Source organism: Symphalangus syndactylus, chromosome 8 (assembly GCF_028878055.3).
Source record: "Symphalangus syndactylus isolate Jambi chromosome 8, NHGRI_mSymSyn1-v2.1_pri, whole genome shotgun sequence".
NCBI classification, from domain to species: domain Eukaryota; kingdom Metazoa; phylum Chordata; class Mammalia; order Primates; family Hylobatidae; genus Symphalangus; species Symphalangus syndactylus.
This window is the reverse complement of record NC_072430.2, coordinates 98,346,979-98,419,067: the sequence shown is the minus strand read 5'-3', so window position 1 is coordinate 98,419,067 and position 72,089 is coordinate 98,346,979.

Genomic DNA, 72,089 nt, shown 5'->3' with positions numbered 1-72,089 from the left:
CAGAGGGTGGAGGTTGAGAGGGAGAAAATCAGAAAAAAAAAACTAATGGATACCAGGCTTAATACCTGGGTGACAAAATAATCTGTACGACAAACTCTTATGGCACACATTTACCTATGTAACAAACCTGCACATTTTGCACATGTACCCCTGAACTTAAAAGTTAAAAATAAATAAATATGAATTTTCATATTAACAAAATGATGTTAGAATGATGTTCATATACTCTCAACATGATTTAAGCTTAAGGATAAGCCATGCATATTTATCAAAATACTGTGTAGTCCGAACTAAAATGTGAATGCATAAGCAATATAATTTGTGGTACATGACTGGTTAAAGCTGCAGCTACAATTCACTTACACCCTTTACCTGGAGCAGCAAAAATAGTTATCCCAGGAAGGAAGGAAAGAATTCTAGAGATCCATAGTAAAGACAGGTTGAGTTCCAATCCGGATTTATCACATACAGGAAACTCATTTGTTTTTGCTTTAGCTTTCATTTTTGAGAAATGAATATATCACTAGAACCTCATATATTTGTTTAGAGATTTGTAATATATATACAAAGTACATAAAATAATGTTATAAATGTCAGATATTACTCTTTAAATTTAATTTCCATCTAAAAACATAACCTGAAAATCTTGCTTTAGAAATATATTAAGAGGCATATTTTATGAACATCTGACAAGAAAATCTTTTGGACAAAACACAGTTGTATATATTTATTCATATGTAAGATATTATTCAAATCCTTCATGAAAATACTAATTTCTCATCAGTTTTTTATGTCATAGACTGGAGAACTAAAATATATTTGAATTTTTTCTTTATATGCACATTTTTATTTGTACGTTTTATGTAATGCTAAGCACACATTTATTAGGGACTGTGGACAGAGAGTTAAAAATATGCAAGGAGTGATGCTTCCTTCTGTATGCAGATTTGGTGCTAGGAAGCAGATGTCCGTCCAAGGACTATATATTCCAGAACATTTAGCATTTAGGAGGAGACATATGATTAGTTAATATCAATGGAATAAAAAATTCCTTATTACTAATGTTCCTTCAGGGCCATAGTAGTAAGATATGCCTTTTCCAGCTCATCTTTTACTATGACCTAAATAGAAGCAGAGAACTCCAAGGCCCTCTCACATCACAGAGATGTAAAATGGGAGAAACAAGGAACCCTAAATCACAGCATGAAATGCTACCCACCAAACCCTTGGACTGAACCATCACATCTTTTAAGAAATAAATTTTTTCTATTTCCTATTTTGTTATTCCATTGTGTTATATTTATTCTTATTGTAATAAGCCTATGAGATTTGCTAGATTATCTACTACTGCAGTTAGCATTACTGGTTATAGTACAAATGGAAACTCTTAATTGGAATTATGTAATACCCCTTGTCTCTTATCATTGGATTTTTATTGATTAAAGTGTCCATGAAAATGCATATTATAATTAGGATTGGATTTTGAGGATGCGTGATAAATAAATTCAGAATGTAAGGCCACGTAAGTCAAATACTGTGTGAATAACTGACCCCATCGAAAAGACTAATCTCTCACTTCTTTTGTAAGAGTGTCAAGTGGACACAGTCCTTTCGAAATAGATCTAGCGTTACCAACAATCTACAAGTTTGATATATTCGTCTATATTTTTGGCAGCATTTTAATATCTAAGTTTTATTCCAATCACATGTCTAGATTTAGCCCTTTCAAATTATAGATGCTTAGAAGACCAATGAGTCATCATAACATTATGTCTTCTGCACTTTGCTAGAAAGGTTTAGCCATAAAGGGAACAGGCTATTTTTCTCAGTTCCATCTCTGTAATAAATGAGTATATCCTCTGTGTGAAAAAATGTTAGCAGTAGTTAAAAACTGACTGAAAGGCAAACTATATACACAGTTTGAATAAATCAATCTTTACTTATCTAAGATACAGAAGAAAGTCATAGCTTTCAGTCAGAATATTAATCTGCATAATGTCATACAAAACAGGTAAAATTCTCTATCCCCAGTGGCACACTAACAATCATAGAGTCGCCAATGGTAATTTGTTTAATAATGAGGGTAATATTTAAATTTATGCAAGCATAACTGTTTTCTTCCATATAAGGCTCCTTGAAACAGAATCACAGGAAATTATTTAAGATGCCTAGAGAAGTCCACAAAAGAATGCACAAGAGTAACTTATGAGATGAGAACAGGCACTCAAAAGCTAATATGAAACACTAAATAACATAAGATAAGAAAAGGGGCCTTAGGACATTTCCTTCCATCCAATTTGAGTAAGGGAGGAGATGAGAAGAATAGGAGGAAGGAACACTGGAGCTCATAGTACATAAGAGAGGAAATTGGAGCAATGGAAATGAAAAAACAGACCTCAATTCACTATACCTCTGCTTGTCTTCCTAATTCTTCAGGGGGCTTTAAACTACTGGTGGTGGTGGTGAAGTCACTGAAACAAATTACAGATTAATATTTTAAATTTAGAGCTTCAATTTCAGTTTCAGTGATTAAAATGGGACTGTTAATACCTAAGATGTTTAAAAACTTTATGGGTTATGTTTCTTTGTTTCTTTTGTTTCTTTTTTTTTTTTTTTTTTTGAGGCGTAGTCTACTGTGTCTCCCAGGTTGGACTGCCGTGGCGCGATCTCGGCTCACTGCAAGCTCCGCCTCCCGGGTTCACGCCACTCTCCTGCCTCAGCCTCCCGGAGTAGCTGGGACTACAGGCGCCCGACACCACGCCCGGCTAATTTTGTTTTTGCATTTTTGGTAGAGACGGGGTTTCACCGTGTTAGCCAGGACGGTCTTGATCTCCTGACCTCGTGATCCACCCACCTCGGCCTCCCAAAGTGCTGGGATTACAGGCTTGAGCCACCGCGCCAGGCCTATGGGTTATGTTTCAAATGTTTACTACACTCATGGTAGGAAAATGTGACAAAAGGAAAAAGTCACACTATTAATAAAAATTATAATCATTCACTGGTTGTTATCCATCAAGTACAGCCCATTAAATAAACATAAAAGTTATATTTTATGTACATTCTCTGATAATGTCCTTTTACATTTATCTATTGGGATCTGCAAGCTTAAAATACAGAACGAAACAAAAAAAAATCATTAACTCTGTAAACATCACATTATGCATTAGCTAAAATAGTTTAGACAGTGTAGAAATATGGAAATATTAAGTTCAATATACAAAAGAAAAGCGAAAAATAAAATTTTTCATCTAAGTGTAACATGTAACAACTAACATACCAGTTTTACTGGGTTTGAGTAAGAATTTAGGGATTTTTTTCCACTATTTTTAAAGTTATAAGGTTTCCTATTCACTTTTTAATAAAATTGCTTGAATAAACTAAAAAATTAAAAGTCCTTGACTTTTAGAAGGAAAATTGTGGAAAAATAGCATTATAAAATATCTAACAATATAAAACTGCTTCACTTCATACTCACTGAAGAACGGTGTAAGTATTAAAAGTCACATTGATAAAACTTGAATTTGATACCTTTTAATATTCTTTAAGTTTCTTAATTTCTCAGAATATATATTTGACAGGTTCTCTACAAGAATAAGAAAAAGTAAGTGATTTAAAATACTACTTGGAGAGAACTGTTCATATGATCTCAACATGTTTTGACATTCTTCAGTTTAGCTCACTATTTCTGAGTGACATTAAGCACTTAGGAATCAGTACAAATGGGTTGAAAAATCATTTACACTGTAAGAATGTCCTGTTCTTGCAAACAAAAAGTATCTATCATAAGAGAACATTTGACTGGTGTAGTTAAAATCAGTGAAGTATGGTTCATTGATACATGGTAGATGTTTTGGGAAGTCAATGTTCATAACCTATGTATACATTATTATTTTAAAAATATTAATGGCGTGGAGATATATATGTGTGTATATAATTATATATCTTATTAAATGTAAATATTGGCAAAATCATTTTCTTACAAATTTGCACTTTATACTTAATGGTATATTCTTGCTTTTAAAAACTGGTTTATTTCAATATTGTAGCTAAATAGTGCTTGAGAGCATTAAGAGTAAAATTAATTATATAGGTAAATTTTATGACTGGAAGTGGACCAAAAAATTCTAAATAAAGTTAATATGCTACAAAGTCTCATGGATTGTTAAAGTATTTACCTAAATGCTAAAATTCTCCATCTAGTTTCACATACTTGTTACACTGGGACCATGCTTCTCTAGAACAACAAAAAACAAGGGTGCTTCATCAGCAAATTCAATTCAATTAGATTATCATTTCTTGTATATTTTAAAATATTGACACCCAATTTATTTGTCTCTCAAAAAATCAACAGCATTATGCCTTTTTCTATGCTTTCATAATAAAATTAGCTTTATTATCTATATGGGTTTAACCAAGTCAACTTAGGTCACATATTAAATATATATCTCAGACTGATATATAACTATTAGTCTGTTATGTTTAACAAATCTATTTCATCAACATACATTAAACACTATTTTATCTTTTATTTTAATTTTATCTTTTACCAGGAAATCTTACAAAAAACAGTAAGACTTGCCATGATATGCAAATTCTATGATAGCCTTTTTATTCGTCATTTAATCAAATGGATGTATCCTATTCTTCATTAAATTTTAAATAAGAAACCAAATTATTTACTTATTACAGTATAGAGGATATCTTTGTGTACCATGAAATATTACTTTGGGCAACATGATCAAATTGGAATTCTCCTTCACTATACTTTTTTTATATGAAGTCATCTTCAGATTTCAAGGTCTAGTGAGTGCCATGAAACAGAAGAGAAAATAGACTTACCTTTTAACAAATGGAGTAAATAAAATGCACATTATAGTGTGCTAAATCGCATTTTAAATATTCTCTTTATCAAAAGATATTCTGAGTACCCCAAGAAAAATGATAAAATAAAATAATGTTACTTGTGGTCTGTGTCTTAGTATATCCATCTTGGAGGAGGTAGCATTTTTGAGGACTCCAGGTAGAGGGGAGAAAATGATTTCACTCTCAAAAAACAATGCCACTGGATATGAATGGACACTTGAAAGGGTAGTCTTCATTTCAGGAATTGCAATTGGATACTTGTTACTGGAGTTTAGTACGGCAATAGAAGGGTGGATGTGACAGACAAAGACAAAGCATCCATGAGAGTGTTGTAATGGTAATCTTCACTTTTAAAACCATCGGCAAATAGGGTGAATCTTAGTTTGAGTTGCAAACTGTAGTGTGCCTAATTTACAATTTATTTACAATTTTGCTTTACCTCCTATTGATCCAAACGGTCAAACTAAACTTTCAACACCAGTTGGATGGGTCAACTTACCAGAAATAGCCTAAATCTGAAAGCTGACATAAAGCTATTTTTGTTGAAACTAATTTTGTAGAGTCCTTATGTAGTACTAAATAAAACCAGCACTAAATTCTCCAACTGCCGCTGCTAATGTAATCACTTAGGTTAGAATCTTCTGATTATTGCCCATTTTAGCTTACTAAGTGTACATTGATATACTGTGTTTCATTTTGAAGATAGATGTTTCTGTGCCAGTCTTGTATCCTGCATTTCTACTTGTTTTTTATCTTTTATAGGTCTCACCTGAATTTTAGCTGCAGATAGTACTTTGATGGGTTTTTACACTTCAGTGCAAAGTGCCTGTTACATCTGCGAGTTCTTTACTACTCACTATTGTAATATTAAACCTCTATTGATATAAGCATATTGATATTTTCTGAACATTTTATAGCTTATTTTATAAAATTAGATATAACTTGAACTGGACAAATTGACTTCAATTTTCTAAATCAGTGGTTCTAAGATTTTATTGTATATTAATGTAGAATCTCTTGAACTAAAAACATGCATTCTAAGGCCCACTTTCAGATACTTTGATATATTTGTAATAAGATCAGCACTGGAAAACTGCAATTTTATCAGACACTTTAAGCGATTGTTTTTTATATGGTCATTCTCAGGCCAAACTTCAAGAAATACTAATCTGTATATTATAGGTAATGATATTTGTGGAAGAAATGTAGTTTTTTAAAATTATCATTTTGATTTTTTAAAAGAAACTGTTGTATAAGACTGGGTGATTATTAAACAATACAAATAAAAATAATTTCTTATAAAATATTTATGTTTGATAATTTGTAAGGCTGAAATAATTGTAGTGTGTGTTCTTTAGTGATAAATAGCTCTTCTACACTGCTTTTGGTCACTATTACATATTTATGAATGAATACTGATTGTATAAATATGCTTTTACTGAGGGGAAAGCTGAAAATAATTAGTTTCAATTAATTAGAAGCTGAATTAGAAACTGATGTAATTGGGAGAATGATAGTTTAGGCTACGTTCAGCTTTATTGATGTCATTGTTGCTACTGTTTTTGAATTTCTAAAATCCCATATGGGGATCTAAAAACTGCATATTGTTATGGCTATTTTTAGCATATTATAGGCTATTTTAGATGACACAATATCTATGATAGGTTAAACCGTGATCCTAGAAACATAGACTCACTCTATATTATTCTCTCCTAAAATTTTTTTTTGAGACGGGGTCTCACTCTGTGGCCCAGGCTGGAGTGCAGTGGCGCAATCTCGGCTCACTGCAAGCTCTGCCTCCCGAGTTCATGCCATTCTCCTGCCTCAACCTCCCAAGTAGCTGGGACTACAGGTGCCTGCCACCACGCCTGGCTAATTTTTTTGTATTTTTTTAGTAGAGACGAGGTTTCACCATGTTAGCCAGGATAGTCTCGATCTCCTGACCTCGTGATCCACCCGCCTCAGCCTCCCAAATTCTCTCCTAAAATTATCTGTGCTTGTTTTATTCAAATGACATATAAAGGGCAACCTATCATCATTGTAGGGAAAGTGTAAGACACAAGTCTCTATTTTACAAGAATTGACTTGTTTTACAGTTTAAGTTACTTCTGACTATCTCCTACTGCTTGATCACATCATTAACTTCATTTTTCCTTCAGGGGGTTTGTATCCGTTAGGGTTTAACCAGGAAAACAGATACATCATTACATTTTTATAAAGGAGAAATTGTAAGACATAGAATTGCTTACACCAGTCATGGAAAAGCTGACAAGCCATGCTGGATATGGTGTGACCATACTGAAATTAGCAAGTGCAGAAAACCCCCACTTTCCCTACAGTGAAGAGCAAAGGGGGACCCAGTACTCCTGGAGGCCAGCACCTAAGTCCTCTGGGGAAAATGGAACCAGGAGGGCTCTTCAGGAAGCCAGATCACAGCAGAGGGGAGCAATGAGAAAAATCCTGGCTTTTTCCTAAATTACTTCTCTAATGCACCAAATGTCTTTGTTGAAAGTAACTAGAGCATCTGAATGAGAGGGAAGCTACCCAGAGAAGAGTAAGGAGGAAAAAGGCTGAATCTAAGGACATGAAGACCCAGGACATGCACAAGGTTTCAGCTCACCCACACTTTCCTCCTGCATACATGCCTCTGATACTGCCCAGGTTCCTTTGTAAAGCATCAAGTTTGTAGTGACAAAAAGTACAGCTGTTTCCACTTTGGTGACAATACTTTTCTAAGGAATATATATACACACACACACACACACTAATCAGTGTCAGCACAACAGTGAGCAGAAAAAGTGTCTTAAACACAAAAGCTCACATGATCTAATTATACTAAGGAGATTGTTCTGTTCTGTTGTTTAAGGTTAATAAATAGAAGAGAAGGCTATTTTCTCTTAAGCTAAATCAAAAAACTTAGGGAATATGCCTGAAGTATTCTTAAATTCTGTTTAATACTTCAGTGTCAAATAAGGCTGGGCACTATTTAAAGCAATAGGATAGATTTTATTCAATAACTATTGCAGTGGGAAAGAGGGCCCAGTCCGAATGAAATTTGCCTTCATGAAACAAAAGGCTGGAGACTTTTTCAAGTCTGGGGTATCTTAAGGGAAAAGCACTAACTTGTGTGAAGGGGAATTGGTCCATGTGGCTAGGCCATCTGAGCTTGTTAATCGGTTGTTATCGCAGGAGAAACAAATTTCTATCTTTATGACAGGAGGCAGTGGTACAAGTTAGAGTAAGGTGCCCATGAACTCAGGCCCTTATATTCCCACAGGGACTGAAAACAAGAGGGAGAGGTACCTTCCAGAACACTTACACTTCAAAGAGAAAGCCTCCAACTCTTGGAGGAAACAGTTTCCTTGTGGTATATTTGCATCTCAAAAGGCAGAGAAAGTGTTTATAATTCCAAGTTTTCTAAAATAACTGCTTTAAGAGCTGGTTCAGGGGCCTATCTGCATATTACGAGGTTTGGGCTGGAACAGTCAATTCTCCTGTAGGGCATATTAAGAGCGGGGACTAGGATGATCCTAGAGATGATTCCTTAAGCTACTAAAAGCCATAGTAGAGTTTGATCAGGTCTCAGTGAAGGTTTGGACAGAGTCCTTAAGTGCTGGGAGTTCTGTAGTTTTCACCAACTCTCTGGTAACTACACTTTACTGGTTTAAATGGCTTGAAATCATTCTGCAAGTTGTCTCTAACCACATCCCTAATGAGACTTTTTGGCCAATCTCTATCAATCATAGTATTAAGTTGGTTTGTAACATGTATTTAGAATAGCAGGATCTCTAATGACAGAGTAAGCATTCAGAGGGCAGCATCTGTATTTAATTTAGTTTTGTAATCTCAGTATTTGGCACACGGGTGAATGTAAATAATGAAATTTAAAGTGCATTAAGCTCTTAGCATGCACAAAGCATTCTTCTGACTGCTGCTGATGTGGATCCCCTTTCAATCCTCACAGTCACCTTATTGAGGAAGGGCCAGGTTGTCCTATGTCAAGGGTATTTGGTATTGGAAAATGAAAAATTAAAGTAGATTATATAAAATTGAAACCAGCATTTCATATTTAATGTTAAAAATATATTGGGAATTCAGCTATAAAATAAAAATGAATGTAATAAACTTATAACTTTATTTTTTCATTCATTTAATAAAATGTTGGTTCTAGTTATCAATATATGCTAATTCTTAGACTGAATTATGTTTGATATAACTCTTGAGAGAAGTATATGACAATAAAACATGAAATCCATCACTTCTCATTTTATTCTCAGAGTGTGATCACCAAAAATAATATTGCTGTAACAATTATTTAAGGGCTTTCTTTCAATTTTGACAAAAGCCACTCTTTTTGAAGCATACATCCTTGTATATTTCCTGACTTTTTGTAGGTTTCCTTTTTTCATTGTAATATATCCAACTCTGCCAGACCTTCATTTTCAATTACTTAATGTTACTTTTAATTTTAGGACTTCCCTATGACTAATTTTATCAAAATTAATCACAAATTCCTATGTTTCACCATTTTTTCCTTGATAGCTCTGTGATTGGTTAATATTTTATTTCTATTTTTATGAGGCATTTTAGACACAATAATGTAGACTCTGCTCATTTATAATAGCTAAGTGGATCATACTTTCCAGTTTTCTTGGGAAAGTGTTGGTTTATATATATTAATGGAGCATGCTTTCATCTCAGAAGCTTTGTGATTTGGATATTCTAATGCATACTTGACCTAATAATAGTGATGCTTGTAGAACACTTATTAAGCCACCAGCATCTTTCTTACTGGTCGTATAAGTAGCATCCTTAACACTTACAACTCTGTGAGGTGAGTAGAATAGTTATTCCCATCCTACCAGTTAGGGTACTGAGAGACAGTTGACTTAGTATCTTGACTAGATGATAACCAGTATTTTATCTATTATCTAAACACAGTGGTCTGGCTAAAGAGATTATACTCTTAACCAAATCCACACTATATGGCTCTCTTTGCCCCAAAAGACATTTTACTGATGAGCAAGGCTAGATGTTAGTGTTAACACCAAAGAAGTTTATCACAATTCAAAAATATTGGTAATTTATTTGAAATTTGGTAACAATGCTTTTCTATAAAGTAAGAACCAATAAGGAAAATCTATATTATGATGATTATTGCAGATTAAAAAAATAGAGACTCCGCAGAAGCTAAATGTCTCTCTCCATTCAGAGGGTGAGTGTGTAGATGAGTTGGAACATGAACTCAGGACATGTGGCATTAAAGCTGACTCCCTTTTATACTGGCACAGCCATAATGATCCCAAAATTGATAAGCGAGAAGGCTTTAAGTGTTTGATCCTGAAATAAATAAATAAGGATTCCATCTATTTAAAGAAATTTAATAATTTATCTCCAAAAGATATTACAGAAAGTCTAGTTAGAAATTTTAGATCAAGATAAATGTATGGTCTTAAATTGGAAACGATTTTTATAAAATAAATTTCAAACTGTGTTTATGCCTTGTATGTTCTGATTTTGTATAGGATTTTATTCAAAACAAAACTTTACTGCAAAAATGGAAAGCTAAAAACCACTAAAGTGCTATTTAAAAAATGATGTGAAAAACAAAAAGGGGTTATAATATATAAATTAGAATGTCACAAAAGAAAAAATAAATGAAGTATATTAAGATAAATGACTTTTTATCTTTAATAGTTAGATTAATTTTATACCAAATAAAATCTGATAGGCACTTTATCTTCTATACAATAATAAAAGGTCAAGCATATTTAGAATTAGAGGAATTTTATTTGTATGGATTATTAAACTGTTGGCATAAAAATATCTTTAGTTTTTGATTTTTAAAATTTTAATTATATTTTTATCAATTTAATATAGCGTGAAGATTGTTACCTCACCATTGAAAGACACTATAAACAGAGTAAGCAGACAACTTACATAACGGGAGAAAATTTTTGCAGCTCTGCATCTGGCAAAGGTCTATTATCCAACATCTATAAGGAACTTAAACAAATTTAGAAGAAAAAAACAGTCTCATTAAAAGTGGGCAAAGGATATGAACAGACACTTTTCCAAAGAAGACCTACATGTGGCCAACAATGATAGAAAAAAAAGATCAACATCACTATCATTAGAGAAATGCAAATCAAAACCACATTGAGATACCATCTCACATAAGACAGAATTGTATTATTAAAAAGTAAACAAACAAACAAAAACAGCAAATGCTGGTGAAGTTGCAGTGAACATCTTTGTTTTTAAATAACAAATTATTAATCTTTGTAAAGACTTTTAGGCTTTTAAAAGTATTTTTTATATCTTTCTTTAAACAGGCATTCAACCAAATGGCATATAACTTGGTGCAAAATCCAAAATGTTAATGATATAGTTTAACAAATGTACTTGTAGTCTTTATTTAAGAATTTATAGGCCACAGATAATGAAGAGAGAACACAGGTCCCCCAGTGCTTTCATCAGCTTGCAGGACATGTGCTGTGGCCAAACATTCAATTGGCTCATACTCCACAGAAGAGACTGTACTGCTGTTCCTTCCATTTTTTAATTTATTTCTTTGTTAACTGACAAATTAAATTTTTATATACAGGTAGTATGCAACATGGTGTTTTGATATATGGAATCAAAACATTATGGAATGGCTACATCAAGCTAATTAACACATTCATTACCTCAAATACTTATCATATTTTCTGTAGTGAAATATTTAGAATCTATTCTCTTAGCAATTTTCAAACATATAGCAAACTGTTATTTATTATAGTCACTATGCTTGCAACAGACCTCCTGAACTTATTTCTCCTGTCAAGTTTTGTATCTTTTGATCAATATTAGGATGGTTTCATATCTTTTTTTTTTTTTTTTTTGAGACTCAATCTCACTCTCCTGACCAGGCTGGAGGGCAGTGGCATAATCTCGGCTCACTGCAATCTTCATCTCCCGGGTTCAAATGATTCTCATGCCTCAGCCTCGCAAGCAGCTGGGATTATAGGCATGCACCACCATGCCTGGCTAATTTTTGTATTTTTAGTAGAGATGGGGTTTCACCATGTTGGTCAGGCTGGTCTTGAACTCCCTACCTCAGGTGATCCGCCTGCCTTGGCCGCACAAAGTGCTGGGATTATAGGCGTGAGCCACTGAGCCCGGCCTGATTTCATATCTTGGCTATTGTCAATAATGTTGTAACAAACATGGAAGTGGAACTATCTCTTCAACACACTGATTTTATTTCTTTTGGATATATACCCAGAAGTGGAATGAACTAGACAAGGGCAAGACCCTAAAATGTAAAACTATGAGAGGAAAACATTTGGGAAAAACTCTTGGAAGCTGGTCGGGGTAATGATTTCTTAGCTATAAGCCCAAAGCACAGGCACCAAAATCAAGATAAACAAATGGGATTGCATCACACTAAAAAGGTTCTGTGCAGCAAAAGAACCAATCAACAGAATGAAGGGACAACCCACAAAATGAGATAATATATTTGCCAACTATACATCTGATAAGGGGTTAATAGCCAAAATATATAAGAAGCTCATTCTCAGTAAACTATCGCAAGGACAAAAAACCAAACACCGCATGTTCTCACTCATAGGTGGGAATTGAACAATGAGAACTCATGGACACAGGAAGGGGAACATCACGCTCCGGGGACTGTTGTGGGGTGGGAGGAGGGGGGAGGGACAGCATTAGGAGATACACCTAATGCTAAATGACGAGTTAATGGGTGCAGGAAATCAACATAGCACATGGATACATATGTAACAAACCTGCACATTGTGCACATGTACCCTAAAACCCTAAAGTATAATAAAAAAAAAAAAAAAGAAAAAAAAAAAAAGAAGCTCAAATAGCTCAACAGTGAGAAAACAAATAACCTGATGAAAAAAATAGACAAAGGATCTGAAAAGAAATTTCTTAAAACATACAATTGCCCAAAAGGTATATAAAAAATGTTCAAAATTACTAATTATCAAAAAATGCAAATTAAAACCACAATGAGACACTACCTCACCCCTGTTAGGATAGCTATTATCAAAATGACAAATGATAACAAGTTTGATAAGGATGTGGAAAAAAGGGAACTCTTGTACACTGTTGATGGGAATATAGATTAGCACAGCCATTGTGAAAACAGTATAGAGCTTCCTCAAAAAATGAAAAATACAATTACCGTATGTTTCTTCCATTTATGTTGAAGTATAAATATATCTTGTTATTAAGAAGACTATTTGAAGGCCATGTAGTTTGGTTTTTTAACTTCTTTCAAATTTTATTTCAGAATCAGGGGTACATGTGCCACACCACCTCAAGCAACTTACAGATTCAACACTACTCCTATCAAATTACAAATGTCATTTTTCAAAGAAGTAAAGAACACTATTCTGAAACCCACCCAGAATCAAAAAGGAGCCTGAATAGCCAGAACAATCCTAACCAAAAAGAACAAAGCTGAAGGTGTCATATTACCCAACTTGGGACTGTGCTACAAGGCTACAATAACCAAAATATCATGCTACTGGTAGAAAAACAGACACATAGACCAACGGAACAGAATAAAAACACCCAGAAATAAAGCCACACACCTACAATCATCTGATTTTCAACAAAGCTAAGAAAAATAAGCAATGAGAAGATTCCTTATTCAATATATGGTACTGGGATAACTGGCTATCCATATGCAGAAGAATGAATTTGGACCCCTACCAATCACGACATACAAAAGTTAACTCAAGATGGATTAAAGACGTTAAGATCTCACAATATAAAAATCATAAAAGAAAATCCAGGAAATACCTTTTTTGATGTTAGCCTTGCAGTCTGGTTTAGATATGTATTATTGAAATAACTTAGTGTTTGTAGTACCTCGAGAGCTGGAACCTTTGATAAGTAGCAGCCACCTCTTACTGGAGCGAGAAAACCACTCTGGACTCTGGGAAGATGAGTTCAATTGCAACTTCCTCCTGCTGGAAGAAAGAGAAAGTTCCATTTTCACCTAACATATTGTCCAGGAAATCCAGATTGCACAACTGGCGTCACTTTTGGACAAATATATTCATTAAGCAACAAAAACATTGGTTAGCCTAGTGAAAGATAAGATCTGAAACATTACCTAAGTGTCCATAAATGCTTCCGGTTAATAAGACTTTCAGGCTTTTTCAGCTTATGTGGGGAGGGAGCCTTTTTTTCCTATTAGATTTACCATAATTGTTATAAAAGTGGAACAAAAGAAGTTGGGAAAAAAAACTTGCATTTTTGCTGTACCAGGGAACCAAATTAAAAAGAGGTACATTTTGTTGGTTATTTTCCTTGTGCTATGTAAGAGCTTCACTGTTTCCCTTTGGTCAAAATTTTTTCTCTACATTGAGGCACAAATTAAGCCTGAGCTTACAAATTCATTGTTCTAGTTTCTAGTTTCAAAATTGCTTTATGAAATATGTAAGGAATAAATGTGACTTCAATAAATCAATGCTTCTGAGTGTTTATAGTCCTAGAAATATTTAGGTAGACAGTTTTCATTAATTTAATAAAAATGCAAGGATATTTACAAAATTATACTGATACAAGAATTTGTAATTGTGTTTAAGAAAAAGTACAGATGCTACAAGCATCTCAAAAAGATCAAAATTAGATTCAGAGAATATATGTGAGAATTGTCCTTGGCTCAGGAATTGTGCATCTGATTATTTTACTTGAGCTGTAATATTTCTGATTTAAAATGAGTTTTAAGAAAATGTATAAAATTTGACAGGAAAAAGAAATTTAAAAATATATAGAAATATTTATATTTTACATATTATTATGGGATATTTTTAATATTTTAGCTTGAATATAAGCAGGTAACAATATAACTGTATACTGCAAAACATACAAAATTTCCTTAACAAATTTAATCTGTTAATTGAAGTAGTTTTCAATCTCTACAAACTAAAAAAAAAGATAATAGTGTAGTATTTTTAATTCATTCTTTCTTGCTTAAAATGCCTATGGTTGTGGGTAGAGTTACACATATACATCTCAGCATGCTGGATAATAATTACCTAGTCTATTATCTTATTATTTTGGGAAATACTTGTAATGTTCTGAGAAAATATAATGTGTCAATTTACAGTATCAATAAAGAAGCAGAATGCTGCCTTTTAAAAGCTCACAAAATGCACAAATATCTTTTAGCAGTAAAATGCAATTAAGAAAACTTATTATTATATCACAACACTATAAAATTTCATGAATGAGAATTGTCAGCACACTCTTTAGGAAACCTTGGAAGAATTAATGCCAGAATTTTCAATTTTACTGACTGTGCAATTATTAACAGGAAATCAAAACAGTAAAATGTAATTATTAACAGGAAATCAAGAGTAAAATAAAATTGAGATGGTGTTGCTCCTTTAAGCTACCAAGTAAACCAATTAAAAGTATTTGTAATTTATTTATTATAAAATTAAAATCCTGTTTAAATTTTGATTTGACTAAAAAATAAGAAAAATTTCTGCGAGGGTAGAGGTCTATGTAACTATGAAATCTAATTAGATTAGAATTTTTAATATTTTACATATTTTATTTTTAATATTTAAATAATAATGATCTTCTAGATATGCTAACCAAGTATGTTTACTCTGCAGGTTGCAAAAGGAAAGCCAGACTGTAGTTTATCTAAAATAGCTTAAAGAGTTACTAAGGCTTCACTTAATCATTTTTGTTTTCATGATTTAACACCTGATTGTTTGATACTGGTAATTTTAAACAAATTTTTCACTCCCTCTAAAATATAAAACTGTCACAGTGCTCAAAATAAATGCTAAATCTAGTTCACATGAAATCTTTCATTTAGCAAGATAAAAAATGCACAGAAAATCATATTGTCTAACCTTGGCAATGTTTTATAATTTTATCATGGCTCTTCTGTATAAATTTCTAATATTGACTTATTAGACAGCTAATATGATAATATCTCCACTAGTAATAATCTTGAGTAAAAATGACTCTTCCTGATTGCCCCATAAGATAACAGGAGCAACAGCAACAGCAACAACAAAAATATCCATGGAAAACAGAATTTCTTCAAATTTCTAGGCTTTTCCTCACTATTTCTTCACCTGCTTTTCTTGTTTGTCTCTTTGGTGCCCACCTCTACACCCCGACATTTGTTGTGTCTTTTTGCTACTCAGGCTTTGTGTCCCCTTACCCAATGCCCATGTCATGCCCAACTCTGATGCCAATTGAAGTCTTCTGCATGTTCTCTGATTTTAATGGCAGCCACAACTTTAGGTAAGAAGGTCCCTGAGACAACAAAAACTTTCCCTGGAAGGCTAACCTCCATCTTCCCCAAAGAAGGAGAATTTCTTCAAATATGTAGAAGTTACTAATGTGTGCCAACATCTACTATGTATGCAATTCTATTTTTGATTCAGTATAAGACGACAGAAAGTCCTCAAAGAGCTTAGGTTCTATCAGACTCTTCATGTAATAAATAAGTACACACATAACTATGTAACGTAAGTCAATGTTGTGGAACATATTGTGAAGAAACTTAAAGGAGAAAAAAGTGTCATCAGTAAGCAGTATTTTCAATAGCATGGTAGAATGGTCAAGGAAGATCTCCCCCAAGAGAGAGTATTTGAACACAACCTGAAAATGTGAGTGAGCAGACAATGGGAATGTTGGGAGAAGCATATTTGTCAGGAGGTACTACTCTAGAAGAGGCTGTAGTGATTAAAAAAAAAATCAATATCTCAGGATTTTACCCCAAATATTTTTACTTAAATTCTTAAGACATGTGGACATGATACAAGTTACTCTTCCATGTTATGACAGAAGTTCAGGTTGTTTTCATCTTGTGGACTCAAAAAGACATTTGAGGTAGAAAAGAGCAATGGAGTAGGCATAGTTCACCTTTAATATTTCAGACCATAAGTAGCACACATACTCTCTGCCCTTTGGCCAGAAGAGTCACATGGTCCCAACCTAACTTCAAGGAAGGGCTTGGAAATACTGGTAATTGTCAGGAGGCATGAAAGTTTTCCATGTATTTCAGGCATATGGAGCCACAAGTATGGTAACTTCTTATGCTTCCCATTCATTAACTTTGGAAAATTATTTCTTGTATTAGAGAAAAGTGAGAATGGAGTCTTCATGACCATTTATCCTTATTTGCTTACTCACTCCTGCTGTCCCACTGTTTAGTCAAGTTGAGATCAATATTTATCCTGATTTAGATTTTGTCTTGGATATTTTTTCTTTCATTTTTTTAACAGACTATTATGTGCAACTATGGAGTAGGTAGACCTCAACTTTGAACTTTCAGTTTATATTAATTCAAAATATGATTAAATATTTTAAAAAGTCATTTATAACTCTTCTCTGACATCTTTATACCTTCAGGAGAGTATGTATAGGGCTGGATGATAAAATGCGATTTGCCTCAGATAAGAACAATTACGAAAAGCTAATTCCTTTCAGGTTTGGATGGTGATGACAGAAGTATTTGATGCTGCTGTCAGCTGAGCCACTAGGCATACTAGACAGTTTATTATAGACAGTCATAGGCCACCAAATTGGTGGAGCCAGTTGGAAACATGGGAAGTTAGGCATATGTGAAAAAACGCAGGAAATGGAGGCTGATTATTCAAGCTATATGGCATATAGAAAGTTGTCTGAATCTGTCACGTTGGTTTTGCAGTCATTTTTTGGTATAAATCTGCAACTACTCATGCTATTATTAGATAATGTCTTTCAGTTTTGCAATAAATCATCTAATAGGAATGAGCTCAAAAAATAAAGCATGTTTACCGGACATGGTGTCTCATGCCTGTAATCTCAGAACTTTGGGAGTCTGAGATGGGTGGATTGCTTGAGCCTAGGAGTTTGACACCAGACTGAGCAACATAGGGAGGCACCTGTAATCCCAGCTACTTAGGAGATTGAGGTAGGAGAATCATTTGAGCTCAGGATATCAATGCTGCAGTGAGATGTCATTGGGCCATTGCACTCCAGCCTGGGCAACAGAATGAGACCTTCACTCAACAACACAAGAGCATGTTTAATGATCTTCTATTTTTAAGACAATGGTGATTACTGTGTAAGTTAGACAAAATGTTTGTAGACATTTTACACCCAGAATAGGAACTATACTTATATTACTACCATAAGAAATCAGAAGACATATATTTTACCACATTAAAAAAAGCACAAATCAGAAAACACAACTCAACTGAAGAAACAACTGCATCTTCCATCATTATTTTAAAAACATTGGACCTAAAGATAACTATTTAATATGTGCATTAGCAAAGGGGCTGCTATATTAATGAATGAAGCATGGCTTTTCACTTAAATAATAGTTCTAATTAAGCTCATTTTTAATTCAAGTTTTGTGTTGCATTCAGACTGTTTGCCACGAGGTATAAACTATTGATATTCTTGCTTCATTAACAAAGAGTTAAAAGATGGCAGTTTTAAAGGGATGTTGTTGGATGGCTCAAATAGGAAATTAGAGAATTCCAATAATCTTTCATTTTCTCATATAATTCACAGAATGAGAATAAAGTTTACAGGAATTCATTCTGTAATAATTGAACATCTGAAATTAGTGAGACTGTTATAAATGTTCAATATTGAAGATAAAGTTATATTTTTGTTATTATAGCTAAAACATTTCATAGAGTAGAATGTCATGTTAAAAACAGTCTTCTTTCTAAACTATGAAACCTTTGGAACAGAAATATGCCAGAAACTATTTACGGTACAGACATAATTTAAAATTGCAACCAAAAGAAAGCAAAATTTACCCATCTAAATTCAAGCTATAATTGCCAAAATGTGCAAACATTGTTACACATACACAGGGTAATTAGATTTTTACAATTTTTTTCTGTAAAACAGTTCATGTTGAAGATGCACACATGTCCTTCAGCAGGGGTATAATGGCTTTCTCCTTGATAAAAATCTATCCATGATCAATTGGGGTTTTGAAATACTTAATTTTTTCAAGAACTATATTATACATCAGGTTTTGTCTTTAAAATATACTAGATGTCCTAAATGATATCTCTCAATCTACTTCCATTATATTCAATATCTGTTGGAAATTCTTAATAAAACAATGCAAGAATGACAGTACTCAAAACTTTAGTTTTGACACTTTTATGAATTTTCAATAGTTTAAAACAAACCTCACTCTAACACATAGGATCATGTTGTCAAATCAGACTCATATGAATCAGAGATCTTATCCAGTGTCAAGGTTTAGTAAATAATCTTAAAGTTATGAAGGTCAAATACTCAGAAAAAGTAGAGTGAGATCTGGAGAATTAAGCGTAACTGATTTAAACATTTAAAGAATTATACTGGCTACTGAGCTGAGAATAAAACACCAAGCAAAAAGATACGGGCAGGGAGATTTAGGCTACTGCAGCAAGAGATTGGTGACTCTGCACAGGAAAGAAGAGATACATTTTCTTATGACTTGAACATGAATCCTGTACCCTTCGTTCTAAGTTCTACCTCCTGGAAGCAAGAGGCATGTTGCATTTTATTGTTGGAAATATTTTAGAATCTTTTGCTTACATTGCCCAAACAAAAGTCAATAACTTTGAAAAATAGACATACATTTTCACAAACAAAATATATAATTAACATAGCAAGAAATATATATATATGCCACATGCATATGTATTCACATACACACACATACAAATACACACAAAATGAAAAGTTTCCTTAAAGTTCTTTTAAAAGAAAATAAAAAACATGCGCATTAACTATAATGTAAAAAAAAAATAAAGTTTTCCTTAGTTATTTGTTTGGAAGGCATTGTCATAGAGAAACATCATTATATTATAAAGTTTTAATAGACAGATAAAATGCTTATGTAAATTTCCACTGAATGAATTCAAGATATTTATAATATTTTACATACATATTTTAAAATGTAACAAGATTTTAAATATAATTATATGTTTAAAAGTTTTCTTTCAATTCAAGGTTTCTAATCACTGATACAGGCTTATTGTATTTGGTTTTCTGTGTACTTTTAACATTTTAATATACTTAAAATAACTTTAAGTGTATAATTGCTCTTAGAGAAAGGATAATCTATCAAAATTAACCAGACATGAGAACTTGTATTTGATGGTGATATTGTTTTTATCAAGGACTTCCTCAGCAATCAGATGAGACTCCTGGATCAAAATTACGTTAACATTTGCTCATTATTTAATAAAAATAAATAATTCAAAACAAAAGTTGAGTTTGATATATTACCATAATACATTTCATCATATTATTAATATTTAGGTTAAACATTCTCAGAGCAGTGACTTGATCTTTTAGAAAACTCCAATCCCACAGTTCCTGATCATGAAGGGCCCACAAAATGTGACTTCTCCATGGGATAGGCCTAAAATATACTGAAATGGAAATCTAAATTAGACATAGTTTCAGTCTTATTATGAAACTGTACTGCACAATTACATTAATGAAATAAAACTATCCTTGGGTCTTAACAACCAAACATACTTACTTGGTTGTTTTATCATCAAGGATGAATTGATTACAATAAACAAATGAGGGAATTTGCCTGAAATTTAGCTGACTTTTCTCTAAATGTGTGGAAGATCAAATCCCTTATCAGGTTTCAGCGCTTAGTGGGGACAAAACAAAAAAATAAGGTTTTCTTCTACTTTTACCCTAGTTAGTAGAGGTTAGTTAAAAAAGAGTCCATTTATTATTTGACTGTCAAGGGTGTAGGATGCAACAATAGTATTTTATTCATCCTTATGTTTCAGTACCATTTATATATTGCCTTATGTCATGTGCATAATAAAAATTTATCAAAGTTTATCGGCTGGGTGCGGTAGCTCACGCCTGTAATCTCAGCACTTTGGGAGGCCGAGGCGAGTGGATCACCTGAGGTCAGAAGTTTGAGACCAGCCTGGCCAACATGGCGAAACCTCATTTCTACTAAAAATACAAAAAATTAGCTGGGCGTGGTGGCAGGCGCCTGTAATTCCAGCTACTTGAGCGACTGAGGCAGGAGAATCGCTTGAACCTGGGAGGCAGAAGTTGCAGTGAGCAGAGATTGCACCATTACACTCCAACCTGGGCAACAAGAGCAAAACTTCATCTCAAAAAAAAATAAATGAATAAAGAAAAATTAAAGTTTATCAGCACTAATGGGGTATTATAAGGTTCAATTAAATATAATATCAATAGCCCAAATGTGTGATGTAATGCATTAGCTGTCAACATTATTACTCTTGGAAACAACATGCTTTGTTTGTTTATCTCTTAAAAATGCTGTTTCCATTAACACATGGTGTTTACAACTATAAAATCCCCTATATAATTATGAACACATCTAAAAGGGGTTTTTAGTTCTGCTTATAACTTCATATATGTGCACAGCACAAAGGGAAATCAGAGGATTTAGAATTCATTTATTTGGCCTTGAATATTCTCAAGAGGTAATACTGACTTAGAGATTTTTTTTCTAAATTAGACCACCTTTATTTTTTCAAAGATTTGAGATATGATGGCTTTATTAACCAATATTAATAAACTGTTGTTAGCTTCTATAAAGGAAATATAAAATGCCTGTGTATGTGTGTGCGTGTGTGTTTACAAAACCTACAGCTGCATAAAAATAAGATAAGCCACACTAGATGCATAACTTCTGTTGCTACCATCATCATATGCATATTTTGCTATTTTTCCCCTTTAAGGGATATTCTCCTAGAATGGTATGCATTCAGTCACATAAAAATGAACACATTCATACTTTCTTTATCAATTAAGATTTTCATGCTATATTTTTTCCTTCTATCCTTAATGAATCATTGATTTAGAACTTTTTTCCTTGAAAAGTTATAATATAATTAAAGTCTGATTATATTTTTAGTAAAATTTTGAATTATTTTTATAAGTATTTTATACCTGTAAAGGCCACATACAGTTTAGTTACTATGGTGTGGAGAGATAGCTAAACTTTTTGGTACTCTTTGCTCAAAATTGAAATATCTAAAGTCACAACACCTACATGTTAATTATACAACTCATCTTCTTAGTATTTAAAATGTATCCAAATTAATTGATAGATAATTATAAAAGATAATTGAAAGCCTTTCCTATGTGAAGTTTGCATCTAGAAATATTTTTATTGTTTACATCATGGTGTGGTTCTATCGTAAATTAAGTACTCTGTTTTTATGTTAATAATATTTTATTCTGTAGGGCTTCATTTTACCTAATTTTTTTCCTTTGGTCTGCCTATAATGTAAAGAAATATACTATCTGTTCCTGTGAAAATTCATGTTTAAATATTGGCAACTTTCACTGGATTTTCTGCCAGCAACACTCAGGACTAACAAATCAATTTAGACTTAAATACTTAAAGTGCTCAGGCCTAAAAAAAAAAATGCAAGCAGTACAAAGATTTTCAATCTATATTAATTTAAAATGACTCTTTCCTATGGAAATCCTCAGAGCTGTCATACCTTAACATGTCAGATTTGCTATACCAGTAACTTCCACTCACTTCGAGCTGCATAGATTTTTTTTTGTAAATATATAAATAACAATGATTTTCAGGGATTCCATTCTGTTTGCTTTAAAGGCAATTACAGACAGCAAGACAGTAATAAAAGGCCCACCAGAGTGCATTAGGCTTGTTTAATGTGATTTGGAAAATGATATCCAAAGAACAAACCCCTACCAGCCTACTGCAAAGTGATACGCCCTGATGTCCTATCTACCCACAAGTAGAATCCTAAGAAAGTATAGAGCTTGCTTTTCACTCATGCCAAGTCTATCAAAAAATTCTACCTTCTGGGGTTGATTTATGGTAGCTTTGACTTAGTGGTAACTCTATTAGGTTGGTGTTTCTGAATGAATAAATTAGTTTTTGACCAAAAGGAAACAGTCAATTGATTATTAAAAAGCAGCAATTAGATCAGGCACAGTGGCTCACACCTGTAATCCCAGCATTTTGGGAGTCCAAGGCAAGTGGATCACAAGGTCAAAAAATTGAGACCATCCTGGCCAACATGGTAAAACCCCGTCTCTACTAAAAATACAAAAATTAGCTGGGCATGGTGACATGCGCCTGTAGTTCCAACTACTAGGGAGGCTGAGGCAATAGAATTGCTCGAACCCGGGAGATGGAGGTTGCAGTGAGCCAATACCGTGCCACTGCACTCCAGCCTGGCAACAGAGCAAGATTCCATCTCAAAAACAAACAAACAAACAAATAAACAAATAAATAAATAAATAAATAATAAAAAATAAAAGTGGCAACCAGCTGGTACCATTCTTGTTCCTCCTGGAGTTTGGGTTTTTAAGATAACTCTTTTAATTTTGCTGCCTAAGGAAATTTGTGCTACCTTTCTCTTCCTATGCATAAACATTCATAATACCAAATTATGGTATTATGAGAAAATTATGAGACATGTAGACATTTCAAACTAATTTCCTATTATGTCCTTACAGCACCTTAAAAAGACCATCATTTTGTATTTTCTGTTGTTCTGTGACATTTTTCGCTGCAAACATTGTTGAAAAACACTCAATAAATTTGATGTAAATTATATTAAGAGAAAGGTAAACCAAAGTGTGTGTGTGTGCGTGTGTGCGTGTGTGTGTGTGTGTGTGAAAGCCTCTGTCCATGCTTCCAAATAAATAATAGGTTGGATTGACTGGAAGTAAAGAGTTCTGAACAGTCACCAATGTCTGACCTGAGAAACACAGGGATCTGTCTCAGACAAACTGACAGGTTGTCTGAATTAAGAGAAGCATCTAAAAGTTTAGGCAGGAGCATGAACCCTAAGTTTCTTTTCAGTTACAAGTGTCTACAACTGGAAGAATGGTTGAGAAAACACTATGGCATACCATCCTGTCACGGAATCCTCAATGAAATTGGAGCCATCCATTTGTGAAAATGATAGGAAGTAAAAAAAAAAATTTTAAAGTTCAGGTCACAACCAGTGGGTGGGTTATTCAAGGCTAAACCACATGTCTTTCATCATGCAGCAGGCTGGCATCAGGATTTTAGGAGAGCAAGCAGAAGTTCATGATGAACCCAGGCTCTGAAAGAGCACACAGCTTCTTCTGCAGCATTCTGTAGGTTAAAGTAGGTCAGGAGGCTAGCCCAGGAGAGGTAAGATAAACCATATTAGGTGAAGCTGTGAAATCACATTGAAAAGACCATTACTACAGTAAGAGGTAAAGAATAGAAATAAATTTCCATTAAATCAATGTAACATGTATGTCAGATGCTATATTTCAGTAGATTATTTACTCACTTTACTTTCCATATTTTATTGATTTCTTTTAGATTAAAAATTTTTCTTGGCAGAATTCAAGAAGGCAATTAAAGAGAGTGTGCGGTAAATTTTAAAAGGTTTGTTTTCCAGATACTCTTTTACCTAAGTTAAAATATTTTTAAAATATTTTTTAACATTTTGAAAATGTGTCCTTTGTTTTCTGTGATATGGCATCTCCGTTAAGTCTGTCTTCAATCTGAAATGTGTCCATTTGTGTTTGGTCTGCTCTTTTCCTCTGCATTTCACATTTTGTCTTTGTTTCTAATGTTCTCAGATTTCTGTTTACCACACTTAGTTGTGGGGATTTGTTTGTTGTTTTTTTCACATATTTATCTCTTCTTGACTCTCTGTGACAGATCAATCTGATAATTTACATCTTTAATTCTAGTTGTCAGTCATTATTAATTTAAGGCTTCTATTTTCCACTTAATTTATTCCTCTCCACTTATAACTCGATTATACAGGTATTGAACACTCCTTCTAGGCTCCATGAATCTTACTTTTTCTCTTTCTTTGTTTTGTTTTGTTTTGAGACAGAGTTTTACTCTGTTGCCCAAGCTGGAGTGAAGAGTGCAGTGGCGCAATCTCAGCCCACTGCAACCTCCACCTCCCGGGTTCAAGCGATTCTCCTGCCTCAGCCTCGAGTAGCTAGGATTTCAGGCACGTGACACCATGCCTAGCTAATTTTTATATTTTTAGTTGAGTCGGGTTTTCACCGTGTTGGCCAGGCTGGTCTCGAATTCCTGACCTCAGATAACCTGCCTCGGCCTCCCAAAGTGTTGGGATTATAGGCGTGAGCCACCGTACCGGGCAGGATCTTACTTTTTCTTTATGTTTCCCTTATCTTCATCAGTTTTTGGCGGCTTTTAAATAAGACATTTGTTAATCTTTTAATCTTCTAATTTACTCTGTTTTACCAGTTTATTGTTTAATTCAAACATTGAATTCATATTTCAACTGTCACGTTTTTTGTATCTGTTAAATCAAGTTTAGCTTAAAGCTGCCTCCTCACATATTTTAAGTTTGGCCTAAAGGTTTCTCTGTACATCATGAACTATAACAAGTGAAGGTGTAAAATAAACAGACTTTAGCATATACTTGTGCCAATCACTGAGTTCTGGCCAATCAAATGTAGCCAACTGTTAGAACTGTGTTCAAATAAGGCAAATGCCAAGCTGTAACCAATCCAGCTCTTTCTGCACCTCACTTCTGTTTTCTGTACATTACTTTCCTTTTTCTGTCTATAAATCTTCAACCATGCGGCGAAGCTGGAGTCTCTGAGCATACTGGGCTCAAGAGGCTGCCCAATTCACCAGTTGTTCACTACTCAAACTACTTTAAATTTAACTCAGCTGAAGTTTTTATCATATCCAATGTTTATCCAATGTTTGTAATTATTATTATTTTTTTGAGACAGGGTCTTACTGTGTCTTCCAGACTGGAGTGCAGTGGCATGAACACTGCTTGCTGCAGCCTGAACTTCCTGGGCTCAAGCAATCCTTTCGCCTAATAATAGGTTTTTTTTTGTTTTTTTTTTTTTTTTGTCTTTGGTGAGTTAAGAGACTTTTGACCCATCAGATTAGTTAAGTATGGTGAAGCCCTTAAGGTGAGATAAACTTTCATGTTGTAGAAGAGTTCCTCCTCTTTGACCTCAGGAAACCCCCTGTACTTCACCCAGGCACTCACTGCCCTTTTCCAAGAATTACCTCCTCATGTTGAACTCATCTATCCTACAGTGGTGGAAATGGGTAAGCTGAACTGCGCTTGTTAAAATTCTTCTCAGCCCAGGGACATCTCATCTCTGTGTAATACTGCAGTGTCTTCAGAGTCAGAAACTTATATTGCTCTTATACTGGTGGCAGTGAGTGGATAATAATGCCCCTAGGGCAATGCAAGTGAAACACGGGAGCACAGCTAGAAAGCCGTCATGCTACCTGCTATACATTTATGACTCCTGGTCTTTTGCCTCACTAGGCTGTCATTTACCCCACACGTCAGGATCTTGCCATATTATGTCTTCCTGAGCATTTTCCAGTTTTAGTTATTGTTGTTGGCTGTGCATGTGTTATATAGATATTAGTTGGCTCTGGAATCTATCACCATCCCTCTTATTTCCATCCCATCTCCAAGGGTTAGGGTTGTAAGGAGCCAGCAGCTATTTCTCTTATGACATTCTGCCTGAAGGCAACTTTTAAATGATTGTAATCGTGCCCTTCCCTTGAAACTAGACTTTCTAACCAAAATTTAAATTCTCTTCTCCAGTCTTAGTACTTCACTTCCTATAATGTCTGTAGTTTATAATGAAAATAGTATTTATTAGCTTTTCCAAAGCTTGCTGAGCAGCAGCCCAACAGCATGGTCCAATTTCTCAAACTTTCATGTACAAATATTATTAAGAATTTACATCCTTGAGCCTGGCATAGGGCACAGGGGTATGCATTTTTAAAAACCACGCTAGGTGATTTTCATTTACTTGGTCCGTAGCCCATATTCTAAAGTAATTGCTAAAGGCAATTTCAACTCGGTGAGTAAAGCACAGTAGAAGACAAAGGATATCTGTTAGGAACCTCCCATCCCCCTTCGAGGAAATAACCTAACATCTTGAGAAATTGTATGCCCGTTAGGCAAAAATGAATAACATTTTCCAGCATACTACTTTACAAAGGAATTGCTTAGACATATTTATTTTAGCAATCTCACATATTACTGACTATCCATGTTAAATATACTAACAAAAACACTGCACCCCCTCAAGGTCTATAATGCAGATTTCACAATTTTTCAAATATTTATTTAAATTTGATGTGATATTTTCAGGAATATCAACATTCATGTCAGGTCAGTTTTTACTTTCTGGTTACAAATAGTTTTTTTTCCTCTTGCTTAGCTCTGGAGTTAATATTTTATCCAAAGTGTAACATAGTACTTAAAATATAACAGATAAATTTCTAAATGCTGCCCAGATAGTCAATAATTTCCCCATTATGTCTAGGTTTTCTTCTTAACTCCACGAATTTATTTGGCTCAGAATCACTTTTTTTTTAATTTCAAGAAATTATTCCCTCATTTGTCATCATTACTATGATCATCGAGAATTGCACTAAAGATTTTCTAAGGTTATGGAAAAGGGTTTTGTGATAATTACCCCAAGATACAAAAATTCATAAACCCAAATCCGATGTCTTACTTCCTTTAATTAATGTCAAAATGCAAGAGATGGCTAAGTTTTGTAAGTTACTAGGAGTAATTTCAAAATAAGACTCTTGAAGTTTAATCTAGATTTCACGGATCCACTATTTATACGGATTGACTGTATTTAGGCTTCTAAGCTCACATACAGTATTAAGTGACTTTTTCTTAAACTGCTATTTAATGTTGCAATGTGGAAGGATTATTTCACCTAAAATAGACACACACGTGCACGTGTGCACACACACACATGCATGCACAAGATCATCACCCAAGATTTCAATAGTCTATTCATCACCATTTCATGCATCCACTTTTTCTTTCCTTCACCAGCAGCTGTCAAGTTCACCAGTAGCTATCAGAAAGATGTTTCTGCTTCTCAGAAGAAAATTTATCCTAGAACAAATCAATTTACTTTCCTTAAGCTTTGTGCAACAGGCCCTGGAGTTTCAGTTTCCTTTGCTCCCTGACCTAGAAAATGTTTCTTCTTCCAAGCCTATTATCCTAGCACATCCAACAATTATTTCTCCCTTTCCATGCTTCAAGCCTCCAGCCTACAAATTTTCTCCTTTCAAATGCTTCTCTTTCCTTTTTTCTAATTATAGCACTGTAATTAGATGTACACTGGCTGTTGTAATTCTACCTGTCACAACTTTCATCGCTTAATCTCTATGTGCTTCATTGTACAAAATTCTTCAGATGTTTAAATTTATCACCTAGATTGCCAATTCTTTTTAGACATGTTATATTTACTGCCTAACTCATCTGTTGAACTTTTGTCATTCAATTATAAATATGTATTTTTTTAATTCTCAAAAATCTACTTAGTGCTTGTTAAAATATGTTTGACAGCTTTAGATAATCCCTTGATTTTTCCTCACATTTTCAACTTTATATTCATGTACACACACTCAGTTAAAAATATGTCACATATTTCGTATAAGTCTTTTATATATCTATATTAGTATATTAAAACTCACATTTTAATTTTTTTCATTTCTAATATCTGAAGCTTTTACAGGACTGATATGGAAAGATTGCACTTTGTGATTTTTGTGTGCATTGGAACATTGTTGATGAAAAATTTTGTCTTGAGTTCTGTTTTTTTTTCTACAGAAAAATTGAATTTATTTTGCAAGTTGCCTAGTGATACTAACAACCTACAGCCACTTTAATCAAAATCTCTCCCTGAAGGATCTTGTGCCATGCAGGGATTCAGGCCATGAGTCCATGTGAGAGATGGTTGAGTTTCTCAGTGGAGACATTTTCCTTCTTTATTCAGAGCAAACATCTGAGCAAATGGATTTCCTTACTGTCTGTTTTTTGTTGAGTCGACCTTTACAGATCGCTTGTCCACTGAGTGTGTAGTCCTTTGATGTTCATGAGTTTATACAGGTGTCTCTCTTCTGGTTGTCCTGGCACTTTCCTAAGTTTGCTTCTAATTACCCCAATATGCCATTAGATTTGCAGTTTGAGAAGACATGAATTTTCAGAACACTTAAGACAGCATGTGTATTACAATTAATGTTTGTTTGGTTTGGCTTTTTGAGGATTTTTCTTACTTTTTATGAATCCAGTCATGAATTACGAGGTTTTATTTTAGGTTTATTTAAATTTTAGAGTTCTAAGCTGTGCATTTTGAGGTATATATTTTCTCCAAGATTACTTCCCAGAAATTAGTTTTTCTCCTTCACAATACCCAGCTGCAACTCCATAGGACTTTATGTATAATATGATCTAATGATCTTCAGATTTTTATATTTCAAGTATTTATGTTGAGGTAACTGGTGGCAATTATTTTCTTTCATCCATTTATTAATTAAAAGAACTTAGTAAAGTGGTTAGTATAAATTTTGTTCTCAGTATTGATGTTGAATAAGAATGACCCATTGAGATAAAACAATTTGAATATAATTCATTTCTTGACAATGCCTCCCTGTGAAATAGAATTAGGTTCTGATGACATCTAGACACATTTAAAAGATATATAACAAACAAAATATAAAAGAAAAAGTTTTTAACATATTGAAATCTTCTATCAGAATATACAATTTTATCATTTTGTTAAATATGTGTATATAAACAGATATGTATACCTATATGCATGTATATATGAATACATATATTTATATACGTATTTATGTATGTATATATATATATATATATATATACACACACATATGCATTTATATTTAGGGTAAAAATTAACCTTTAATTGATTTATATAGAAAATAAACTGTAGCATTATGTATGTAAAGGTGACCTATTAAGCAGAGAATATAATTTAATATATTAAGAAGTTCACTTTGATAATAATTTGCAGCTTTATTTACTCAACAATTATTACAACAACATAAAATTTTATCTATTTTTATACAGGTTTTCTAGAAATTGGAAAGGAAAAATAAACACATTTAAATATAATCTAAGTCTGTGATCCTAGATTTTCTAATGCAATAATAACCAAATTCTAAAGGTCACTTTCTGTTTCATTTTTTAAGAAGGCACTAGGATAATCAAAAATTCACGGCATTTCATTTATTACTAAAACACATATTTATGTTATGTTATAATTCAAATCATTTAAGAATCATCCTTAATGTTTGCCATGCATGAACTGATGACTGAGCTACATGAGTTCCTTTTCTTAAACAGATTATTTTGAAGAGTTCCCAATACACATTAAAATGTAAACTAGCTTTTATAATCAACAATATAGCAATGTTAAATGATTAAGCTATGTTAGAATTTAATAGAATACATTTTCTTCTTTGAAAATATAACCCATCTTCAAACTTTCTGTATGCTACAAGATTTTTTAACGATATGGTACACATTATATTTATTTTATTTAGAGCAAAATAGGTGACTTTTTTCATTTAAGTTAAAAATATAAGATAAATAAAGACATTGTGTGACAGATTTTTCTGTAATATTTTAATTAAAATTTTATAGGTCCTTATAATTTATAATTAATTTATAATGAAATAACAGTCATTCTGCCATGTTTTCTTAACTGTGTAATGAAATTTAGGTAAAATTCTGCCCCTCAATATACGCATGTTACATTTCCTTTTGGATAATTACGCTAATAAAATCTTGTCCAATTTAGAAAATCCTTTACAAATACAAATTAAATTAAAAACTGAATTTTTTAAACAAATTAGGTAAGTTCTTCTCTGACATACCATTTATTGTATTACAACATTAAGTCTGAGGCAATAAAATTTAATGCAGGTGGTTGCTAAAAATAATGATAACTATCATTTATTGAATATATATTGTGTGCTTAAATTAGTCCAGAGTAATGTGCTGTGCACACAGAAATAAGTGTGACATACATTTTATAAATTATTTATCTATCTATCTAGTCTCCTCATTTATGATTCAGAATAATCTATATGGTACAATTTTGAGATGAGGTAAATAAGGCACAGTTAACTACATTTTCCAAGGTAAGTGGCAGAACCAGGAATAAAATGCAAGCAAATGATACAGCAATAAAATAACATTCAACTTTAGAAAAGACTATGTGGGTTTGACTTTTGAATTTTCCAGTTAAATTATGACCTTGGACAAGTCATGTAATATACATAAGCCTCAAATACCTTATCTTTCACTTGGAAATAATAATAGTTAAATGACATGATTTGGGTGTAGATATAAGAGATATTTGAAATTTAAGTTCTCTCAGGGCTAGAAAAGGCTACATAATGTTATTTGGATATGTGAATATATACATTGTAATTAAATATATTTTAATTAATAAAATAATTAGTTTAGTAGTTAGCAATCACTTTAATTATAAAGGAATACCTCTTTTTGATTGTCAGAAGAATTTTTTCCCATTTTTTCAGGGAACCCTGAATAATAACATCAACATCATTTGAAATACATAGGTGCACATACACAAATATGTATACATATGTACTTTATTTCATTGAATAAAAACATTTTGAATAAGAATTGGTAATGTGCCGGCCTTCGTTGCAAAAATGATAGGGACTTTATACTCTTCCTTCTAATACTCCCAATTTAAAGATGACAATTTAGTCCTGATGTGCTTTAAATCCATTCATAAGTTGATCATTGATCCTAAAATGGTATCATATTCATCTTTGAAATTTTATATTCTTCCTGCGTCATTTACATCGTATACACCACTTACAATGTGTTTTAGCATTTTGTTTCCCAAACAACATCAGGCCTCTTTTTTCGTGATTGGGTGTTATTTAATACCTTTCTCTCCCTTATTACAGAGCATCTGAGAAGAAAACAGCAACAAAATGGTTGCCCACATGGAGTTTCAAGTGAAAAAAGACACTACATTTTAATTCTTTTTGCATTTGCCTTTTGACCTAGGCATGCAATTCCTCTAGACAGCTGTTCTCAGCCATAGTAATGTTACAGGATTTCTGGGTGTCAATTTTTTTTTATTTTTGGCAGGAAACCTCTGTGGCTGCAGCGTCTTTGCCTGACTTCTTGTCCTGCGTCCAGGAAGAATGAGGTCGGTAGACAAGTGAAGGATGAAGAAGAGAAGAGTCTTGTTTAGTGATAGAATAGCTCAGAGGAGATGCCACTTAGAGTGGGTAGCTCCTCTGTGTAGGAAGGTCATCTTGTGGATTGTTGAGCTCTCAGCAGAAAGGAGGCCCTGGAGAGAGTGGCTTCTCTCTCTGCAGGCAGGTCATTCAGACATCTCTGCAGATCTTCGAAACTCTCAGCACAGAGAGTAGCTAGTCTCTGCAGGTCTCTGAAGCTCTCAGCAGAGATGGTAGCTCCTCTCTGTGGGAAGGTCAGCTCTGTATCTCTCAGCAGACAATAGCTCTCAGCAGAGAGGGTACTCCTCTCTGCAGCTGGTCATCCCATTGTGTCTCTGCCCTCTTCTCCTCTGGCCATCTTCTGTCCTGCTCTGGCTGAGCCCAGGGCTTTTATGAACCTCAGAGGGGAGGAAGTGCGTCATAATTGGTTCATGGGCAGCCAGGAAGAGGCACCATGAGTCCCCACTCCACTTCAAAGGCCTGAAGGTGGGGCCTTTACTGGGGATCCACCCCTTTCTGCCCAGAACTTTGCCTCCTGCTGCCATCCATGGCCCCAGGGCTTGTCCCCAATCCTGTGCCAAGATGGGAGCAGGTACCCAGAGCAGAGAGAGGCCAGGCAGTGGAAGCAGACACCCTCTAGCCTACAGGGGCAGGGGTGTGGTGTGGGGGGGGTCCTTCCTGGGGCTCCCGAGAGTGCAGGCTGCAGAGACGCCTGGAACCTGCTCCTAGCGGGATGGCTGCAGTGCCTTGGAGGGCAGCCACAGCCACACCCAGGAAGGCAGATCCTGCCTGCTCCCAGTCCTCCTCCAAGAGCACAGGGGTACTGGGATCCACAGCTACACTTTGGGAAGCTGTAGCCCCGCCCAGAAGGGCAGGGCTCCTGCCTGCTCCATACAGCAGGAGGCCTGGGTCTGCAGCTGTGGTTTGGGCACAGGGAGATCCTGTCCCAACTCAGAAGGGGCAGGGCTCCCACCCGCTCCATGGAGTGTGTATTCCCAGTCGCACCTCCTTGCTGATGATGGCATGATGGCAGCAGCCCCTGCCATCAATAACTAGAATGCCGGTTCAAAACAGGTTATCAAAGAATAAGAAGCTGCCGCAAACACACTTATCAGCCATGCAGAGTAAAGTTGTGATCAATAAAATGATATTTGAAGTCCTAGACCTACAGCATTTTTTTACTATTTACCTTTTCGCCTCTCAACAGAATGTTATAATAATAAATTTTATAATCAGGGCAGGAAACATGGCAAAGTTACTAAATAATTGCATACCAAAAAGGGTTTTAGCCATTAATTGCAAGCAACAGATTGGCAGTAATCTGAAAAATTCCTCCTTCTCATCAATTCCAAGATATCAGCCACTACAACCCTATTAACCGCCATATTCTGAAATAGCTAAATTTTGGCTTTGAATACTAAAAATTAATTTTTTTCTTCTTCCAATATTCAGTTACTAAAAGCAAATTAATGCAAATATATTATCATATATAAATACACAATTATTTTTGGAACACTTTTCCTTTCTCTTCTTCCTATGTTCCCCTTTACTCATAGATTTATCTTCACTTGGTACCTGTACACATCTTTATATCAGCACTTTTAATGGCTTATTTTGTTTGACTCTTGGTAGTATTAAAGACTGCTCCCTTGCCTTTCTTTTATTTGTAAGGAGGAGACATTTCTCTGAGTTGCTAGATTCAAGGACATTTTGTTGGCCACACTTGGTGAACTGAGCTTTAAAATTGCATAGATAAATGGTGATAGCCTTTGTGACTATTGTGTCTCTTTCTCTTTTTCTCATTCCTCCACACCCCACCTGCCACTTTTGTAAGAAATGGTTCTTGCTTAAAAGCAGTCAGAAGAGAGCAATGGTTGCTTGCTTCCTCAAAGAGGAGGAGGAGCCACTATTTTCTCCTGTCTGTCACTTATTGGATCCTTTTTCTCCTAGAAGCATAAATAGAAAAAATCTAAAAGGTCTTCCCTTGTGGGAGAGCTGAGACCTCTCCTTATTTCTTTGATTTCTGCTCTCTTCTCTACTGAACATTTGGGACTAAGCTTTATTTGCCCATCATGGCTAGTCAGCTCTACACATTCTACACAATAGTTTCTTGACTTTTTTCTCTTATTTCTTCTCCTTTAGCATAGATCATTTTTCATAACGGAATAATAAAAGTCAGAACTTTGCCTTTGCCTTGGGAAAATAAACTGTAAAACAAAACCTTGCTACAATTGTACACATGGACTTGAGTAAAACCTAATTTATTAATAAAGTGTGTTTTTTAAGTTTGATTTGCTAGCCCTCAGCCCAAGCATGTATTGACTCTCAGACTTCTTAGGGTTAAATTCTCTGAAGTCAAATTTTAGTATAACTGGTCAAAACACTAATTTATTTTACTAGAACCTCTTATAGAATTTGAATATATAACTAGGGTAACCAAGTGGACCTTTTAAATTAGCCATGGTAGGTGGAGACTGGGTGGGGAAATGTGAAGAAGGGTACTTGAAGCCAAGACAGGCAAGTGACCTGATCCTTTGTCATGCCCTCTCAAAAAGACTATGGATTCCTTATGACAGACTATACATCAATCACTTTTCCTTATCTTAATCAATCCATCATGGTAACTAGTGTATAATGGATGCCAAATAAATTAATGAATGGATGTATCAACATACATCTAATTTAAGAATGTATGCATAGATATTTGACCTATAAGACCAGATTTGAAGTGATGACCACTTACCTTTCAGGTCTCAGTCCTCAATTTCTATTGTTCTCATCATTATTCACTGCTTTTTATCCACATTATCCTCCCAGAAAAAAAATTCCTGTTTTCTGCTAGAATCTTTACACTTCCTATTTCCTCTGCTGGAAATGCATTATCCCCAAATTTTTACATCCTGATACCTTCTCAATATTTACTCCTCAGCTAAAATATCACTTCATTAAAGAGGCCTTCCCTTATCAGCCTGTCTACAATAGCAACCCCTTGACAACACCCTGCTGCTCTAGTTAACCTATTACTTAGTTCTATTTTTTATCTCATTTATCAGTAACTAAACATTATTTTAGTTAAATATTTGATTATTACTTCACTAGGGAAGAGACGTTTTCTTTTTTATCCAAACATTACTTTGGATGATGCCTTACATACAGAAGATATGCAATAAACAATTCTTGATGTCTTGAGTGAATGAGTAAGAGTGTGTGTGTGTGTGTGTGTACGTGTGTATGTATGTAGGCAATGGTGTGCTGATAGGTGTTTAAGAACTGGCTCCCTGGGAAATAAAAGGTCCTGTTTTATAGCACTTGCTAATTTCCATGGGGTACTACTTTTACTATTCAAGCTACCAATGTGACATCGCAGAACTTAGAGTTGGGAAGATTTGCACACAATTATTCCTTTTGATTCAGTGCAAGTTGACTTGAGCTAGCTCCAGCACATTAAATCTATGTTTCATCCATCAAATAGATGTTCATTAACAGACATTAGAATGTGTAGCTTTTAAATGCTTCTAAAATGTAGCCCCAACCTATATTTTTCAATCTGTTTGCTGTCAATTTACTGGACCAGCTGATTACATGTGCCCAAATGATTGTTAATTTGCCATTTGCATGTCCCTTCCTCATCTGCCTAGCAAGTGTCTAACAGTGTAAGACAAACTCAAGAGTAATTTGCATTTTATAGTTTCCACCAAATTAACATGTCTTTTTCTAAATAGTTCAATAACTATTTGATTTATCCATGTTTTGCAGGTAGTAGAATGCCCAGTACGTAAGGGAATTTAAAAATATTTCCTTAATTTATTGGCCCTTAATATTTTAGTGGTTTCCAAATGAAATGAAAATTTAAATCTTAAAAAGAAATGAAACCAATACATGCTTTCTTCTCAAAAAGGAAGCACAACTTTTTATAATCTTCTGTTTTCCTAGTGAATAGTAAATTTTTAATGCACAGCTCCACAGCAAGTTGAAGAGATAGATAAGTCTTCCCTTAAGAGTTAGAGGTGGTAACTCATTAGCCAAACATAAAGGAAGATGAAGTGAAAGAAGTATCTACACTCCTACTCTTGCTGTGCTTCCATTTAAACCACTCAGCAAGGTATATGCCAAAAGAATTTTAAAATTCAACCTTTGAAAAATGGTTGGTCACAATCACCATATGTATTATGAAGAGTTAGTTATGAAATATGATTCATAGTTTTATTTAAAAATGAACGTCCATCCTCAAAATATCACAGCCCACTTACCAGGATTCTTAGTGTATAGTTCTGTAACCAAAGCTGAAGTTAACAGCAAAGCATAATCTTTGTTTCCACTCAAACTTTGTAGATAGTAATGCATGTATTCTAGAGCAGGATTCCATTATTCTTAGGTCAGTTACCCAGATATCATGATAACAACTAAAAAAAAAAATCATCATTTCTGAGGAAAAAAAAAACACCTCACATGACCTTGAAGAGAACTGAAAATTGATGCTTGTGAAAGGCCATTGAAAGGAGATCATTAATTTACTTAAATCTTTATGGGAAATACAAACAAAATATTTTATTAACCAATGTTAATTTACACTAAAAGAACGATTGGTAGCTGTCTATGTGATAAAAGATTTGCAAAAAACCCTCCACTATATAAAGAATTTTAAAAGTATATGATTATTTACAAGAACTATGTTTTCTTATGTTCTCTGAATTTGTGAATTTTTTTTTATTGTTATATAACAGATGACTACAAATTTAGCAGCTTAAAACAACACATATTTATTATCTCACAGTTTCTATAGTAAGAATTATAGTCAAAGTTTAGGTAAGTCTTTCTTTTCAACTGTCTTAAGAACTCTTACCAAGTCAATCCTAAGCCAAAGGAACAAAGCTGGAGGCATCACGCTACCTGTCTTCAAACTATACTACAAGCCTACAGTAACCAAAACAGCATGGTACTGGTACCAAAACAGAGATATAGATCAATGGAACAGAACAGAGCCCTCAGAAGTAACGCCGCCTATCTACAATTATCTAATCTTTGACAAACCTGATAAAAACAAGCAATGGGGAAAGGATTCCCTATTTAATAAATGGTGCTGGGAAAACTGGAGAGCCATATGGAGAAAGCTGAAACTGGATCCCTTCCTTACACCTTATACAAAAGTTAATTCAAGATGGATTAAAGACTTACATGTTAGACTTAAAACCATAAAAACCCCAAAAGAAAATCTAGGCATTACCATTCAGGACATAGGCATGGGCAAGGACTTCACGTCTAAAATACCAAAAGCAATGGCAACAAAAGCCAAAATTGATGAATGGGATCTAATTAAAGAGCTTCTGCACAACAAAAGAAACTACCATCAGACTGAACAGGCAACCTACAGAATGGGAGAAAATTTTTGCAACCTACTCATCTGACAAAGGGCTAATATCCAGACTCTACAATGGACTCAAACAAATTTACAAGAAAAAAACAAACAACTCCATCAAAAAGTGGGCAAAGGACATGAACAGACACTTCTCAAAAGAAGACACTTATGCAGCCAAAAAACACATGAAAAAATGCTCATCATCACTGGCCATCAGAGGAATGCAAATCAAAACCACAATGAGATACCATCTCACACCAGTTAGAATGGCCATCATTAAAAAGTCAGGAAACAACAGGTGCTGGAGAGGATGTGGAGAAATAGGAACACTTTTACACTGTTGGTGGGACTGTAAACTAGTTCAACCATTGTGGAAGTCAGTGTGGTGATTCCTCAGGGATCTAGAACTAGAAATACCATTTGACCCAGCCATCCCAATACTGGGTGTATACCCAAAGGACTATAAATCATGCTGCTATAAAGACACATGCACACGTATGTTTATTGCGGCACTATTCACAATAGCAAAGACTTGGAACCAACCCAAATGTCCAACAACGATAGACTGGATTAAGAAAATGTGGCACATATACACCATGGAATACTATGCAGACATAAAAAATGATGAGTTCTTGTCCTTTGTAGGGACAGGGATGAAACTGGAAATCATCATTCTCAGTAAACTATCGCAAGGACAAAAAACCAAACACCGCATGTTTTCACTCGTAGGTGGGAATTGAACAATGAGAACACATGGACACAGGAAGGGGAACATCACACTCCGGGGACTGTTGTGGGGTGGGGGGATGGGGGAGGGACAGCATTAGGAGATATACCTAATGCTAAATGACGAGTTAATGGGTGCAGCACACCAACATGGCACATGGATACATATGTAACAAACCTGCACATTGTGCACATGTACCCTAAAACTTAAAGTATAATAATAATAATAATAATAAAAAGAACTCTTACCATGAGATCTACTTTTTAAGTATAAATTGTAGCATTGTTATCTATAAGCATTATGATGGACAGCAGATCTCTAGAACCTACTCATCTTTCATTAATGAAATTTTATACCCCATCAACTACTCCTCATTTCCCTCACCCTCCAGCCCCTGGCAGCCACAATTCTATTGCTTGTTTCTATGAATTTGACTATTATTAGGTATGTTTTTCACTTACAGAAGGCTAAAATCAAGGGGCTGGTAAGATCGTGTTCTTCTTTGAAGGCTATACTGGAGAAGAATCCACTTCCAAGTTCACTCCTTTGACAGAATTCATTTCCTTATGGCTGTATGACAGAAGGTCTGCCTTCTTACTGACTGTTGTCTGGAGGCGACCCTGAGGGCCTAAACACCTCCTGTAGTTATACTTCCCTGCCATGTAGCTCTCTTCTTAAGCAGTTTACAAGATGGCAGTTTGCATTTTCTTTTTTTTTTTTTTTTTTTATTTTGGTCATGAAGTTTTATTAGAAAATTCTTTTTGAATTCATATGTTGTTATGAATGCACTATATCTCTTTTTTTGTTTTTTTTTTTGTTTTTTTATTATTATTATACTTTAGGTTTTAGGGTACATGTGCACAATGTGCAGGTTTGTTACATATGTATCCGTGTGCCATGTTGATTTCCTGCACCCATTAACTTGTCATTTAGCATTAGGTATATCTCCTAATGCTGTCCCTCCCCCCTCCCCCAACCCCACAACAGTCCCCGGAGTGTGATGTTCCCCTTCCTGTGTCCATGAGTTCTCATTGTTCAATTCCCACCTATGAGTGAGAACATGGGGTGTTTGGTTTTTTGTCCTTGCGATAGTTTACTGAGAATGATGTTTTCCAGTTTCATCCATGTCCCTACAAAGGACATGAACTCATCATTTTTTATGGCTGCATAGTATTCCACGGTGTATATGTGCCACAGTTTCTTAATCCAGTCTATTGTTGTTGGACATTTGGGTTGGTTCCAAGTCTTTGCTATTGTGAATAGTGCCGCAATAAACATACATGTGCATGTGTCTTTATAGCAGCATGATTTATAGTCCTTTGGGTATATACCCAGTAATGGCAGTTTGCATTTTCAAGGCCAGCAGAAGACTATCTCTAATGCGTTTTGTACCTAACAGCATTATCTTTGCCTTTTAATGTAACAAAATCAAGAAGATATAATTCAATCACTTTTGCTACATTCTATTGGCTAGAAGTAAGTTACAGAACTACCTATACTCAAAAAGAGGGAATTATATAAGAAGTCACTCACTGAGGGTCACTTTGTCGTGCTGCTGCCATACCCTCATAATATTACAACAGCCTATTTCCTGTAACTTGGAGAGAAGTGAATACAGAATGTTGGTAGAAGGAAACCAGATCCTCTATCATAAAAATATTTTCACAGTACATTAGCTCTAAACTATCTCAATCTCCCCTAACCATTTAACAACAACAACAAAAAAAGAGTAAATTGTCATCAAATTTTAAAGATATTTTGTTTTGTTCCATGAAGGCTAATATACTAGAGATATTCTGTGACATTCTGTTTACTGGAAAAATAAAAGCAAAGTCTTATTTACCAATTAAATTATTGAGGAAAATGAAGGTCTGAATGTTTACTGTTTTCTATACTTAAATAGTACCCATTATTACTTGCCCACGAAATTAGGTCATCAATAAAATACAATGAGTTATTTGACAATGAAAAATATCAGGAGTTTGTGGCTTATGCAGGTATTTAATGGCATAATTTAAAATGCTATGTTTTCCCATATATTATTAATTTGTAAGTGGCATCACTTTAATTTATTTCACCACGCTAAGTTCAACAAAATCAATCAGGCACCATACTCACTTGCTTTGGCATTCTTTATTTGAAAATTATTTCTTCCCTCTTCTGCCCTTTCGCTCCAGTACTTTGTGTTCCCTGTGTATTTTCACTCTTACTATTTTAGTGTAGCGGTGGCATGCATTAGCAATTTTCTTGAATAAAGCAGGGCACACCATGAGTTTCAGCATTTGTATTAACTGCTTGCTTTAGTTGGTGTTTATTTCTCTTTCAGTACTCATGTGAGGTACAGAGGTGAGAAAAAGAAAAGAAAAAATGATAGCATTTTTCTTCAACTAATAACAGGTAGTAGAGATTCAAGATAGTTGAAACAGACAGGCAATAAAGCAATTAAATTTTTGTTTCCTTTTAAAGTTTAGCTTCTGGCACTCAACTAATACAAATTCACACATAGATGAGGTAGAATAGAGGATGGAATAAGGAAGATTGAGAAACCTTGACAACAATAAAAAAAATCTAATTTTATTTTTATTTGACTTTCAACCAAGAGACCAAGTGTTGAAATCAAAACAAACCCTAAGGCTTGTACATGCAGTATCTAATGTACTCAACAAAGCAGCAACTTGCAGTATTATATGAGTAAACAGCTTTTTGCCTGATGTAGAAAATAAAAACTCTAAATAAATTCTGTCCAAATTTGAATTACAAATTTTGATAGTCTAGAAAGAAAAACAACAAAATAAAAACTTAATAATAAGATAGACAAAAATACAAAGCTACTTTTGTTTGTGAAGGTAAATCCTAAATATACTAAGATTTATGTGTAAGTTTTTACTTGCCAATAAATTGTATGAACTGGAAGAATGCCTCTTAAAAATTAAGTTAACTGTTTAAATGGAGTCACATGAAACCATTTTTAGATAATAATTGATGATAAATATGTCATTATCTGACTTATTTCATAATATAGGCAAATATGCAATATTTCACAGTATTTTTCATTAATATTCTCACAATAGCAATAAAAAATCATGAGGCCTGTTATAAATTCACATAAATCCAAAATGGTTATCACTATGATCATCATGTAGAGTTTCCATCTATGGTGTTTGGATCTTTATTTGTGAAGACTATTTAAACGTATATTTTTTGATCTGTGAAATTAAGAGAAAGTTGACTTAAAGTGAATGCATATTAACTTGTTTGATAAAGTTAATTTTACAAAGTTTAGGATATTAAATAAATGAAAAACTAAAGTGTAACAACTGCTAAGTGCAAAACAATATATTTGGGAAAAACAGACAAGCCAGAAAAATTGACAAGGTGCAATTAACAATTCAAATTTAATGTATTTAAAACTGAATTTATGATCTACTCCTCTAAATGCAATCCTCTCCCCATGTTTTCAATCCCAGTAAATGACATTTTCATTTTTCAGGAGTAGAAATCCGGGCGTCAATATTTACACCTCAGTCTCACACTCTGTTCACACCCAATCTATCACCGAGTCCTGCTATTTTCTTTTATTCTGCTTGTATCTCAAGCAGGCCCTCTTTTTCTCATTGTTACTACTATCACCTTACCCCAAGCTGCCTTCATTTCCCATCTCTTCTACTTCACTAACCTGACAAAACCTCTTTACACATCTACTCCCACTTTCCTCAGACTTTCCTTTTTTTTTATTTTTATTTGAGACGGAGTCTTGCTCTGTCGCCCAGGCTGGAGTGCAGTGGCGCAAACTCGGCTTGCTGCAAATTCCGCCTCCCAGGTTCACGTCATTGTCCTGCCTCAGCCTCCTGAGTAGCTGGGACTACAGGCGCTTGCCCATCACACTCGGCTAAATTTTTTTTTTTTTTTTTTTTTTTTTGTATTTTTTAGTAGAGGCGGGGTTTCACTGTGTTGGCCAGGATGGTCTCTATCTCCTGACCTCATGATCTGCCCGCCTCGGCCTCCCAAAATGCTGAGATAACAGGCATGAGCCACCGCGCCCAGCCAGACTTTCCTTTTTAAAATAACCAGAGTGGTTTTGAAAAATACAAATGGAATCACATTATTCTTGGATTTAAAAGCCTACAAATGGCTGTTTTTTTAATAAACTAAAGGTTATGTTTGTGATTTTAAATACAGCTGACAGATTTCAACATGTTCTTGTCCTGGAATATTCCCAGCCTTTTCAAGCCATGTCCTTTTTGTTCACACTGCTTCTGTCACACCATTATTGCCACACATATCTTACTATCTAGGACCTTCTCTCTTCCCAGTGTTTTCACTTGACATATTCTTACTCATCTTCTGGTATTTGATCAAACGTAACTTTATTCTTCAACCTATTATAGGTTGTTTCCTGTTACATCCTTGCATATCACCTGGTTCTAATTACATTTCATTATATCATTTTTATTTTAGTATTTTTGTGTGATTGTTTACTTACTGTTATTATCTTCCACCAGCTTTTAAGGAAAATACACCCTGAAAGTTTATTTTGTTCCTTGCCATATCCTCAGTATCTGGCACTGGTTTAGTTTAAGCAATGAAAATTTTTGGATAAACCAGTAAGGGGCTAAACATTAGTGCATGTTATAAAGTTATAATACTGAAATAAATTTTGCTATTCCCTAGCATAGTAAATTTTGAAAAAAAAAATATAGAACTGTGGGAATGTAAAGTTATAATAAATTTTTAAGTCACCTAGGTCATCTTTCTTTTCTTACCACCCACACCTCAGAGATGATTAGTGTGGGAAAGAGAGTTTCTGGGGTACCAGATGAGTTGGTCTCTCCTGTGTGAGACACCCATGGGGAGCCATGGGTGGCCTATGAGGAGAAAAGTCTCCTTATTGCCTTCATGTCTTTATGCCCCGAGAGCATAACCACTCCACAGAATTCCACAGGTTTCTCAGGGAGATAACACTCCCTTGAAGTAGTGGAGTATAATCAAACATCTTGGCTTCTCCTGAAACCCACTCCCACCCATTTCAGTCCCCAGAAGTTAAAGATCTTAAGTAGTTTAGACACACGCCTTTGCTCGAGGAAATTCACAGAAACCACCACCTCTATACATCTTATTGAATGACTCACAAGTTCTCCTTCACTGCTTAATCCTTTTCCTCATCCCTTCTTACCCCTCCCATCTGCCTTAAGAACAAAGAGCTTGTAAACCAACAAATTTGGTGGAGCTGAAGAGCTCTGGTCGGTGAGCAAGCCTCCTATGCTCCAGTCTCCTGGATCAGCCTTTTAAACACTTATTCGGTGTCTTTCTAACTCCTTTGTCTCTGCTGGACTCGGGGTACCGGCCGGGTGGTGTGGGGCTGGTTTCCCCAACAATTAGAGGTTTACTAGATATCATACAACTAATTAAGACAAAGCAAGGACAAAAAAATGAAGTCTTGTGTTTTCCAGTCCAGTATTGTGCACTGGTACTTTGTATCTTATTACCATGATTGTGTACATTTCTTTAGCCTCCCCCCCACCCTTTTTTAAAATAATGTGGGTATCACTTTTGTATCTACAGCTCTTTACAGTTAATTATTTTTTCCTGTGGGAAACTAGTCTTTGATTTCCAAAATATCTTCAAGTCTCATTTTTCTACATCTCTGACCAATCTGCTTTTTTTTTTGCTTGCTTTTAAAAAACAATTGAGGTATTACTAACATGTAAAAAGCTGTAGATATTTAGTGTATGCAACTCAATGTGTTTGAGGATAAACCTATGAAACCATTACCATCATCAGGCCATTAACACATCTATCACCTCCCAGTTTCCTCACACCTCTATTAATACCTCAATGTTTGTACCCTTTGACCATCATCTCCCCATTTCCCCCTTTTAGCAGCCTCTGGCAACCACCATTCTACTCTATGCTGCCCTGTGTTTGAGTATTTTACAATCCACATATAAATTAAACCATATAGTATTTGTCTTTCTGTGTCTGGTTTATTCCCCCAGATGGATCTGAAGAACATTATCCTTGCGTTTTAAATATGGCTGTTACTCAACATTCTGTTCTTATTATTCCCCATATTTCATATTCTGTAACATTTTGTCACGGGATCCTTGGGATGTTGCTTTGCCATCCTGAAATGTCTGTGGCTGGTGGTGCCTTTGCTCAAGTTTTGCACAGGCCCGCTGGACTCATTCTGTCCACTCAGCCTGGCAAGCTGCACTCAGCTTGCACTAGCAGCCTGGATCCCACATCTGCCAAGGGTGAACCAGGTACAGAGTGGTGAGGAGTTCATGAGCAAGTGAACACAGGGTCCAGCCACTGCACATGGGCTGCATCAGGGAGGGCAGCTCTAGTGCCAGCATGCGTGTTGGCTCCCTGCAAAGCTATATCTGGACCAGTTGTACTGCAAGTGGTTCCACTGCTGGCACCAGGGAATGTGGGGGTGCCTGGAAGCTTGAAGACACTGGGAACTGCAGAATCCCAAAGAGGGTGTCACAGCCCTGGCTTGGGGATCTCCTAGGTCTGGGCTCCTCAAAGGGCTACATCTCTTCTTTCTCTCTTTTCTCCTTTTGTCACCCACAGTGTGACAAGCAAGGGGCATGTTTCAGTGCCGTTTGTGTTACAGCTCTTTTAGCTGTGCCATTCAGCAGGTCCCAAGTTTGTCCCAGGAAAAATGAGGCACGTGGAAAACTGGAGGGTGAGCAAAGTGAAGAGGTGCTTTATTGAGCAACAGTAAAGCTCTCAGGGGACCCAAAGTGGGTAGCTCCTTTCTGCAGGCAGGTCATCCCAAAGAGTTCAGCTCTCAGCAGAGAGGAAACCTGGAATGGGTAGCCCCTTTCTGCAGGCAGGTCACCCCATCATCTGTGCAGCCCTCTGCAGAGAGAAGACCTGAAGTGGGTAGTAGCCGCTATCTACAGAAGAGACATCCCATCATCTGCCCAAGTCTGGCTGAGTCCAGGGTTTTTATGGGCTTCAGATGGGTGCAAGTGCATGCAGATTGGTCCACGGACAGCCATGGACAAGACTGGAAAAAGCAGCATAAGTTCTCACTCAGGTCTGAGGAACTGGCAGCCTGGCCCCAGGCTTCAAGTCATCCCTGGCTTGAAGTTGGAGCTTCACTGGGGATGCACCCCTTTTCTGTCCAGGAGCCTGTCTACCTCCTGCTCCCATCATCCTGCCATCTACGGGGACCATGGTGCCAAGGCTATTCATTCCAAGGGGCACCTGCAGGCCCATGCTGAGCTGCACTCTGTCCCCCTCAGACTTTCTCCTGTGTTTGTTGGTGCTGAAAGCCCTGAGGTGGCTGAGGCAGTAGGAGTCTGGCATGTCAGCACTGCTCCAAGTGCTCGCATATCTGGTCAGGTCACATAAGCACCCGGGCTCAGCTTTAACTTTGCTCTGAAATTGAAGCGCACCAGGAGCAAGGAGAGTCCAGACAGCAGGAGGAAGCACTTTTGAGTTTGTGAGAGGAGGGGACTTCCCAGGCCCCCAAGAGCGCAGGGATGTGTGTGTTTGCAGCTGCACCTGAGAGGGTGAGGCTTTCATCCTGTTAACTCAGAAGAGGGAAAGGCTTCCACCTGTGCCTGGTTCCCACTGGCTTTATGGAGTCAATTTTTCATAATCCTCTGTGAACTTTATCACTTAAATGTTTCTAGATCTTCCCCTTGCTCTCTGTTACCACTGCCACTGCTATTCTCTGTTGCTGCATGTTGCTCAGCTGGATTATTGCATCAATTGGTGAAACTGTTGCTAATTATGTCCCCCTTAAACCACATTTCATGTTACACACAGATTCATTTTTAAACCAAATGTTTATTAGGATGGATTTTTTTTATTTTTAATGATCATTACGAAACAACATGGATGAACCTTGAGAACATTATGCTAAGTGAAATAGCCAGTCATACAAGGACAGATATTACATGGTTCTATTTATATGAAGTATCTAAAAAAGTGAAACTCCCAGTAGCAAAGAATAGAATAATGGTTGCCAGGGGATAAAGCAAGGTGAAAGAGAGAGTGGCTCATCAACATGTATAAAATTTCAATTATTGAAGACAAATACTAGATATCTGATGTATAACCTAGTGCCTATAGATAACAATATGATTTGACTCTTAAAAATCTGTTGAGTGTAGTCTCATGTTACATGACCTTCTCACAGTAATATATATATATATATATTTTCTTTTTTGAGACAGAGTCTCGCTCTGTGGCCCAGGCTGGAGTGCAGTGGCGCTATCTCAACTCACTGCAAGCTCCACCTCCCCGGTTCACGCCATTTTCCTGCCTCAGCCTCCCGAGTAGCTGGGACTACAGGTGCCCGCCACCACGCCCAGCTAATTTTTTTTTTTTTTGTATTTTTAGTAGAGAATCGGGTTTCACCGTGTTAGCCAGGATGGTCTCGATCTCCTGACCTCATGATCTGCCCACCTCAGCCTCCCAAAGTGGTGGGATTACAGGCGTGAGGCACCGCATCTGGCCTTCTCACAGTATTTTATTTTAAGTTTGTGATGGAATTTTCTTGAATTAAATGTTTTATCAGTAAATATTCACTTGCCTTTTCATAAAATTCAAACATCTTTCTATTTCTCAATATTTTGGGTCACAAGTAAAAAAAATTCAAATGAGATTGAGTGAAGAAAAAAATGTATTAGTTCATATAATCTGAGGAAGGAGTCAATCACAGGCAAGACAAAGATAACTGTATACATCATATATAACTGAATACATCATATATAACTGAACAGAATATGGAGACTCAAATACCATCGAGATATTCTCTCCTTTGTTCTCTAAGTTTCTCTAAACATCAGCATGATTCTCTCTCACACTGTACTCACTCTTTCAAAAAGAAAGGAGGGCAATTACCACCAAAGCAAAGGAATAACAGAAAAAGAAATAGCTACCTAATTACTAAGCTTGAATATAAATCCAAAATCTGTAAAGACTTAAGCAATTCAACCAGTGTTTATATATATATTTATAGGGAATTGCTTAAGTCTATATATAGACATATAAAACTGTCCTATGTTAGCCATATTATACTACAAAGTTTGAGCTTCATTTTCTCTCTAATGGTATAAATTGACTTGCAAGAAAAGCTGCAAATGTCTTTCAGGAAAAAAACTGAATTGTGATTTCAGAAAATATTTACACTACAATGTTGTTCCTGCAGTTTTGTTCAATAAAGGACTACTGTGTTGCTGTTGCTCAAGATGTGAAGCTAGATCTCTTTCCTACTGTTGCTTTGTTAGCACAGTCAGGCAACTGATGATGGCATCCAAAAGAAAGTAGCATTTCTTAATACTCCTTAATTTACATAGTAGCTAAAGAATTGAGCACAGTATGTGTTTGAATCTTATTAGCTTCCTTTCTTACGTACATAAAATATATGGTTTCTAAATTGGTTTAATGGAAACAATTATCAGAACAATATTCACTGGAAGTGGTGTGAATGAGGAAAATCTATAAAAATAGAAAATGCATTTTTCTCGATAGAGTTGTACAATCATTTTAGCTCAAGAAATACACAGACCAGCACTAAGTGACTGAATAGCATCCACATTAATCTATCTTGAATTCAATGTATTCTAGTAGAATGTAAACTCCTTGAGAATAGCAGGGACTTTGTTTTGTTGAAGACTGAATTTCCATTGCCACAAACAAGTAAAAATGTGCCTATCATTTCACATATATATGTGCTAATTAATGTTCATACTTCCAATTTTATTGTCTTTTTAAAAAAATCACTAATACCCAGGTTTAGAGAGTAATAAATCAACAACATTTAGATTTAGTAGCTCCTCTCAAAATCTTACACTTACAGCTGGTGAATATTTGACCTATATCAAGGTGAGCTCTTCTTTTCCTTAAATCCAAAAACGTTTGTAAAAATAGCAGTTAGAATTTATTTGTCAACAATTTAAAAGTCATGATAATCAACCACACACAGCAATTGGGCCATTCATATATGAACACATGCACCAAAGGCCCTCTGGATCTGAAGACTTTGTGCTTCCCAATAATTGCTGAGTTACTAGAATATGAAGAAAAACTGTTTCCTGGATTTCAACTCCATCCATCTTGGCAACTCTGGTTGTTCCCAAAAATATGGAACGACTTTCCTGCTCTTTCTTTCCATGCCAAATTTATATCCTCATTTTCCCCCCTTAAACTCAAATTTCATACCTCATAGCTTTACAGAGTAAAGCAACTATGCTAAATTTTTTTTTAACAGGGATAAGAATAGAGATGCTATTAAGAGATGCAGCCTGTGGAAAGCACTCCCTATTTAATAAATGGTGTTGGGAAAACTGGCTAGCCACATGCAGAAAACTGAAACTGGAAGCCTTCCCTACACCTTATACAAAAATTAACTCAAGATGGATTAAAGACTTACATGTAAGACCTAAAACCATAAAAACTCTAGAAGAAAACCTATGCAATACCTTTCAGGACATGGGCATGGGCAAAGACTTCATGACTAAAACACCAAAAGCAATGGCAACAGAAGCCAAAATTGACAAATGGGATGTAAATAAACTAAAGAGCTCCTGCACAGCAAAAGAAACTACCATCAGTGTGAACAGGCAACCTACTGAATGGGAGAAAACTTTTGCAATCTATCTATCTGACAAAGAGCTAATATCCAGAATCTACTAAGAACTTAAACACATTTACAAACAAACAAACAACCCCTTCAAAAAGTGGGAGAAGGACATGAACAGACACTTCTCAAAAGAAGACATTTATGTGGCCAACAGATACATGAAAGAAAGCTCATCATCACTGGTATTAGAGAAATACAAATAAAAACCACAATGAGATACTGTCTCATGACAGTTTGAATGACCATCATTAAAAAGTCAGGAAACAACAGATGCTGGAGAGGATGTGGAGAAATAGGAACGCTTTTACACTGCTAGTGGGAGTGTAAATTAGTTCAACCATTGTGGAAGACAGTGTGGTGATTTCTCAAGGATCTAGAACCAGAAATATCATTTGACCCAGCAATCCCATTACTGGGTATATACCCAAAGGATTATAAATCATTCTACAATAAAGACACACGCACACGTATGTTTATTGCAGCACTCTTCACAATAGTAAAGACTTGGAACCAACCAAAATGCCCGTCAATGATAGACTGGATAAAGAAAATCTAGCACATAGACACCATGGAATACTATGCAGCCATAAAAAAGAATGAGTTCATGTCTTTTCAGGGACATGGATGAAGCTGGAAACATCATTCTCAGCAAATTAACACAGGAACAGAAAATCAAACACTGCATGTTCTCACTTATTAGTGGGGGTAGAACAATGAGAACACATGGACACAGGGAGAGGAACATCAAACAGTCGGGCCTATCAGGGGGCAGGTGGCTAGGGGAGGGATAGTATTAGGAGAAATACCTAATGTAGATGATGGGTTGATGGGTGCAACAAACCACCACGGCACGTGTATACCTATGTAAGAAACCTGCACGTTCTGCAAATGTATCCCAGAACTTAAAGTTATAATTAAAAAAATAATAATAGTAAAAATAAAAATAAAAGACATGCAGTGAGTGGCTCACTCCTACAATACCAGCACTTTGGGAGACCAAGGCAGGTGCATCACCTGAGATCAGGAGTTTGTGACCAGCCTCACCGATATGGTGAAACACCGTCTCTACTAAAAATACAAAAATTAGCCAGGCATGGTGGCATGCACCTGTAGTTCCAGGTACTCGGGAGGTGGAGACAGGAGAATTGCCTGAACCTGGGAAGTGGAGGTTGCAGTGAGGCGTGATCATGCCACTTCACTCCAGCCTGGGTGACAGAGTGAGACTCTGTCTCAAAAAATTAAAAATAAATAAATAAATAATAAAGTAAAATAAATAAAATAAAATGCTTAGGAAGAGAAAGTATTAAAAATAGGTAGGATATCACTGACAAATAAAAGGCCCTTGTGAAACTTTTATGTTGTTTGAGATATAACATAGGAGTAGGAAGGTAAGAGGGTTTATAAAGTAAACATCAACAGAAAATATGTAGAATCATTCCTATATGCAATTCTACTTAATCTCTCATTTGTGCAATTATAGAAACACATACTAAACCAATATTTCTCAGTATTATAGTTTCGCTACATTTTATATGAGGTCTCATACAACCTCAAAATTCAAGTTACGTCTCATAATCTTAAGTTGAATAAACCTAAAGGAAAAGAAGAAACCAATATCTTTCCTAAAGCATTATCTAGGCAAAATGTTTCTTCAGAAGCTCAAGAAAAATTTTATCTATCTATATATATATATTTCAGGATAGAAGTGTATTAGAAATGTAAGAAGCTAGATGTGATTTTGAAAAGTATTGTAAAGTTCAAAAGGATTTGTTAAAATAACCAAGTGGAAAAAGGCATAGAAAAAAAATGTAATTCAAAGTTGCTTCTGGATCTCTCCATTGGCTGAAAAACTTATGGTAAAGGCTAAAACTTAGCTCATATGAAATCTGCATTTAAAAAAATATGAAGATTTAAAAACAGTAAGTAGAAATTCTTCATGGCTCTTTGTAAATTGTCTAACAATGTCTTTCAAATATTACCCACTGGTGATTATGCTTGGAAACAATAGTCAATTGTGGGCTAACAGCAGATTTTAAAAGTTGTAGGCAGAAGTCATCCTGGAAGTAAATGCTAAATAATTAGTTTCTGTGTATAATTCACAGAGACACTAATTACTTAAATTAAATATAAAGCCACAACGTTTCTTCCCCCTTATTTTCATACATTGTCTATTAAACAATATTGTGAGAGATAATCCCGACATTCAAGATCCACCAATCTTCACAGCAAAGTGTTCTTCTTGCCTTTCTCTTATTATAATGCATCCATCTACAAAGTCAATTTCTAGAAAGTACTCAAGTTTTCTTGGTTCTGTTCCTTTCACTTCGATTTTACCTTTCCTTAATTTGTTCACATCTTTACATTTTTAATAATCACAAACATATACTATCCCCCCTGTTTTCCTCAGCAGGAAGTAACTGTCTACTCACATCAATAATTCCAAAATGTTTATCGTTTTTATGCCACTTATTACATTATTTCTGTTAGGAATAATGTGTCTATTGTTGTATGAACTCTGCTGCTAGATTTTAAGCTTCCTTAAGATGGTCAATCATTTTCTTTTTCACATTCACACTTAAAAGTGTATCTTTACATAGTAATCTTTTTAGTGTTTCCTGAATAAATATTCTGATCACAGACACAGATCATCCTCATGATTTTTACTGAATTCTAAAGATACGTGAAAAAATGGCAAGATGCTGTGATTAAGGTCAACAATTAATCATAATTAAGAAACTTTCTAAGTCATCTTATTGCATAATTGTCAGCTTCCATCACTTTTCCTTTACAATTAGAACTCATGTCAAAGGATGACACTCTGGATTTCAGGGTTAATTATTCAGGATGTCATCATAATTATCTACATATTTCTCCTGAAATGTGTGTTGACTATTGGCATAATTTTGCGTGTTGTCAAAACAAATTGTGATACCTAACATTTAATCAAAATTACTTTTCAAGAGCAAGTTTTTTTCTATAAATTTTCTTTTCCTTTTTAGTCTTTTAATAATTACACAATTATTAACACTATGTTTAGTGCTTTATTTTAATTATATATCAAAGGATTATAGTGTTTTGGCCAATGCATTGACACAAATTTTCAAATAATATTTTTTATTGACTTAAAGTGCTGTAGAAATCTTTTAAGAGCTATGCATAACTCCATTTTCTAAATGGTAATGATAATTTTAATAATTGTCCAGAAGGGCAAAATTGTACCTTATCTAGTTATGGAACAGTTTCTAAATGTATTTATTGTCAATAAGAATAGAGAAAAAAGTCCTTGCCCAGTATTTTATCTTTTTACACAAGTATTATAATAAAATCGCTTAAAGCCAAAAAATGATTTTAATATGATATAAAACTCATGTAAAAAGATAAAACGATGCCCTGTAAATGAGAAACTGTTTTTTAAATTATCTTACTTAAACAAGTGGTTTTGCTAGTACAATTAAATTTAAATAATATTAATCTATATTTTAATGTATCAGGTTATATATTTGATTTCCCAGTGTTATAAAGAGGCGTGTGTTTGTATATGCTAATTTAAACCAAAATTTAAATTTGTGTCAGTCATCAATATCTTCTCTTCTGTTTATCATCTACAGTATTTAGAATTTAAATCCATAGCTCCATAAACACCTTTCATATAAAAATTATTCAGTTTCAAAAGACAGAACAGTAGACTATAGACTATATCTTATCCTGAATTAAAAGTCCTCAAGCATTACCTTTAATATGCTTTAAAACTTATATAGATGTAGCTTCTGTTTTATCACTGAAATTCTATTAAAATGCACTTGGAGCTAAGTTGCCTAAAGATGTGTATTGGCAGTCAACTTTAAATTTATATGTTGAAGTAGATATAGACTTACCAATTATTGTAATTAATAATACCAAGCAACTGATTTCAAAGTGTGACCCAAGAAATTCCTTAAGACGATCAATCTTAAGAACATGTGGACTCATCTAGACTCTCTGTTAGGGGTTCATATAACCAAAATTCTATTAGCAATTACAATTACATACTTTTCCAATATGTTGCTCATTGCAGTGATGGGGCAAAAACTCTAATGGCTAAAACTGCTGATGCCTTAACAAGAATTAAGGTCATGACACTGAACTGTACTAGCTGTTATGGTATACTTCACCACCATGCACTATATCATGAGGAACATAGCAGTGAAAATGGAGAAAACATGTTGTATTACTGTAAAGTACCATAGGCCAAATATATTCTAATGAAGATTTACTTTAATGAGATTAAGTGATACAACTTTTTAACCAAAAATTTGCACTAATGTGTAAATCATATGTAACATATTAAAGGAATAGTCATAGATTTCAAAACCATATATATATATGTAGAGAGAGAGAGAGAGAGGGAGTCTTAAAAATCCTGAACACCACTGTGGCTAGGGAGGAATGCAAATGTTTATCAATTCCCCAAATCATTTCCAAACAATACCGAACCAAACTAATGTTGAGTAATAAAAAGATAAGAGGAATAGTAGAAAGACAATAACATTTTTTGAAAGTTTCAAAAGTTGCATTATCAGTGAGGTTTTGGCTACCTGACCCTGAGAAGTCAAATTAAATTAGCAGGTAAAGGAAAGATTTTTAGTACAGTTGATCACATAATGAGTACTAAATATTTATAAATGTATATTTTTCCAATAACAATGTATATTTATAAATGTACATTATTTTTTGAAAGGACATAATATGGCAGACATTAGGGTTAGAGCTTTACCTGAGTCATTTCAATTAGTGATTAAGGGACAGTTAATCACATGAGTATCTTGAACTGTAAATTTATGTTGAAGGCATTCAAGAAGAGAGGATAACCAACAGTACTAGTTTCATATTAAATAATAACAGATGAACTGAAAGTCTTTAAACTCTGTACTCACTGATCTAATTTTATTCTCATTCTCTTCAACGTCTTTTAATATTGCCCAGTAATAATCTCAACTTGTAGTTCTGTTATTCCTTACAAATCTACAGTGATGGCATTATCACTCCAACGAACTCTAAGCCATTTGTAAGACTGCAAAGCTAACAATATTATAAAGTTGTTGGCAATTAGGTTGATAGTTTGCTGCTGTGCTCAGAGCTAAGGATAAAGGATGGAGCAAAGGAAGCAGGATGTGCAAAAGGAGAAGGAATGTGTCTTTCTTGAAGAATTTATCATTCAAAAGATATTGGAGACATACTTCTGCATTTTGAATAAGCATGAGCAATTTCTAATAAAGCTGATTCTAAGGTAGAGTTAGAGTTTTCGATAAATGGACAATGTCTAAAAGAAATTTACAGTATATTCAGGAACAAATTTGTCAAAAATAAACCTGGAAATAATGTACATTTATAAATATTTAGTACTTATTATGTGATCAACTGTACTAAAAAAATCTTTCCTTTACCTGTTAATTTGATTTCTCAGGGTCAACTAGCCAAAACCTCACTAATAATGCAACTTTTGAAGAAAAGGAAAAAAAATGTATATTGTGAAAATGTCAAAGGTTTACAAGTAGAGTTCACCAAATAGCATAGAAAGAGTTTGCTTAATCCTATATTAACTAGAAATTTATAAAATAGAGGCCTATCTTTTTTGAAACTGATTAATATAAAATAAAAACCACATTTCCATGCACAACTTATCTCCTACCATTTAATTAAAATTGAACAGATAAAAATAAGAAAGAGAATATTGTTCGAAATGTTAGCCCACTTAATAATGACAGAATCCTACTATAGTATATTTTCCCCAAAAATACCTATCAAGGACCCAAAACATTTCAAAGGATACCATTTAAATTTTATACAGATGGAAAGAATAAAATACTCCCAAATACGTTAGTTTCTATAATAAAGTTGAATATTGTAAAGTTTTCTTACTAGAGGGAATGTACTACATCAAAAGTGAAGTTATAAAAAGTAACTATTAGAATATAAGGAAAAAAACAAATTATTAGACCTAAAAGCTACAGTGTACACCAAAATACTGTATATATAAAATAAATTGATGGAATAATTATTAGGGAATATGAATTTAGGGTGAGAAATACATTTTAGAAACAGTCACAATTTCAAAAAAAAAGAAACAAAATGAAAAAGAGACTAACATTCAATTCAAATTACTGCTGAATTTCATAAATAAAATACAACATAAATTAAAATGGAAATTAACAGAAACAAATTAACAGAATATTAAAAACAGAAAAACAGAATATTAAAAATATTAATATTAAATTATATAATATTAAATATTGTATATAAAATAAAATCAAATTATTATTTAATAAAATATTAAAATTTGATAAAATAAAACTGAATATTAAAATATAAAACAATATTAAAACAGAATATTAAACTAAAAACAGAAATTTACAAAATAAACTGTAAATTTATATGACAAAAATAATGATTTACCCTAATATGTAGAGTTTTTATAGAGTTTTATATTTCATGTGCTTTTATAATTATTTATATTAGGAAACATTTGAAAGCTGATAAAAGCACACAAACAGGCAGGATCACAAAAGAAAAGTAAAATGATAACATTCAAATTTATTTCTAATAAAAACTATAATTGGGAGGATAATTTTTCTAATTTGTTTTGCAAGTTGTAATATATGTGCCAGAAACTACTAACTTCATTAATGTCTCTCTTACCTGGACACGTATGTAGACAAGATAGACAATTTTCTTTTCAGAATAGAATGCAAATAATGTTTTCACATTTTTAGCATTCAACATCATGTCCAAATAAATTTTCCAATACGGTTGTTTTGTACATGCCCTTTATCAGATTAAGAACATATCCACTGATTTCTAGTTTGGTAACTTTTATTTTATTTATATATTTATTTATTTATTTTGAGACGGAGTCTTGCTCTATCAACCAGGCTGCAGTGCCATAGCACGATCTCGGCTCACTGCAACCTCCGTCTCCTGGGTTCAAGCGATTCTCCTGCCTCAGCCTTGCTATTAACTGGAATTACAGGCATCTGCCACCATGCCCCGCTAATTTTTGTATTGTTTTTAGTAGAGACGGGGTTTCACTATTTTGGTCAGGCTGGTCTCGAACTCCTGATCTCAGGTGATCCACCTGCTTTGGCCTCCCAAAGTGCTGGGATTACAGATGTGAGCCACTGTGCCTAGTCAGTAACTTTTACTTTCATGAATTCAAGTTGAATTTTATAAAATGCTTTTTATGCATATAGAGAGATATTGATACAAGGTTTTTGAAATTTTACCAATACTGGGGATTATTAAATTAATTGATAAGAATGTCTTTAAAAATTTGCATTATTTTAAAATAATATATGCTTAATGTTTTGGTATTTTACATTATGTATTTTATATTTTTAGCATTTCTTATAATATTGCATTTGAGGAAGCATTGGGTTTTCCTCCTAAGTAGGCTATAGTCTTGCATTCCATGAACTTTGCTGCTTAAGACCTTTTATCATTCAGTTCACATTGTTTACTAATTCCATTGTATTCTTTCTTTAACCTATGTATTATTTAGAAATGCATTTCAAATTTCAATATAGGGTGTTTTCAAGTTATCTGTGTTTTACTTTTTTTTCTAGTTAAATACATCAACTTTTGAAATGCATTGAGATGTATTTATTATACAGTATATGAAAGATTTCTTAAAAATCATCTAGTGTGCTTGAAAAGAATTGGTGTTCTGTACTTGGTGAGAGTTCTCTATACTGACATTAAATAAAATTTGTTAACTATGTTTTCCAAATCTTATATACTCTTACTTTTTTTAAAACGATTTGTTATCAAGTTACTGAGGAATGTGTTATAATGCCCTAGGATAATTTCTTGTCTATTTTTTTCTAGTAGATTTTCCAGTGTTCACTTCCTATTTTTGAAGGTCATATTTATAAAAAAATGCTTAATAATCTAGAACTGCTGTTTCCTTCTTGGTGAGTTAAAATTTTTATCATAATGAAATGTTCCTCTCTATCTCCAGTGATACTTTTTGACTCAATGTTTACTTTGGTATTAATATAGCTATACTATCTTTTTTTCTTAATATTTTCAAATTATGTATTTTCCAAATATTATTTTTATACATTTAGTAGCCACTTATTTTAGATAAATAGTGGAATATTTTTTCATGTTTATAATCCAGTTTAGCTATGCTAGTGTTTTAATTGGAACACTTAATAGAGATATATTTGATGTAACTAATATCTCACTTTTAAATCTACTGTATTATTCTGTACTTTTTCTGGGCTGCCTGTCCTATGTTATTTTTTTCCCCATCACTTTTACATTCCTTTGCATTAGCTAGGTATATATTTTATACCATGTTTTTTCTCTGTTACTTTGGAGTTTATACATGATTTTTTAATTCTTTTAATGTTATTCTAGACCAGATTACAGCAGGCAGCTTTGACTTATGAATGTCTAATATTAATGGTATATTTACATCTCCCCAGACAACAAAATAATTTTAGAATACTTCAACGGCATTCATTGACCATTTTTGACATGCATGCTATTTTTATTGTATTTTTCAATTTTTAAAATATATTTCAAAGTCCACAACACATTATTTTTATCTTTGTGTTAATATTTCATTTAAGATTAACCCACAGATTTTACCTTTTACATTACTCTTTATTTTATTTTCAATATTTCTTTATCAAAAATTATGCTCAGAGTTAAGTTGTAGCAACAGGGAGTGTATTTTCCTCTGGTTGAAAACACCTAGAAAATGAATAAAATATATAAAACAATCATTTTCAAGACTGGTCACTGGTATGGTTAGGCTCTGTGTTCCCACCCAAATCTCATCTTGAAGCTCCCATAATTCTCATGTGTTGTGGGAGGGACCTGGTGGGAGATGACTGAATCATGGGGGTGGGTCTTTCCCATGCTGTTCTCATGATAGTGAATGGGTCTCAAGAGGGCTGATAATTTAAAAAATGGGAGTCTCCCCGCACAAACTCTCTTCTCTGAGAGGCCTCACCAGCCACATGGAACTGTAAATACAATAAACCTCTTTCTTTTGTAAATTAGTCATGGGCATGTCTTTATCAGCAGCGTGAAAATGGAGCAATACAGTCATCAGTCAATGAAGGATAGTGGTATCTGAAAAATTAGAAATTCAGCTTACTATCATGAAAGAGTTTCTAGAATATGGGACAGAAGATAACCCAAGCAGAAAATTCTCAGAAAGGAATAATATAGGAGAAGAGTTGCACTGAGAAAGCACTCTGGTGAACTGTATAGGGCCTTCTTAGGACATTTAGTAGAGTACTGATTAGAGTATGTGTATTAGTCCACTCTCATACCATGATAAGAAAATACCTTTGACTAGGTAGTATATAAAGAAAAAAAGATTTAATTGGCTCACAGTTCTGCATGGCTAGGAAGGCCTCAGGAAACTTACAGTCATGGTGGAAAACACCTCTTCGCAGGGCAGCAGGAGAGAGAATGAATGTCAGCAGGGGAATGCCAGACACATAAAAACTGTCCCATCCCATGAGAACTCACTATCATGAGAACAGCACAGGGAAAACTGTCCCCATGATTCAATTAGCTCCCACCAGGTCCCTCCCATGACACATGAAGATTATGGGTATCACAATTCAAGATGAGATATTGGTGGGGACACAGAGCCACACCATATCTGCATGTGTGGGAGAAAATCACTTAGGCTGAAGAAAGAATCACAAAAATGCTTACGGAAAACAGTACATTAGGCTCAAAACGGGTCACAGATGGTATCTGAGGCCGTGTTTCCATCATTTTGACTGGAAAACCTTACAGTTCATAAGACATTAGTACTCAAAGTATCAGCAAGATTTTGACTAGTAGTTAAGGATAATAAGTTCTCGCAAATATGACTTCAGTATAGCTTGAAAAATCTTAAAAGCAATAACGTCATTGTTTCCAAGCAATTGAAATATATCCCAGAACAAAGCTCAAGAATATGTATAATACATAAGTACCCAGCACCAACAAAGTAAGATTCACAATATTTGTCATTCAGTAAAAGATTATCAAGTATGCCCAAACCAGGAAACTATCACAAAGAATGAGAAGAAAAATGAAAATGAATCAATCAAAACCAATCCAGTACTCAGTCAGTTCTGGGTTGGTTTTGATTGATTCTGCACAGATTAGGGTAAGCAGAAAAGACCATAAAAACAAATCGTATAATACTATTCTATTAGTTCAAAAAGCTAGGTATAAGATTTAATGTGTTTTGCCTTTATAGAAGGCAAAGAAATATACAAATCAAATTTCTGGAGGTGAAAACTACCATAGCTGCGATGAAAATTTTGCTAGAGAGGTTTCATGACAGATTGGGCATTGCAGAAGGAAAAATTAGTCAATGTGAAGACAAAGCCGTAGAAACTATCCAAAATGAAACTAAAAGAGAAAAATGACACGCAAAATAAATAAAATAGAGAATTAGTAAAAGCCTTAATATATGTATAATTGGAGTCAATCAAAGAAATAAGAAGGTAAAAAGAAAAATATTTGAATAAATTGTGGCCTATAGTATTTAATAAAAAGTCATTTTATTTTTCATATTTCAGAAAACAGTAAACACATATAAGATATTAGAACTTACTTAAATGCTCTTACATTTATGATGACTATTATTTTTATTTTTAATTACTTGGTTAAGAGCATCATAACCATCTTAGTGCTTTGTGCCTTTAGATGTCTTTATTGAGTTCTGCTATTGAATCCTCATATTGCTTTAATTTCTGGGTGTCTGATAATTTCAATAAATTTTTACTGAGACAAAGTGAGTTATTTTATTTGGTCCCAACCTCAAAGTGTGTGTGTGTGTAGATTTTTTATCTCTCAGATCTATGCACTTACACCTAGAACCCTATCTAAGGAACAATTCACTTCCTTTTCTCTAGATTTGATATATGGAATCAGCAACAGGCCTCGTTGGTCATTTTTTCTTCCTTTCTTTCTTCTTTTACATGCAGAGTGCCACTTAGCACGTTTGTTATTTATATACTCCATTAAGTCTATGGTGCCCAAATTTGGCTGACCAGTAAATGCCATTTGGATTTTTGATAACTTGAACGCTTATCCTTATTTCAGACACATTAACTCCTACCAACAGAAGTAGGAGGTATGTGGACGAGGAATTTTCAGTTTATTAAGATTTCATTTTAAATCCTATGATCTGCCAGTTTTGACAGCAGGTTCTAAGCCAGTGGGACAAAATTAATTTTGAGAGAATCAACCTGTCATATTTCAAAAGAGAATGTTGGAGGCAAATTTTTAGTTACAGACCCTTGCCTACTTAAGAAACAGAGCAATTGATTGGACAATTTTTCAGATAAGGCGTCTAGAAATAACATTTTAATACTGTCACATAACCAGTACTACAACACAGTAAAATTTATAAATTAGTTTGGCATATATCATGTCAATTATAATACATTATTTAAATTAGAAATAGAATAATTTTATCCTATAAATTACATTGATAGGTATTATTTTAAATACTGAGAGAAAAAGAAATAATCCTTGAAGAAATGCTTGATCATATGAATTTTATAATTTATAATTTGCATTATATAGAGCATTGTGTTATTTGTTGATAGAAAATCTCTATAATGTAGCATGCTGCATTGAGAAACTATATAACCTCTGTAGCTTAATCAACTAAAAGAGTTAGATTCATTCATATGTACTGTATTAAAACCATGAAAATAGTTTTTATAAAAGTATTTTAGCCAATTTTGACTTGTTTGGAGTGCCTTGTGAAATATTACTTTAACAAATCTACTCAATATTTTTTAACTTTCATTCTATCAGTTGTGATCCCCTTAAAACTCTTGTCTCAAAATATCCTGCTGCTAAATATTTGTACTATCTTAGGTAATAATGGATTTAAAAACTTATTCGGTACTGTTAAAAAAAAAGGGAAATGAATTTTAATAATGAAAATGTTTACTCCCAGCTAAATAGATTAAACAACAATAATTTTATTTACATTGGAACCCCCAAATAAAACTTCAATATAGCTTATATTAAAAAGCAAAAAGTTTTCTATGAAGACATGAAAAGCCTGAAATTTCTAATTTTCAATAATTTAGAAGGAAAGGAGAAAGATTTATTTCTAAGATTAGTAGTGTTACGGAATTTTATGACTGAAATAATTCCCAAAGATTCTGGTCTGAAACTAATTGTATTTGTGCGCGCTCTCTCTCTCTCCCTCTCCCTACCTACCATCTTTCTACATATTTAGTCAGCAGATGTATATTGACACTTTTTTGCATTGTACTAGGAAGCATGGTATTTTGCTGCATTGCTGCATGAAGTATAAATCAGTTTAAAACTGCTGAAAGATAATGTATCAAAAGTTTTGAATATCTTTGATCCAAGAACACAGAATCGAATAGGTTACTCTAAGGAGGTAAATAATGGATATGTACGAAGATTTAGCAAGAAGAATGTACACTGATGCTTATTGAAAATTAACAAGGAAACATAACACATTAATAGTAGAAACTCTTGTTAGATGGCTTCATCCACAGTGACATAGGAACATAGAACTGCTTGATAACTGATTCTAAAGATTGTTTTTTCTTCATATTCTCACATTATAATGGAAGAGATGACATTGTTTTTCTAAGACGTGTGATTACATTTTAGCTCTGATAAGCATCTGATGGCTATTTTTAGTTTCTCCTGTTCTTGGGATGTTCATTTGTCCCATTAATTCTATTTTTATTTTTCTCTACTCAGATATCGATACTGGGCAACCCTTGTGGCACTTACTGGTTTGTCCCTATTTGTTTGTATGTTGTGTTTTGGAGAGATACATTGCAATCAACTTTATTGCAAATATTTTCCATTGGTGTTCTAAATATCTTTATATTCAGATTTGGGAAGATTCAGAATTAGGCTTCTGTCTATCACCATTTTCTAAGAATTCCTTTACGCATCATTTTAAACATGACAAAATGTGGTTTTCTTCTTGTTAAAGAATAATCATGACATGTCCTACAATAAATCTATAACTGAAACAATGGAAAATAGTTTATCACATACCCTGTACTTTAGTCAATACAACGATGAATTCCTTAAATGACTATCATAATGATTAATATCTAGGTATTTATATTAGATGCTCTTTCAAATGTTTGTTTATTTTTTGTTTTCATTGGTTCTGATTACTCTGGCACATACAGTTTTCTTCTGAAATGAACTAATGCCTAGAATGTTTGTACCATAAAATTAATAAAAGTTATATGTGTGAGAAGTTGTAAAATTTTCCATTAAAACTGCACCAAGTGCTGGGGACAGACATTAAATAGCTATCTATAATGAGTGCATAGATTTGAGTTAATAACAACACAAATTTGCATTTATAATTTTGAGCCATATACTTCATTCACAAGTTTTTAAAAAGAATATTACATCAGTAATTGTAATGCTAATAAATTGTAGATTACTGTTTAACTTTCTTTGTTTTACTCCAACCCTCGATCTCTCTAATGATACAGCAGTTTCAGCAAAGAACTGATAATAAGACCGAACTAAGTTTGTGGTATTCTATAGGTCAATTTTTAGTTTCAGAAATCACAAAGAATAGCAGAATAACAAGTACATCATATTAAATTATTAAGAAAATGGGGATATTATAATGTAAAGGCAATAAGAAGATTAGGTAAAATTCTATTATAGTCCAGACTCTATCATTTTTAAGAAAATTTTTGTTAATGCCAGGTAATAACTGCATTGCTTTTCCATTAGCTGGTTTTAATGATTATGACTAATGTCTTTCACTTTGTAACAAAATTGAAAGCTTAGTCGTCTTGAATTAACCTCCTTACTGCAGCATAGAACAGAGGACTACATTAACCTTACAGAATTTTACACAGGGCAATAACTTAATAAACGTTGTCTATATTTATAATGGAAGGGCAAAGACTCTCAGTTTGCTATATCCGCATTTTCAGATACTCTCCTTCCACTCTTTGTGGGCACATAAGAAATAGTGCTCATTTGAGTGTATTAAAATGCTTTTTTACTTCACAAACAAGGTAAGATAGAGAAAGGGGAGTTTCAAAGCCAAAACCTAAAACTGAAGCCTTTAAAAACTATGTCCAGTGGATTCGTCTCAGTAGAGAGACTACATCATTTCATATGCTCCCACGGAACATCCAGCTCTTCGAAGATTTCGATAAGGCTCCACATATATTTCCTTATTAATAGAGCTTGCCTTATATAGTACTTGCTCAACTGTTCTACTTTTTTGCTTCTTTCTCCAACCACCTCCCTCATGATTTTGTTCTATTTGGTACAATAGAAATAGTTATACCTCCTACTTCATAGCTCACATTTTTAAATTTGTTACACAATGTAAAACAGTTTGACAAACCTTATACGTTTTATAAATGAAAGGAAATATAATGGCAACACTTCACCTCCATACAATATTGAATTTCTTCATATATACATTTTTGTAGATATTAATATTTATTCCTATGAAGTATTCATTAGATAAAAAAGCTATTTGTATAGTTGGAAAATGTATTGGAAAGTAATTAATGAATCTCATACATAATTAATGGCACATGCCATTGTGAACATCATCATGTTGAGATAGAGGTCACAATTAATGAATGAATTAAATGACAAGAAAAATAATGAATACTGGCTCTTCAAAATTTAATGGGAATTTCACATAGGTAATATTTTAGCTGCATTGTTTATAAAGAATACCATTTATATAATAATACTTCTTCTTTTACACAATTTTTTAACTCAGAATCTGAGAAGGGTTGCTGAATATGTCTGGACACATAAAGAGTTGGCTGTATGAGTTAATACCTGTTTGTATCTTTAATGTATTATAATGGATATTTAAATGAATACTCCACATGCAAAATCATTACAGGAATAAATTGTTCCCACTATTTTTAGCAGTTAGGAAAGTTCATTTGAAAGTTAATGTTGGTGACTGTCATAGGTGAAGTGCTAATAAATTATCCTCAGAAAGGGACATGACTTTCTTGGCTGTTTTACCTGAAGATTTTGTAAATGTGTGTTATTTGTCTAATGCTTATGAATATCATTAAAACTTCCAATATTAAAATTGCTTACTTAAGTCAATGTTAGAAATTTAGAAAACATTTTTTTAATTCTTAAATTTGAACTCTTCTCTCTTCATATGCTTTTGTACTATCAGCTATTTTCTTTAGCTATAATACTAACTAGTATTAGTAAGCTAGAAGACTAATTACCGTTTATTTTCATGTAAAGAGAAAAGGTTGACAAAGTTATAAAAACCTTTATATAATTTTCAGCTTACGTGAGAGTCAAACTCAAGTTTGTTGACATTCAGAGTAGCTTAATGTATATACCCATTTGTCAATTAAATTGCTCATGAGACACTAGTTTCAAACATATATCTCAAAATTCAAAAGACAATAGTATCATAAATACAAATATTTATAGTATTTACTTTGTTTTTATGAGAGCAACTTTGGAAGAAAGCATTTGAAAGCCTCACTTTAGTCTCATTAAATTCTAGTGATATATTGAACTTTTTCCTTCTTAATGTATTCACAAAAGTTATTGGCTTCTTCACAAACTGCTCAGATGTTTTCTGACCTGTTATCACTTTCAAAAATTAGGGTGATGCAAGGAGAAAATAAATTTCAACCATCGTTAATCAACAGATTACTTTCTTTAAAAAATCAAAGTAAAAGGCATGCGTTTAAATTTAGCAATGACATTAGGTACATTAAAGTTGTAACCATCCATAGTTCTATCCTTAATTGCATTTTTTCATATAATGGTAAGCCAGTATAATATAATCCAATTATATGAGGCTTCTAAATTATATTTGCATTTAAAATATTTAAAAATGACAATTCAAAGATCTCAAAAAACATTTTATTCATGTTATAAAAGTGAACTAATCAGATAATCTAGTGTACACACCTAAGCAAATTATAACATTCATTCAACTCTGATACTATTGCAAGTATTGGTTTTTGCTTCAAACCTTTATGGGAACATTCAAAACTAATAAATATAGAAGGCTTGTCATTTTTTTTTCCAGTGAACTGTGATAATCCTATAACATAAGAGGTAATTCTGGCACATTTTAATTATTCATTAATTTAGAACTTTCCAGTGTTATAATTTTCATTATTACATTTTCTCACAATGATTATAAGTGTTCCACCTGTCATGTCAAATATTTATTGCTGCTTGCAGACAAATGAAAACTATCTTCAAATAAAGGATGTTTCCACAGACACAACCTCTTTAATTACAGCTATTAAAAATACCATATATTAGATTTGTAAATAAATTGTTTTGGATCCTGATGATTCATATACTGACTGCGTGACATTGAGGAGGTCACTAAACTTTCACCTGAACCTCAGTTCCATCATATACAAATTTGGCAAAAAAAAAAAAAAGCAGGTGAGAATGGAGACATAATTTATTTAGTGTTTAGCCTAGAGTGTGTTCTTAATAACCTTTGTATTTTAGAATAGCTGTCAATGTACTGTCTAGTAAGTTTCCATATATGGGCCCCTGGGTATTGCTATTATTAATATTCTACATTAATATGGTATTTAAATTTTAATTAGTGAAGCATTATTAACTTATTATCAATTAAAGTCTATATTTTATTTATAATTTTTTATTTTTTACCTCATCTCTTTTCTGTTCCAGGATGCTTTCCGGGATTCCACATTAAATTCAAACATCATGTCTTTTCAAGACTGTGACAGTTTCTCAGATTTTCCTTGGTTATCATGACCTCAACAATTTGGAAGGATACAGCTAGGGCATTTTGCAGAATAACTGATTGGGTCATGGTTTCTTAGTGATTAGACTGGAGTTAAGTGTTGTGGGAAAGATCACAGAGGTGTCATTCTCATCATGTCATATCAAAGGCATATATGCTATCAGTGTGATTTATCACTGTTGATGTTAACCTTGATCACCTGATTGAGGCAATATTTGTACAGTTTCTTCACTATGAATTTACTTTCTCCCTTCACTCTCCACACTGTGCTCACTCGAAGGCAGTCACCTTGCTAATCCACATTTAAGAAGTAGAGTTACATTCTACCTTTTTGAGAGGACCATATTTAAATTTTATTTGGAATTCTTCTGCAATGATCTGTATGTACTGGATTAGAGTTGGAGACAATATGAATTCATGTATAGGAAGATTTTTGAGTATTTTCTTCATTTGTTTGTTTGATCATATACTTACAGTAGTATGGACTTAGGAATATTTATGTTATAGTTTTGGCTCTAATTCAAAACTACATTATTTGTGTTTTTGCTCAAACTGTTTCCACTTGGCTATTGAGAGTGCTTTCAGTTGACATCTTGTTCTTTGGACATTCTTCCATAGACTTTGTTTTGCTTTTTAGCACGTCCTTGCCTTCTGGCACTTCGAGATGCTCCAGGCTCATCTTGTGTATTCCCAGCCCCAGCCTTAGAACCAGCAATTTCCATTTTATTCAAGGAACTTTGGTTCCTTTTATCAGAATATAGTATAAGGCAATGGACACTAATGAGATGTGTATGTGCATACTAAGCTGTGTAAATACACATATATACATGTTTGTATATGTATCCATCTATATTCATATTAACCTAACAATGAGTTCAAGCTGGTGTCTCTGACTTTAATTTCATACTACATAGATCATTTTACATTTCCTCTTTTGCTTCTTTGTAATCACCCACACTGACAGTGAGACCTGGTCTCCCAGCATCTGCCATCCATTTACTTAATAATTTAATTCCAGTATACAGGAATATTCGATTCGGTTCACATTGTCAGCCATATCCCTCCTGTTGAGAACTTTGCCAACTAGAATGTAGTTCTTATGTACAGTTCCTTTAGCCTTTTAGCCTTACAGTCTCCACTAATTTCCAGTTACTTAGGTCAGCAGTTTTTCCCTTAACAACATTCAGTGAGATTATTGCATTTGTAATAAAATTAGATTAGTTTGTCATAGTTTACTTTCCATTCTGGCATTCCTTGACATCTGAAATGATTTTTAAAATTTGCATACATTAAGGTTCAATCTTTATACTATAAAGTTATACGGGTTCTGACAAATGCAGTGTTATGTATCTGCGACTATAGTACCATAGAGAATAGTTCACTGCTTTTAAAAATCCTTTGTTCTTCACCTATTTAACCCTCCACACTACTAAACCCTTTTCAAATACTAATCTGTTTACCATCCCTATAAGTTTTTATTTTCCACAATGTCAAATAAATACTACAATATATAGCCTTTCCAGACTAGCTTATTTGACTTAGTAATTTGTGATCTTCATTTATACCATTGTAGCTTTGCCCTGGTACTGATTGATGAAAAATTGTTTAGTTTCGTCTTTTGTTTTAGATTTCCTTTTTAAATTATATTTTGGGCATATACTTTTTGCTTTGAAACTCACCAACCTGAATCATTTGTTTAGCCTCTCCTCTTTTCCTTATTGCATAGAAAGATATCTAATTCCATAGCTAATGGCAGTTTTGTTCTTTATTTCACATTAAGAATACATTAGTTGTTTAAAAAGTATTTGCATAATTTTTCTTGCTTACTTTATTTTATAGTGTTCTTTGCTAATATTTATTTCCCCTTTCATTTCTATTTTCTCTTTTATTTTAGATTATTCATTTTATTTTATAGTTAATCCTCTCTTTCTCCTCTGTTACACCTTTTGTGTTCCTTTTAACATGTTTTAACTATATGGCTTACCATTTTTCTACCTAGTTTTCTTTATCTCTGAGTTTACTTGCCCACCCTTCTCCCATAATACACATTCTTGTAATTATTATTGGGCATCTTGATTATAATATATTCAAAATGGTTAATATAAGAACTTAACAAAATAATTATTTTCAAATATGGGCAAGGAATAAAAAGGAGTTGCTACTAGAATCAAAGTAGATAACTGTAGGAGAAAGGCTGCTTAATAGCAACGATGTGATTAAGTAGATAGACTACACAGTCCTTTGGACACACACTGCGGAGAGTGAGGAGAATATGGAATATAGCCTCCTTCTCTTACTGCCCTCTGATCTTCTGCCAGGGCTTTCTACTGGCCAAAAATAACTGGAAACCAGAGGGAATATGAATCTATACATGTTGTACACACAGAACAAATACTAGGTGCAAGAAGGATGCAGAGAATGTAGAGTTGATTCATCCAGCACAGTATTTTACGAAAATGCTTTTCTCTATTTCAACAATGTGAAATTTTACACACACACACACACCCACACACTCGTACACATATGTTTCTGTCTACCTATTTATCTTATCTACTTATCTATCTACCTGCCTACCTAACTGCCTGCCTATCTGTCTGTCTCCTCTTTATAACAGTACAAAGGATGGATATACGAGGTTAGTGGTATCTTTGCAGCTTTGAAATTACATCACAAATTCCTCAGGACGCATCTCTCTTTCTCAGGAGCCTTAAGGGTTTGTTTCTCTCGTATTCTCCTTCATCCTGATAATTACCTCCTAACTCATTTTCGATCTTAATAGACCAGAAAAAGAGTAAAGCAATTATGATTTGCCAGATGAAGGCTGATATGCTGGCTTTCATCTTATCAATTAAGTGATCACCTCTTTATTCAAATTTTTTCCTACTGTTTAAACATGAAAATATGTGGATTAGTCACAGCAACTTACCAAACTCTTTATCTTGCTCTCTCCTCTTCCATTCAGACACATGGCAAATACAGCAAACCTAGATGCTTGCTAATCTTGGGAAAAGCTGAGGTCTTCTCCCTTGCATTTCTTTTCTTTCGCTTTTTCTCTTTTGTATGACAGCAGAGTTTGAAAAAAAAATCTCATCTGGAGAAGGCATGACATAAATGGCCTTTTGCTATACTCTAATCTAGATATAGAGGAGGGGGAAATGTATTTCTCCTGTTTTCTTTCCCTTTAAAATTCTTTTTATTTGAAATAATGTCCATTTGTTTCTACTAATATAGTCATTTCCTAGGCTTGAGTTTAAATATTAAAAATGAAGAAAAGGTAAAACAATATTAGTCTTAATGTATGGTTATAGGGAAAGGAAGACAAGAAAAATATAAGTATTCAGGCAATTTTGCATGTCCTAATCTAATAATGCTATCACAAGTCTCCTTTCCTATGTGTCATTTTTAACAATGGATCACATAGATGAATGATACTCCTTGTTGCACTAAAAGTTCTTGAACAATAAAATATGTTCTACTTTGATCATTTGTTTATCTCTTTGAGAATTACCGAAACTAATTTCTTCTACCTTAAATAAAAATTAAGGTATAATAACTGTAAGTAGTATTTACCCATTTACACGTAGAGTTCTGTGAGTTTTGAAGAAACATATAATCCTACACACCACTGAAATGCAAATAAAAAAACTATTGCTAAATCCTCCCCAATGCCCCTTTGCTTCTGTCTAGTCAAATCACTCTCACCTGTAGCTCCTAGCAACTATTGATTTGCTTCCTGACCCCATAATTTTGCCTTTGTATGAATGTCATATAAATGAAATAGAATATGTTGCCATTTGAGTTCACCTTATTTCATACCTTATTTTGAAGTTATATATATATCATTATATATATCAATAGATTGATTTTCTTAATTGCCAATAAATACTCCATTCTACAGTATAACATAGTAGGTTCATTCTCCACTTCAATAATATTTGGGTTATTTCCAGTTTTTGAGGTTACTAACATAGTCAATATCAAAATCCACATACAGGATTTTCTGGGAAAATAGGTTTTAGTTTTTCCAAATGAAGTAGAATCATGGAATTGAAGCTCATTGTATAAAACACATAACCACTTGCTCTGTATCAGTCAGCACTTGATATTGCCATTAAAAAATTCTGCCATTATAACACATTTTTATTGCATTCATTGTGGTGTTTTTCATTTTTCTAATGTCTAATGATTTTGAAAATATTTTCAGTTGCCTGTTTGCTATCTGTATATTTTATTTGGTAAAGTGTCTTTGGAAATTATCTTTGAGTTAGGAGAATTATTAATATATTATTGATAAGAGTCATTTGGCAGATATGTAATCTGCAAATACATTTTTCTTCAATATTATGGTATGTCTTTTTATTCTACTACCAATATCCTCTGTGAAATAAAAGTTTTACATTTAGATGAAGTCCAAATTATAATTTGCTTTCTTTTATAGGTCATGTTTTGTGACATAATTTTGAGAAGACTTCAGCTTTTCCCAAGATTAACAGATGTCTAGTTATGCTGTATTTGCCATGTGTCTGAATGGAAAAGGAGAGAGCAAGAGAAAGAGTTTGATAAGTTGATGTGACTAATCCACATATTTTCATATTCAAACAGTAGAAAAAGAGTAGAATAAAGAAGTGACAAAGATGCTCTCCCAAGTTTTCCTCTGGAAGTTTTATGGTTTTACATCTAAATCTGTGAACCATTATGATTTTGAATAAGAGTAGTCAGAACAGACAAACCTATCCTCTTAGATCTTAGAGGGAAATCATCTCATCTTCTATCATTAAGTATGATGTTAGCTTGAGGTTTTTATAGATGCCCTTTATCAGGCTAAAAGAAATCAAGCTTCTCTTTTTATTTCATAGAGTGCTAAGAATTTTTATCATGAATAGTTGTAGAATTTTACCAAGGTCTTCTAATGCATTAATGGATACTACCATATGGTTTCATTTTTAATCTTTTGATATGATGAATTTAGTTACTTAAATACATTTATCATAAAACCAATTTTTAAATTTTATCAACTTTCTCTTATTTTTCTATTCTTAAGTTCACTAATTCTTCACCCTTTTTTTTTTTTTGAGTCAGAGTCTGGCTCTGTCGCCCAGGCTGGAGTGCAGTGGCGCGATCTCGGCTCACTGCAAGCTCCGCCTCCCGGGTTCACGCCATTCTCCTGCCTCAGCCTCCCGAGTAGCTGGGACTACAGGCGCCCGCCACCACGCCCTGCTAATTTTTTTTGTATTTTTAGCAGAGACAGGGTTTCACTATGTTGGCCAGGATGGTCTCGAACTCCTGACCTCGTGATCCGCCCACCTCGGCCTCCCAAAAAATTCTTCACCTTTTAAAATTATTCTCTTTCTTTTGCTCCTTTGAGGTTTAATTTGTTCTTATCTCACCAGGTTAAGAAGAAAATTTAGATACTTGATTTTGAACCTTTATTTTTAGCATCAGTATTTAATATTTTAAATTTTTATATTATTAGTATTCCAGCTTGTATTTTTTCATATCATTCTTAATATTTTCAATTACTTTTATGATGTCCTTTTTGACCAATGGGCTATCTAGAGATATGTTGCTTAATTTATAAGTATTTGTAGATTCTCCATGTGTCATTCTGTTATTAATGTCTAGAATAATTATATTGTTATCATATGAAAGATTAGATATAATTTTAATATTTAAAAATTTATTAACATTTCTTGTATGACCCTAATATTTGTCTTTGTGAATATTTCATGTGGACTTGAAAAATATTGTATTTTGTGCCTGTTGATTGTAATCTATAGTGTTGCTCATATTTTCTATAAACTTGGTGATTACCAGTTCTATTTGCTTTTGCTTCATGTACTTTGAAGCTCTCTTGTTCGATGAACACTTGTTTTGTATTGTTATGTCTTCTTGGAGATGTGCCCATTTTTCATGTGTAAATTGCTTCATTATTTCTGATAATAATCCGTGTTGAAGTCCACTTTGATGTTATTAAAGGTACTCCAGCTTCCTTTTGAATCACATTTGCATGATATATCCTTTCATTCTTTTTGCATTTAAAGTATTTATTCTTTATATTTGAAGTGAATTACTAGTTAGAGTTGGGTTTTGCTTTTTTACACAGTTTAAAATGTTTATCTAGTTAATATGGTTAGACCATTAAGAGTCAATGCAACTTTTGATATAAATGGAATACAATTTATCATATTGCTAATGTTTTCTACTTGTTACCTCTGTTCTTTATTTCCTCATTATTGCCCTTTTCCAGAATATTTCAATAATACCTTTTTAAATATCCACTACTGATTTAACATTTGTACTTTTTCTTTTAATACTTTTAGTAGTTACAGCAGGGTTTATAATATACATCTTTTATTAAACAGTCTATCTAAATAATATTGTACAACTTTACATATAGTAGAAAGCAAGAAAGTTAAAATTTTACTGTGCTCACGTGAGATAGAAATAGACCCCCACTTGGATTAGCTTCTCCTGGCCAGAGATAAGAAAACATAAATGTCAATAAGAATAATAACGGTGATAGACTAAAATAAACACAAATGTGTTTAAATAACTGAGGTCAAATAGATAATTTAAAATAGAAAGTAACATCATTGGTCACTTTTGGAGAATGCTAGTGAACATACTTAATGTTTTGAAAATAATTGAAGACTAAAAACCCCAAATTCAAATCTAATTCACACT